Source organism: Sciurus vulgaris, assembly GCF_902686455.1.
Source record: "Sciurus vulgaris genome assembly, chromosome: 12".
NCBI lineage: Eukaryota > Metazoa > Chordata > Mammalia > Rodentia > Sciuridae > Sciurus > Sciurus vulgaris.
This window is the reverse complement of record NC_136473.1, coordinates 1,081,213-1,151,265: the sequence shown is the minus strand read 5'-3', so window position 1 is coordinate 1,151,265 and position 70,053 is coordinate 1,081,213. Positions and strand designations below refer to the sequence as shown.

Sequence of the window (70,053 nt, the reverse complement as noted above, 5' to 3'; positions counted from 1 at the left end):
TTGTCACCTCTTTGGTCCATAACATTCCTTTCATGATAATCGCCTCCTGCTTGGGAGCATCATTTATTTTTCCAGGGTCTTTCTAATTCATCAGTCTGTCCTCAAACTCACGATCCTCCTGCCTCAATCTCCTGAATAGCTGGGTTACAGGAGGCACCACTGCACCTGGCTGCTCACCTCAGTTTTGCTGTGAGTCTCACTGGATCCTGCACGGCACCTCTGGTGGTACCTTTACATGCAGCAAATTCTTAATAGTTATTGACTTAATGTGAAATGGACACTGGTCCTGTTTCATCCCAACCTATCCATGGATGTCTATGAACCCATTAAGAACTTCATGAAGTGGTTGGAGTTTCCCAAATAAAGGAATGTCACATCTTATTTTGACGGTTCCTGGAAGGCCATTTGTGACGTCTATGGAAAGAACCGATACCTGCTTTTCCCAGAGTGAACACACTTGCTTGAGGGTAGAAGTTTGTTGGCACCTTCATAATGGCCAGAGTAAAGTCCTTAGCGCATGCAATCTTAGCACCTCCATGATCATTACATGCTGCCTTGGGGCTGGTGAGCCCTGTGTTCTGTAAGCCATGCCAAAAATGAGTATGATGTGTTTTTCAGAGTTTACCTATTTGCTTAGAAGACAAGTATACTATGGAATTGAAAAGTGTTATTGTACGTGTGTAGATTTCAAGCACACTGCCACTCACGTGGACAGAGAAACGCTGATTCTTCTCTAACTGGGCGGTCCTCACCAGCCCGTACATCTGTCTGGGAAGTCTGAAACCAATGCTGCATTTTTATGGAACGGGCTCCTCTTCACTGGACACAGTAACCTAAAGAGAGCTTTTTCATAAATCTCCATCTATATAAAAATAACAGTCTCTCTCAGGTTTCCTCTCTACCCTTCCCTCACGTCTCTCCAGCCAGGGGAAGGTGTGGCTTGCTGTGGCCCTGTGGCCACCGGGAAAGGGTCCCTTGGAGACCAGGGTGCCTTGGAATTGGGTCTGTGCCTCTGACCTGGCTGTGACTGGTGTCCTCCTGGTGGCACGCTGGCCTCCTGGTTCAGGGCCTGGGGCGGATGTTTCCCAGGGCTCTGTCCACGCGGAATCCCATCCATAGGCTCCAGACGGCTTTCTAACCCATCTGTTTACAAGCAGAGGAGCCAGTCAGTCAGCTCAAGAGTCCCTCAGGCATAGGGGCCTCTGGGAAGGCCCCTCATTGGACAGTTGGGTTCAGCTTTTTGAAGCCAAGCTCTTTTTAGCCTCTCACACCGATCACGTCTCTCTTCCCTCCAGTAAGGTGGCTTTCAGTAGCACAGCCAGGGCCGCCCAGCCCAGGCACTAAAGAGCCACAAGTGCTATTCACAGACACTGGCCTTTCTCTGAAATCTAGCCTCTGTTTCTTGAGTTGTTGGCAGTACATGTTGTTTCTCTTCTGCTGACCACGTTCCCCCGAATGGATCCATGCTGAGGGATGCACCTGCTTGGGCTACAAGGGCCTCTGTTCCTGCCAGGCACTCTGGCCTCCTCTGCTGCTGTGCTTTGCCCGTTGTGGTTACTGCGAGTCAAGCACGTGCTTTTTGGATTTCTCCTGCTCATGTCTCGCTCTTACCCCACCCCCGACTAAGGTGGTCTCTAACGTCCCCAACTGGTGTTAATGCCGCTTCTGCTGTTGAACTAATTGGGCTCATTTCCTAATGCAGGCGGCTGCTTCTTCCTCCGAGCTCCTCTTCAGGCTAGCTGACCTTTTCTTTTTCATAAACTGTATTGTGGACACTTGAGGTTTATATTGCGACATCACAGGAAGCACGCAGATTGTAAACGATGAGGGTGGTGGAGCAGATGAACACGTCTATCATCTCACCTGCTTACCTTTTCTTGACAAAAGCAGCCAAAATCTACTCATGCAACCAAATCCCCCACACACCCTCTTACTGTAGTGCTCAGGTGTGGCTGGGGCGCGGGGCTCTGTCTCCCTGGGAGCTGCTACTCTGCGCCAGGCTTGGTCACCCTGCCTGCCATGGCTCTGCACTGGACTGTGCCAACCTGCCTGCCGCGGCTCTGCGCCAGGTCGGTCACCCTGTCTGTTGCCAAATGTGCCGGGCTCGGTCATCCTGCCTGCCGCAGCTCTGCTCTGGGCTCGGTCACCCGCCTGTTGCCCCTCTGTGCCAGACTCGGTCACCCTGCCTGCCACCACTCTACGCCAGGTTGGTCACCCTGCCTGCCGGGGCTCTGCGTGGGGCTCAGTCACTGCCTGCTGCCGCTCTGCACCGTGCTCGGTCGCCCTTCTTGAACGTCCTGCAGTCTGTTCATACACATGAGGTCCCTTCACCACCAGCCGTGGCTCCGTAGGGCCACTTGGGGCACCATAGCCAGAGACGCCGCAGGTCCTTGGAGGCGCTGATTGTCCCTCCACACATTTCCTCCAGGGCACACAACAAGCTCAGCAGAGCTCTCTGGTCGGTCCTCCATGAGTGTGAAGATTCCTTGGTTTTCAATGGAGTCCTCATCTTTTTACTCGTTGGAGACTTTTACTTACACAAACTCTCTTTTCCTCTTCTTCCTCCTTTCTCTTTCTCTTTTTATTTCTTAGGCAGAAAAAAAAACCAAAAAACAAAACAGAGGGAGATCTAGATGGAAGAAAGACGGTCCCCAGCAATGCAGGCAAAAGAGAACCACAGTCATCTGTGAAGGACTGAGTGGACACTGAGGGAGAGGTGGCAGCTGCTGGGGCTGGGCCGGCAGAGCAGAGTGGGTGGGTGGAGAGTGTGGCGCGGGGACTAGCTTCCTCCTGCGTGATGAGTGGGGACCAACCATGTCCATGATTAATGAATTATTTTTGTGGTGCTGGGGATGGAACTCAGGGTCTCAGGCATGCTGGGCAAGCACTCTGCGACGGAACTACACCCGCAGACCATAAGCTCATTATTATGAAGTGCAGGAGTGGTATGTAATTTCTGTAATGAGAACGATAGTTCTGAGAAGTAGTATTGAAGGTGGGAAGTAGATTTCAGAGGCAGGGAGATAGCTACCAGAGTCTAGGGACAGAGGGGGAGGGTCAGTTGTGTCTCAGACTAAGAAGCCTCTATGGTCTACACCCAAGTGGTGATCACTTAAATGTGTCAGTGACCAGTCTTTCCACCAAGATGGTGCTGAAAGCTAAGAAGGAAGCTTCTGTCCCTCCAAAGCCAAAGCCAAAGCTTTGAAGGTCAAGAAGGCAGTGTTGAAAGGTGTTCACAGCCACAAAAAGAAAAAGATCCACACATCGCTCACCTTCCAGCCGCCTGAGACAGTGTGGCTCCTGAGGCAGCCCACATATCCTCGGAAGAGCACCCCAGATAGATCAGTGTTACTGCCCTGCCGTCACAAGGTCTGAGCTGGCACTGAAGGAGACTGAAGGAGACTGAAGACAGCACACTTGTGTTCACTTGCTCACTGTGCACGCCAAGGCCAGCAAACATCAGATCACACAGGCTGTTCAGAAGCTCTCTGAGGTCCACGTGGCCACAGGCCACACCTTGCTCAGGTGATGGACAGAAGGCACACGTTCCACTGGCTGTTGACTGATGCTCTGGACATCACCAATAAAACTGGGATCATCTAAACAGAGTCCATCTGGCTGATTCTAAATGTACTTTTGTTCCAACATAAAAATAAAACAAAAGGGTGTCAGCGACCAGAGGGCTGGTGCTGGAAAGAGTGGGCATGGAGTGAGTTCTGGGCTGCCTGACCACGGCCGACTGTTCTTCCAGGCTCTGTTCTCAGCAGGTCAGATCTTTGAGACTCTCCTCACTGACCCAGGACCCCTCGGATCCCTGGTCACAGCTTCTGCTGCCACCTGAACTTGCTTTTTAAATCATAGTGACATTCGCGCGTCCCTTGTGGATCAACCGGAGCTGACAGCAAACACCAGGTATGGAGTGACAGACGGACCTCAGGACGAGGCTGGCTTGAGAGCCCTTGCATTACAAGGACAGTCAGGTTTATCTGAGAACTGACAGGAGGTGGGGGTGGTGGAGCAGGTAAGCAGGAGGAAGCCAGGGATGGTGGCGGCACTGAGTCAGATAGCTGTATGGCCAGCACATGGTGGCTACTTTGAGCCTTGGGTTAGAAGTGCCCACAAGACAGCGAGGCACGGGTCTCTGCCAGCCTGCAGCCTCGTTCCCTCTGACCTGCAGACCGCCTTGCTCCATTGCTAAGTTACCTCCATCTGCCCTTAATGCGAGTCATTGTGGTACCTGCTGTGCTGACCTGAAGGAGTAGTTGAAGGAATTAACTGATCTCAATGATGACATGGCTGCAAGTCTGTTTCAGACAGTAGACAAACGTCTTGTATGGGCAGGTGGCGCTCTTTCCAGATGGACTCCCGCCCCCGCCCAAGCCCTGGTGCTGGAGATGGAATCTAGGACCTCGCTCACGCCAGGCAAACGCTCACCACTGAGCTCACCTGCTCTTGTTTGTCTTAAGTCGTAAATGCTGTCAGCATGATATTGAACTGTTCGTGTGCAGTGCTACCCAAATGAAGTGGTTCTGACTGTTCATTTTGTTTTTACGTGTGCACTGACCTAATTTACACGTGGCTCTGTGACAACATGAAGATTTGTGTCAAGGCCAACCTGGACCCTTTAAAGTTCATGTTCAAAGCCAACAAAGAACGTGAGTAAGAAGATGGAATTATCGGCCCAGACGGAAAGAGAACTTAAATGAACAGAGGAAGGATCATTCTGGAGAGCAGCACACCAGGCCATCTGCTGGAGTCCCTCCTCCAGGCGCCCTCCCTGCCCGTGGTCAGGTGGGCAGCCAGTGGGCCTCCTCTGCAAGCCCAAGGCCCCGTGCTCACTGTGTTTGGAAGCCCAGTCCCACTCCTGGTGACTGTGTTGCCCACAGGACACCTTGTCCTTGCCTGCTCCATGGCTCCATCTCTCTTGCTTTCCCAAGCGTGATGTACTTTCCAGAGTGCTGACTGAACAAGCAACCCGTGGTGAGGTGTGGCAAGCTCAAGGCGGATCCTAGTAGCAACGTGGGACGTACGTCCCCGATGCACGGTCACCACCGCGGCTGACGCAGCACAAGGATGTGCATACACCATGTAACTGTGCTCACTCTGCACACTGCACACACAGAATGCTTACGCACACACGTGCACACGTGCACCAGATGGCAGTGTGGCACAGCCCCTTGCAGACAGTGCCAGCACCTGTGTTCGCCTTGGTGCAGGAGCAGCGACTGGAGATAGCCCCTCACGTGGTGTGCTGGGAGGCCAGCAAAAGGCCAGGGCCACCCGGCCAGGGCCACAGCTCCTCTGCAGTGCAAGGGCTGCCTCAGCAGGGATGGCCTTCCTCTCCTCCCCTGCCTGCCCTGACCCCCCACCTAGGGACGCCACAGCCACAATCCCCTTCTGAGGATTCATTCCCTTTTTGCAGACAACATGGCTTTTTCCCCTTTCAAGAAATCCCTGGCTTGATCCCCGCTGCCCTCCCCAGATGCTGGCCTGGTCTGTCTCCCCTAGAGTAAAATCCTACATCCATTCTCTCCTGTCCACAGTTTTACTTAGTTAGTTAGCTTGCTTTTTCAAGACATGTCGATGTTGCCCGGGCTGCTCTTGAATTCCTGGGTTCAAATGATCCTCAAGTCTCGGCTGCTGAGTAGCTGGGGAGACCTCTGTGGGCCACCACACCCATTACATTTTATTTTTAATTGACAGCTGTGTAAATGTGTGGACTGACATAACATTTTGATACATGTACACATTGTGGAATCATCAGAGTAATTAGTATATTCATCACCTCAAATATCCATTATTCCTTTGTGGTGTGAACACTGAAAACCCTCTTTCTGCTGTTTTGAAATAGACGATTCATCATCACGCACCATAGTCGCTGAGCTGTGCGACAGCTCACCAGGACTCACTCCTCCCGCGTGACTGACCTGTTCCTGGTGGCCTCCAGTCCTTCCTCTCCCTGGTCACACCCCTCCAGCCTGCGGGAACGGCACTCCACTCTGCTTCTCAGGGTCTGCCGTCCTTCTGTGCTGGCGCATTTCACCCACCGGATGCTCTCTGGATTGATGGGGTTGTTAGGCAGACTTGCTGGTGTGCTAAGAGCACCCGGGTGTACATATGCTGCTGTTGAAGACCCACTCCTAGGTGACAAACGCCCGGGCTGGGTCCGGGGCTTGGCTATCGTGACTGGGGCAGCAATGAATCTGCCGCGTGGGTGCCTCTTCGGCCGCTGATTTCTTTCCTCTGTGTGTACACCTGCAGTGGGATCGCGGGGGCGACGGCCATGCTGTCTTCCACCAGGGCTGCACTGATGTGCAACATTCCCCAGGGTAAATAAGCCTCCCCTCCCTGCTTGCCCCGCCGGCACGGCCGTCTTCCGTCTCCTGGGACAGACTGAGGAGGCACTCCATGATCTAGTTCGCCTTCTCTTTGGTGAGAGACACTGGGCACTGGGCACCTTTCCTCTCCTGGTGGCCATTTATGTGTCTTCTTTTGAGACTTGTGCCTTCGCGTCTTCTGCCTATTTTTACCAGGTTTATTTTATTTATTTATTTTTTTTTCAAAGCTGGTTTCATTCTGGACCTCATAAGTCCTGAGGTCTGAGATAGAAGTGTTTGTAAGATCCTGTCACAGTGCCAGGAATTTGCTAAGAGTTCCATACATGGGTGCTCTTGCAGCTATTGGCTCCAACTTGGGCTTTTAATGGCCTCTTTTGGAAGATTTGAGCTCAGACATAAGGTTGGGTCTTGAAAATCCAGAGAGCAGCTTTGGAGGTAGAGGTGGTTACTAGGATCTTCAAAATTCAGTTCCCCTATTTGTCCAAGGAAGAGTGGGAAGTACAGTGGGCATCTTCTCAGGACGGGATGTGAAATGCAATCTTCTCTCAGGCTGTGTGTGTTCATCCGCCCATTGATTCATGCATTCAGCAAGTGTTTAGTGAGCACCTACCATGTACCCAGTCAGAGGGCTGGGAAGACCCAGAAGCAGGTGATTGTTGAGGTCTTCTAAGGGAATAAAGGCAGGGGGAAAATGTGCCTAAGCAGGGAGGGGTCGAGTGGGAAGAGAGCCAGGGGCAGGTGGATTTCACAGGCAGGCCAGGGAAGCTGTATCAGTCAGCGATGCTCTCCTGGTGCCAGCGGGGGCTGGCTAAGAAGCTTCAGGCTTGGGTGAACTTTGCTGCCCATCCGGGCACCACATTCCAGAGCCAAAGCTTCCAGGCACCCCATTCCCTTCTCCCACCCCCACTGCAGGCCAAGGGCAGAGGTTTTGGATAAGTTCCTCTGGAGTCAGATTCTGTATCAGCCATTTGCTGTGTGAATTCAGACTTGTGACTTAACCCCACTGAGCCTCCGCTTCTATGGTTATTCATACACCTACCATAGGGATAACTGCCTGTCCCCTGCCCCCATCCCTGAAGGCCTTGGAAGCAAGGCTGGATCTTGGACATGGACCACGCTGGGGACCCCAGGTGGCTTCTGAGGACTTCCACACCATGATGATGGTCCAGATCTCAGGGGTCTTCTTTCCTCATGGACAGGTGTGTTTCGCTTCCTGAGCTATAATATGGGCGAGGGGCACTGGGGCAGGATTGTTCCTTAGGCTCCGAAGTGAGGGTTTGGGGGAGACTGAGAAGCCCCTTTTCCCTGGAAGACTTTCCTTTACCTGTGCCAGCCTGATGTTGCCCCAGAAGGGAAAGGTTTTGGTGGTCCCCAGCCCCGAGGAGGTGGGACAGCTTCTGAGGAGCAGGGACTGCTGGGGAGGCGTGTAACCTAGGGTCCTGGTCTTCCCCAGCTGGTCTGGAACCCCTGCCCTTGGCCTGCAGTGTGGGTGGGAGGATGGAATGGGGCGCCTGGAGGCCTTGGCTCTGGAATGCCGTGCCCAGATGGTTCCCCAGCAGGTACCAGCACTTCCTGTTCACCCATGCTGACCTCAGCCCCTGACGTCCCCCCGACAGGTGAGGAAATGGAGACACAGAGGTGCCCAGAGGTTGGCAGACCGTGTGCTGGGACCTGGCCACAAACCCAAGTCCAGCATCGCAGTGGCCTTGCTCTGGCTTCCATCCTCCTGGCCGGGGAGCCTCTTGGAACCTTGGTGTTCTCATCTGCCAGATGGGAAGGACCTGTTGTGGCTGTCTGGGTGGGGTGGGAGGATGACGAAACTGTCTGTGTGTGACAGCTGGGCACGGGGCATGGCAGAGCAGCCACCATGGTCTCAGGAGGTCACCCAGAAATGGCAGCCCCAGAGCACTCCATAAAATCCAAGTGGGGAGAGGAAGGGGACAAGGACAACGGGCGGCGGGGCGGCAGGAGACGCGGAGGAGGAAGAAGAGGCCGACCTACAAGACGGCCCCTGCTGCAGGAGAGGCCTCAGCAGCAGCAGGTGGGGGGCTGCAGGCGGCGCTGGCAGCGGTGGCAGAGGCCCAGTGGCCTGAGACAGAGTCAGCGTAGATGGGGGCAGTGGCGGCGGCGACGGCCGCGGGGACGCGGAGCGGAGAGGAGCTGCTGCTCGGACCAGCGTGGTTATATTTCACACTAAGTGCTGACTGTACCACAGTGCTACATCTCCAACCCCTCTGTAAATATTTTGAGACAGGGTCTGGCTTAGTTGCTTAGGGCTTCTCCAAATTGTTGAGGCGGGACTTGAACTTGCCATCCTCCTTTGGATTTCATTCTTCAAACTCTTCACCTCCTGAAGTAGGTGGGGCCCCGAGAGCCAAGCCCTCTGGGGAGTGAGACTCGTGAGCAGGGAGAAGGCTCTCCAGTGATGCAACTGAGCTGCCCAGCGGAGCACGGCTTATCTGGTCTACTGGCTGCCACGTGAACTTCAGGGTGCCAACCTCCGGGTGTCAGGGTTGCCTTCACCTGACAATCGCACCTGGTCGGGAGCTCAGTACCTCTTAGGCATATCCGCCATTTCTCAGCCAAAGAATCTCCCACTGTCGCTGTCCCAAACACTTTTCGCGCCCACCAACACACTCACAAGTCCTTGGTCATGACCATCTTCCGGGATCTCCCCAGGTGTCTTTTCTTGAGGAACTGGTGCATGGCTCCTGGTCCCACGTGTGATTGCAGGTGTTCTGTCCCCTCCAGGCACTGCCCCTCACTGCAGTTTCCTTGGTTGTGCAAACGCCCTTTAGTCTGCTGCCGCCCCACACTGTGCTCCGCTGCCAAGCTCTAGGGTCGTGTCCAGGAAGTCACCACCCAGGTGGCTCAGGGCTCCTCTCCCATCTTTCCTTCCAGTCACTATATGGTTTCGGGTCTTAGGGTTCAATACATTTCGTGTTTACTCTAGGATGAGGGGTATGATCAGTGACAATTTTCATCTTTCTGCATTTGGATATCCAGTTTTCCTAAGGCCATTTACTGAAGAGACTGTTCTTTCCCTGTTTTGTGTTCTAGGCAAATTTATTAGAAATCAACTGATGCAAATGCATCCGGGTTTATTTCTGAGCCCTTCGTCCTGTTCCGTGAGTCGCTGTGTCTGTTTTAGGACAGCTTCATGCTGTTCTAAGCACTACACTTCATTTCTCACTTTGAAACCTGCTGGTGTGATGCCTCCAGCTTTGCACTTCTTGCTCAAGACTGCTTTGACTTCTTTGGGCTCTTTTGTGATTTCATGAGAGTTTTAGGATTGCTATTTCTGTTTCTGTGAAGAATGACATTGGGAATTTGATAGGGATTACACTAACGCTGTAGGTCACTTTGGATCACATGGCCACTGTAACAATGTTTATTCTTCCAGTCCATGAACGTGGGATGCTTTCCCACTTACTTGGGTCATCTTCAGTTTCGTTCATCATTGTTTTAGAGTTTTCTGTGTACAGATCTTTCACATCCTTGGTTAAATTTACACCTGTTTTATTTTTTATGCTGTTTACCAATGGCATTGTTTTATTACTTTCTTTTTCAGATAGTTTGTTTTTAGAGTACTGAAAAGCTACTGATTTTTGTGAGCTGATTTTGTGTCTTGCAACTTTACAGGATTTGTTTATCAGTTCCAATAGTATTTTTGGCAGACTTTTTTGTATGCTCTATATGTAAGATCATATCAACAAAGACAATTTTGCTCCATCCTTTCCTACTTGGATACCTCTTATTTCTCCCCTTTCCCAATTGTTATGGCTAGGACTTCCTGTACTCTGGTCAGCAGAAGTAGTGAGAGTGAGTGCCCTTGTCTTTTTCCTGATCTGAGAGGAAAAATTGTAACTTTGTTGAGTGTGATGTCAACCACGGGCAGATCACATGTGGCCTTCCTTGTGTTGGGGAACAGTCTATCTACCTGCTTTTGAAGATTTCCATCATAAAAGGATAATGAATTTTTTCAAGTGTTTTTCTGCATTAATTGAGATGACCACACGGCTTTTGTCCTTCATTCATTCACTAGAGGGATTTGTATTAATTGTTTTGCGTATGTTGAACCAAATGTATCCCAGGGATAAACTTCACTTGATTACAGCGAATGTTCTGTTGAATATGGTTTTCTGTTCTTTTTGGTTTTTGAGGATTTTTGTGTCTATATTCATCAGTGACATTGGCCTACATTTTTCATTTCTTATGGTGCCTTTGTTTTGACTTTGATATCAAGGTAATTCTGATCCTAGAAAATGAATTTGGAAGTATTCCATATGCTTCAATTTTTTTGAAGAGTTTAAGAAAAATTGGTATTAGTTTGTCTTTAAATGTTTACTATACTTGAAGCCATCTGGTCCTGTGCTTTCCACCCTATCTTTGGTAGTGCTGGGGATTGAACCCAGGGGAGCTTTACCACTGAGCCACATCCCCAGCCCTTTTGACTTTTTATTTTGAGACAGGTCTTGTTAAATTGCCTAGGCTGACCTTGAACTTGCTATCATCTTGCCTCAGCCTCCTGAGCCACCAGGATTACACTACAAGATGATGTGCACCACTACATCTTCAGTTCCTGGGCTTTTTTTGATGGAGATTTTTAATTACTGATTTGATCTCCTTAGTCATTTATTAGTCTTCAGATTTCTGATCTCTTCAACATTTGGTCTTAGTAGGTTGCGTGTTTCTAGGAATTCTTCCATTTCTTCCAGGTTGTCTAATTTGTTGGTATACAGATGTTCATAGTAGTTGGTTATCATCTTTTGTCTTTCTGTTTTCAGTTGTAATGCCTTCTCTTTCACTTCTGAATTTGTCCTTTTTCCCCATTAGTCCAGGGATTGCCAATTTTGTTTAGGTTTTAAAAAACCAGCTTTTAGTTTTGTTGATCGTTTCTGTTGTTTATTTTATAATCTCTACTTTACTCATTTATGATCTTTATTCCCTCCCTTCTAACTTTGGGTTACTTTGTCCTTTTTAATTCCTTAATTAAAATTCCTTAACTTAATTCCTTGAGGTGTAACGTTAGATCATTTACTTGAAACTGTTCTTTTTTCCAGGCACTTATTGCTATGACTTTCCCTCTTAGGGCGGCTTTTGCTGTATCCCATAAGTTTTGGTACACTCTTTCCATTTTTCTTTGTGTCAACATATTGTTCAGTTTCCCTTTTAGATTTGTCTTTGATCCAATCATTGTCCAGCAGCATACTGTTCAGCACATATTTGTTAATTTTCCAAAATTTCTCTTTTATTGATTTCTAGTTCCAACCCCCAAAATGTGTACATTTTATGTTTTTATATATCAGTTAAAGTGAACTTAATTTGGAGTTTAGAAAGTTTTAAGATTGATTTTCCAAGATGAATGCGACCTAAGTGGCCAAGGAGACTTCTTTTAGAATTTTCACTTAAACCCTTCTTCAGGAAGTGTTTCTTCCCCTGCAATGACATCCACCATCTCCACCACTAACTGTGCTCTGTGCTGCTCATTTGCCTCTTCCTTCTTTCTGTGGCTTCATTTTGAATTCTGGTGGGAATTCATTCAGTACAGAAAACAATTTACTTTTCGTTGGGGCTCTGTAATATAAATGCAAGAATATTAAAGAAATAATCCAGAGCTCAGGCCCTTCAAAAGAAGGACCTGCTGGACACCTGAGGAAGTATGCATTCCATGTTACTGACCATTTTCACAATCTTTCCAGTTCATGGCCAGAGATTTTCCTGGAATACAGTACTAATGACACGAACTCTAATCGCTATTGTGAAAACCCCCCTTTACATGAGATCATTGACTCGAGTTGGGAAATATGTTTGGAGGCCATCACCTGCAAAAGGTGCCTTCTATGGCTTCTTGGAATGCCGTGCATCTTAGTCCATTTCTACTGCTGTAATGGAATTCTTTTTTTTTTTAATTTATTTTTATTGTAAACAAATGGGATACATGTTATTTCTGTTTGTACATGAAGTAGAGGCATACCATTTGTGTAATCATACATCTACATAAGGAAATGGTGTTCAATTCATTCTGTTATTTTTTCCTCCCCCTCCACCCTTCTTTTCCCACTATACAGTCCCCCTTTCCTCCATTCTTGCCCCCACTCCCACCCCCCATTATATGTCATCATCTGCTTATCAGTGAGATCATTCTTCCTTCAGTTTTTTGAGATTAGCTTATCTCATTTAGCATAATATTCTCCAATTTCATCATTTGCCTGCAAATGCCATAATTTTATTATTCTTTATAGCTGAGTAATATTCCATTGTGTATATATATAACACGGTTTCTTTATCCATTCATCAATTGAAGGACATCTAGGTAGGTTCCACAATCTGGCTACTGTGAATTGAGCAGCTTTAAACATTGATGTGGCTGTATCTCTGTAGTGTGCTGATTTTAAATCCTTTGGGTATAGGCCAAGGAGTGGGACAGCTGGGTCATATGGTGGGTCCATTCCAAGCTTTCTGAGGAATCTCCACACTGCTTTCCAGAGTGGCTGCACTAATTTGCAGCCCCACCAGAAATGTATGAGTGTATCTTTTTCCCCCACATCCTCGCCAACACATCTTGTTGCTCGTATTCTTGATAATCGCCATTCTAATTGGGGTGAGATGGAATCTTAGTGTAGTTTTGATTTGCATTTCTCTTATTACTAAAGATGGTGAACATTTTTTCATACTTTTGTTGATTCCTTGTAGATCTTCTTCTGTGAAGTGTTTGTTCATATCCTTAGCCCATTTGTTAACTGGGTTATTTGTATTCTTGGTGTAGAGTTTTTTGAGTTCTTTATATTCTGGAAATTAGTACTTTATCTGAAGTATGAGTGGCAAAGATTTTCTCCCACTCTGTAGGCTCTCTCTTCACATTGCTGATAGTTTCCTTTGCTGAGAGAATCTATCCCGTTATTGATTCTTGCTTTTATTTCTTCTGCTATGGGAGTCCTGTTAAGGAAGTCTGATCCTAAACTGACATGTTGAAGATTTGGACCTACTTTTTCTTCTATAACATGCAGGGTCTCTGGTCTGATTCAGAGGTCCTTGATCCATTGTGAATTGAGTTTTGTGCAGGGTGAGAGATAGGGGTTTAGTTTCATTCTGTTGCATATGGATTTCCAGTTTTCCCAGCACCATTTGTTGAAGAGGCTATCTTTTCTCCATTGCATATTTTTGGCACCTTCATCTAATATGAGAAAATTGTATTTATTTGGGTTTGTGTCCGTGTCCTCTATTCTGCTCCATTGATCTATCTGTCTCTTTTGGTGCCAATACCATGGTGTTTTTGTTACTATTGCTTTGTAGTATAGTTGAAGTTCTGGGATTGCGATACCCCTGTTTCATTCTTCCTGCTAAGGATCGCTTTAGCTATTCTGGGTTTCTTATTCTTCCAGATGAATTTCATGATTGCTTGCTCTATTTCTGTCAGGCACATCATTGGGATTTTAATTGGAATTGCATTGAATCTGTATAGCACTTTTGGTAGTATGGCCATTTTGACAATATTAATTCTGCCTATCCAAGAACATGGGAGATCTTTCCATCTTCTAAGGTCTTCCTCAATTTCTTTCTTCAATGTTTTGTAGTTTTCATTGTAGAGATCTTTTACCTCTTTGGTTAGATTGATTCCCAAGTATTTTTTTTTTTTTTGAGGCTATTGCAAATGGAGTTGTTTTCCTCATTTCCCTTTCAGCAGTTTCGTCACTTGCGTATAAAAATGCTTTAGATTTATGCGTGATGATTTTATAGCCTGCTGTTTTGCTGATCATTGATGAGGTTTAGAAGTTTTCTGGAGGAGGTTTTTGGATCCTCTAAATATAGAATCATGTCATCAGCAAATAGTGACAGTTTAAGTTCCTATTTTCCTATTTGTATCCCTTTAATGTCTTTGGTCTGCCTAATTGCTCTGGCTAGAGTTTCGAGGACAATGTTGAATAGAAGTGGTGAAAGAGAACATCCCTGTCTTGTTCCTGTTTTTAAAGGGAATGGGTTCAGTTTTTCTCCATTAAGAATGATGTTGGCCATGGGCTTAGCATAAATAACCTTTACAATGTTCAGGTATGTTCCTACTATCCCTATTTTTTCTAGTGTTTGAGCATGAAGGGGTGTTGTATTTTGTCGAACACCATTTCTGCATCAATTGAAATAACCATATGATTCTTATCCTTAAGTCTATTGACATGATGGATTACGTTTATTGATGTTATAGATGTTAAACCATCCTTGCATTCCAGGGACGAACCCCACTTGATCATGGTGCACAATTTTCTTAATATGTTTTTGGATACAGTTTGCCAATATTTTGTTAAGGATCTTTGCATCTATATTCATCAAGGATATTGGTCTAAAATTTTCTTTCCTTGATGTGTCTTTGCCTGGTTTGGGAATGAGGGTGATAGTAGCTTCATAGAATGAGTTTGGTAGGGTACCCTCCTTTTCTACTTCCTAGAACACTTTGAGAAGTATTGGAATGAGTTCTTCTTTGAAGGTCTTGTAGAACTCGGCTGAGAATCCGTCTGGTCCTGGGCTTTTCTTGGATGGTAGGTTTTTAATGGCTTCTTCTATTTCATTGCTTGATATTGATCTGTTTAAATTGTGTATGTCCTCCTGGTTCAGTTTGGGAGGAGCATATGTCTCTAGAAATTTGTCAATGTCTTTGGTACTTTCTATTTTGTTGGAATACAGATTTTCATAGTACCTTCTCATTATGTTCTGTATCTCAGTGGTGTCTGTCATGATATTTCCTTTCTCATCACGAATTTTAGTAATTTGAGTTTTCCCTCTCCTCTTTGTTAGTGTGGCTAAGGGTTTGTCTATTTTGTTTACTTTCTCAAAGAACCAACTTTTTGTTTTGTCAATTTTTTGAATAGTTTCTTTTGTTTCAATTTCATTGATTTCAGCTCTGATTTTAATTAAATCCTGTCTTCTACTAGTTTTGCTGTTATTCTGTTCTTCTTTTTCTAGGGCTTTGAGCTGTAATGTTAGGTCATTTAGCTGTTGACTTTTCATTCTTTTCTTGAATGCACTCCATGCAATGAATTTTCCTCTTAGTACCGCTTTCATAGTGTCCCAGAGATTTTGATATTTGTATCATTGTTCTCATTGACCTCTAAGAATTTTTTATCTCCTCCCTGATGTTTTTTGTTATCCATGTTTCATTCAATAGCATATTATTTAGTCTCCAGGTGCTGCAGTAATTTCTGTTTTTTATTTTGTCATTGATTTCTACTTTCAGTCCATTATAATCCAATAGAACACAAGGCAGTATCTCTATTTTTTTTTTTTATTTCCTAAGGACTGCTTTGTGGCATTCAGGGTTATTATTGAGATATGATTTGTATTCCCAGTCATTTAGCTTATTTTTCATGTTGTTCATGTATCTTCCCCTCTAGCAGTGCAGATCTGGGGTATTGCAGATTTCCCCCTATAGGCTTATAGTGGCCCTATAGGTTTTCAAAACCCTTTCTTTAAGGGGAGATCAATATTAGCAGTGCCCAATTCAGACACTATGCAATCCTAGAATCAATACCCCCTATGAGGACATTAACAATATTGTCATAATAAACAGAATGAGTTCAAATATTATCTTCAGTAAAACAAACAGATTTGCAATAAGGTCTGCAGTTTCTAATGGAGGACAAAGAGGATGCAGAGGCATGTAGGATGTAGCTATTAATGGGATAAGAAAGGAATATACAGACATTCTAGATAATAGAAAGGGTGAGAGTATAATCAAAAGAAATTGGATGTTAGCATGTAAAAAGGGAGAAAGAGACTCTGAGGGAACAGGTAAACAAAAGGAAAAGAGAGCAAGAAAAGTAAAGAAATAAAAACTTAAAATTGTTCAGTAAGGAGAAAAAAAGAAGAAAATCTACAGTATAACAGTCATATAGTAATGAAACCTCCCAGTGTTCAGTAGCCTGATGCATGAGAGGTACCTGACAATGAGCTCCAGCAGGCATCTCAGGATGGGATTTGCCCCACCTAAAGATGGGAGCTACGGCTTCCAGGGTTATCCAAGATGGCCACTCTGGCTACCAAATGTGTTGCAAATGGGGTTCTGCAGCTCGGGGTATGGACGTGGTCAGCTGGAGGTCCTGGAGGCGGGGTGTGGTTGGTCAGGCAGGGGTCCTGGAGGTCGGGTGTGTTTGGTGTGGTTGCGGGATCCTGGAGGCCAGGTGCAATCAGTCAGTCTGGGGTCCTGGTGATAGGGCACAGTCAATTGGTCTGGGGGTCCTGGCGGCAGGAAGCAGTCAGTCGATGTGAGGGCCCCGGAGGCAGCGAGTGATTGGTCGGGCTGAGGGATCCTGGAGACGGGGCTCAGTCAGTCAGGCCAGGGGTCCTATGGGGCCTAGCTGTTGTCTCAAAATGGCGGCAGCCACGTGTAATCAAACCTGTCAGGTACTATCACAGTGAACTTCCAGGCAACAGCAGGCAGCTGGCTCTCCACTGGCAGTCGGCCATCAGTTTGCTGACTGTTGTCAGATTATCGGGAGGTGAACCTCGTGCCGTGGGTGATGGATAGGTGTAAGGCAGGCGAAGGACAGGCGAGAGGCAGGCAAATGGCGGATGATAGGCGCTGGACAGTGAGCAATCTGCACTCAAAAAACACGTTGATATGCTGGCAGACTGCAGGTGATCACAGCAGACAAATGGGGTAAACACCAGGGGATCGATAAGCAGCAAAAACTGCCTCACCAAGAAACAGATATCCTCTGCTTGAAACTGGAGTTATGGAGCAACAAGGAACGCAGCCTCCCTCTAGTCCGCCATCTTGGATCTCCTGTAATGGAATTCTGAGGTTGGGTAATTTATAATGAACAGAAATCTTTTTGGCTCACAGTTCTGGAGTCTGGAGGGTCCAGGACAAGACACTGGCATCTGGTGCTGGCCTTCTTTTTTTAATTCATTTTTATTGTAAACAAATGGGATACATGTTGCTTCTATTTGTACATGGAGTAACAGCATACCATTTACATACTCATAAATTTACATAGAGTAATGATGTTTGATTCATCCCATTATTTTTTTCCTTCCCCCCCACTCCTCCCACCTCTCTTTTCCCTCTATACAGTCCCTCCTTCCTCCATTCTTGTCCCACTCCCACCCCCCATTAAGTGTCATCATCCGCTTATCAGTGAAATCATTCTTCTTTTGGATTTTTGAGATTGGCTTATCTCACTTAACATGATATTCTCCAATTTCATCCATTTGCCTGCAAATGCCATAATTTTATTATTCTTTATAGCTGAGTAATATTCCATTGTATATATATATATATACCACAGTTTCTTTATCCATTCATCAATTGAAGGACATCTAGGTTGGTTCCACAGTCTGGCTATTGTGAATTGAGCAGCTATGAACATTGATGTGGCTGCATCTCTATAGTGTGCTGATTTTAAGTCCTTTGGGCATAGGCCGAGGAGTGGGATAGCTGGGCCAAATGGTAGGTCCATTCCAAGTTTTCTAAGGAATCTCCACACTGCTTTCCAGAGTGGCTGCACTAATTTGCAGCCCCGCCAGCAATTTATGAGTGTACATTTTTCCCCACTTCCTCTCCAACACCTATTGTTGCTTGTGTTCTTGATAATCACCATTCTAATTGGGGTGAGATGGAATCTTAGGGTAGGTTTGATTTGCATGTCTCTTATTACTAAAGATGTTGAACATTTTTTCATATATCTGTTGATTGCTTGTACATCTTCTTCTGTGAAGTGTCTGTTCATTTCCTTAGCCCATTTGTTAATTGGGTTATTTGTATTCTTGGTGTAGAGTTTTTTGAGTTCTTTATATATTCTGGAAATTAGTGCTCTATCTGAAGTATGAGTGGCAAAGATATTCTCCCACTCTGTAGGCTCTCTCTTCACATTGCTGATAGTTTCCTTTGCTGAGAGAAAGCTATTTAGTTTGAATCTATCCCAGTTATTTATTCTTGCTTTTATTTCTTGTGCTATGGGAGTCCTGTTAAGGAAGTCTGATCCTAAGCCAACAAGGTGAAGATTTGGACCTACTTTTTCTTTTATAAGATGTAGGGTCTCTGGTCTGATTTCGAGGTCCTTGATCCATTGTGAGTTGAGTTTTGAGCAGGGTGAGAGATAGGGGTTTAGTTTCATTCTGTTGCATATGGATTTCCAGTTTTCCCAGGTGCTGGCCTTCTTGCTGCATCTCCCATGGTTGAAGGAGAAGGGCCAGAGCAGACGCGAGAGGAACCTCCCACTGTGACCTCGGGCTCTCTCAGAAGGGCTCTGATCCACCATGAGAGCTCTGCCCTCAGCTTAATCATCTCTTCTTACTGCTGTGATGGCAATTAGCCTTCAACATCAATTTTTCAGGGGACAAATGTCCAAATGTTCTGGCACCATGTGTCAAAACAATTTGACCAAGAGAAAAGAAATCGTGGTGCTTGCCACACAAGAATCCAAAGATCCAAAGGGTCCATGTGAGTCATTAGAAAGAGAGGAGGGCTACTCAGGGGCCCAGTGAGAAAGCAAGATGCAGATCGACACCCTGAACACACAGAGCGCACCCTCCTACTGTGCTCAGATCAGTGGGCCACAGTACTGCAGCAGCTGCACCGGAGAGCCCCAGCGTGTCAGCCGTGACTTCACCTGTGCTCTTGGGTCGTATAGCCCGGCGAATAGGATACAGGCATTTATAAACTGAGTAAAAGAGAGAGAAAGACTTTCTACTTGTTTACAAAGAAAGGGCAAAATAGGTTAAGAAACTCAGTCAACAAAATTTTGAAAAGGGTTCTAAGGAATTTGTTTGTAAAGCTAGTGAAGAGGAAATGTGCTTTATAGAGTCCTTTAAATTAGATGTATAAATTACCTCATTATGTAATTTACTTCTGTTAGCTCTTACCACATACTGAGGTCAGTAATATTATTCCCCTTTACAGGTGGGTAAACTGAGGGCCAGGAGGACATTTCACTTTTAAAGACCACATAAATATTAAGGGATTTGAATCTGAACTCAGTTCTTATTCCAAAATTCATGCTCTTTACATTGAAACATATTGCCTAAGGAAATACTGTCAATTTTTTTTCTACGACTGTTTTAGTAAGTTTTTTATCACTGTTCTCAAAAACCTGATAAGGACTGGGATTGTAGCGCAGTGGTAGAGCTGGCACGCGTGAGGTACTGGGTTCGATTCTCAGCACCACATGTAAATAAATAAAATAAAGATCCAGCAAGAAATAAAAACAAAAATGCCTGAAAGAACAGCTCAGAGGAGGAAAGCTGATTTGTGACTCATGGTTTCAGAGGTGGCAGTCCATGGTGGTCCGAGTGCGTGGCTTTGGCCCGAGGGAGGCAGGACATCACAGTGGAAGGGCACAGCAGAGAGAAGGGGTCAGCTCACAGCAGCCAGAAAACAGAGCCCGAGAGAGCAGCCAAGGAGTTGGGGACAAGGTAAAGTGCCACAGGGCATGCCCCAGTGCCCACCCCTCCAGCCTCTCCCCACCTGTGCACTGAGAGCACAGTAGTCCCTTCGCACTACGAACCCGTCGAGCAGACCGATCCACAGGACAGGGCGCGGTGCTCCTCACTGCCTAGAAGCCCCCCAGAGCTTGCTGCATCAGGCTGCGCTCAAAACAAGCTCTGAGGCGGACACTGTTAGAGCCAAACAGCAAGCGGCCACCCACAAAAGCACCTTTTGTTTTCAAGTCCTCGTTTGGTCATTCTTTAACACTATATCCGATCACAAACAAGTCGATAACTTATTATTTGATTGTTTTAGATCAAAACGAATGATATTTAACAAATTGTACACACATTTATTGTGGAATTGTGAAATAAGAAAAGACTAGAAGAAAGCAAAAATGTTCACCATCAGACCATCTAGTAGTACTCCCCAAGGACACTGCTGTCCTCACTTCAGTCTCTTCCAGAGCACAGTGGAATATGGTCCCCAAACTACAGAGGCCATTCTGTAGCGTTTAAAGTGTTAATTGGATGTCTGAATTGTACTCTTATGTCACAACATATTGTGAGCAATTCCCGCCATTAATTATTTTTCTTGGTGATACTACATTGCAAAAATCTAAAACAACTTCCATCCTTTTGCCTCTTTAATGAAAACTGTGAGCCAAACTTTTTTGGGGGCGTGGGTGGGTATCTGGGATTGAACTCAGGGTCATTCAACCACTGAGCCACATCTCCAGCCCTATTTTGTATTTTATTTAGAGACAGGGTCTCATTGAGTTGCTTGGTGCCTCGCTTTTGCTGTGGCTGGCTTTGAACTAGAGATTCTCCTGCCTCAGCCTCCTGAGCTGATGTGATTACAGGCATGCACCACTGCGCCCAGCTGATATTTTTGTATTTAATGAGAAACTCTGAGAAAGGCAAATTACTATTTTACTGGTGGTCTCTGAGTTTTCTGCTGAACCATACCACCATCTCATGACATTTATTATTGATCTGCTTTGAGGTCATTTCTATGGGCCAGTATATGGCAGGGTGGCATCCCATGGCCTATGGGCCTGGCCCTGAAGTCCAGGATGTGTATCATCTGGGCCTACACAGAAGAGTTGGCTGACCCTGGTCTCCTTCACAGTGCCAGTCACTGCTCTGAAGCATCACCAGCCCACACGCTCACACACGAACACACTATGATTATGATACAGGTGCTTTCAGGCCTAGAGTGTGAAGTCAGAGGTCAAATCACTGTCTCTCAATTCTGCTTCCCCCAAATCCATAAAATCAACCTGAAGTGCAAACAACACCTGCCTTTAGCACTAGCAGGAGACAGGGAACAACTTGAACTTCCGATTACCTGTGAGTAGATAAATGAGCTCCAAATTCCTCTAGACTGCGTGCCTCTGTAAGACAGTGGTGCTGAGAGGGGGGCTGTTGTGTAAGTAGCTCCACTTGAACAAGAGGAGAGCGAAGGATGGGCACGGAAGTCACCGTGCAAGCTGTCCTCGCTGGGTTCTGAAACACCAGTCTGGGAGGCTTGGAAGTGGCCCGCACTGGGGGCAGCAGCTCGGAAGAGCATTTCTTCTGAGAGAAGCAGATGAATAGCCAGGCCATGGTGCCCCTGGGAGACACTGCAGCAAAGGGGGAGAAGAAGTTCAATAAAGGACCCTGAGGAATAAGACCCAGCAATGGTTCTCCCAATACATCCACAAGATCACCCATCCTGGCTCTATCAGAAGGCCATGGGTCCTCCGGACAGCAGTATAAACTGCGATTTTCCACTAAAAGTAACCAGGGCTCTGGAGCTATGCCTAGTTCACATCAGGGGCAAGGAGTGTGCAAGAGCAGTCTGGGCCGTCTCGTGCCAGAGAGCAAGGACTCCTCACAGATTACTATGACCAGGTCTAGGACATGCAGGAACCAACCTGAGCAATTTCTCACTGGCCCATGTAAGACATTTGGAGCATCAAAGAAAATAATAAAACCACTTCAAACATGAAAACCCATGAATACACTAAGCTTCTCCAAAACTCTTCAGAAGCATTTTCAGCATTTCTGAAAACTGAAAAATGAAAAGAAACAGGGACTGACCCTCTCTGTCATGAATAATTGGTGTTTCAGGGTAACCAAAGAGTGGGCGGAGAAAGGCCCTCTAGGGTAGAATTTCTGCAGCTAATAAATTCAGAAAGAATGATCAAATTAGAAAGCCCTTATTTTACAGCCTTTCATGAAAGTGGGATTGAGTCACAGGTGTCATCTGAAGCTAGAAGGACTCAGCAGAGGGAGGAGGCAGGCTGCCACCATGTGACCAAGAACACAGAACTCCCAGCCGGCCCGTGTTTCCAGGTGTGGCCTGGTGGGAAGGGCACAGCCACCCAGAACGCAGGGCCTGTGAGATGCCATCTCACTACCTACAGGGACAAAGGGGTCACCACAGAAGCAGCCGGCCCATTCAGAACAAGGAACACCCTATAGCATACATGGTCACGCTCCTCCAGCAAACCCATGGGGGCGTAGCGGGAGGCAGAATCCGCTCAAGAAACACAAGAAACAGAATCCTGAGGCAACCAGAAAAAAATCTAATACTTGCGGGATGATAGGTAACAGTGAGATCTTTCTTAATTTTGTGTGGCAGTGACAGAGTGAATGTGGTTTCTTTCTTAAAGTCCTTCTCAGGCATGCGTGCTGAAGTTGGTATATGTGTAGTAGTACGTCAGTCCCCCTCCACTCACCGAGAACAGAAAGGGGCGGAATGGGGGTGAGGCAGAGAAGAAGGCGAAGGCTGATCCCTGTTTGGGTGGATATATATGGAGCTTACCACATTATTTTCTATTTTTGTGTATGTTTACATTTTGCCACCAAAACATTATTTTACCAACTTGGTTTGGTATAAGTCATTAATTGGCACCATGATAAAAGTTAGTTTGATGTTAAGATAATGTTTGCTAGGGGAAAAAAATCACATTAACATAATGTATAGAATCCCAAGTTTATGAGCCATTTTAAAAATTCACTATAATGAGAGATGGCCATAAATTTTAAACTTCTTATTTTACAATCTTTAATAAAATTTTAACTGGATTGTGGGTCATTTTAAGATCCTAGCTGATACAGTTTGGCTATTTCGATTTTCCCGGACACACAGAAGGTCTCATCTAAGGATTTCGTTTTCCAGGCGGATGGCCTTGCCAGGCAGCACCAAGGCCAGGGCTGCCCCCACACCTGGGGACATGTGTGCCTCCGGCAGGACGCTGGTGCAGACAGCAGGCGCTGCTTCCACGTCTAAGACACACCTTCTTTACGTGTCCCAAAACGATGTTAGAAAATGGTTCAGACTCTCAGTTGCTTCTCCCAGAACCAAGGACCACCTTGCTGTTTATCTCGGTGGCCTGCCTGCGACACCTGTGACTTTTCTGTTCTCTGAATGCATTAAAACAAGATTGTCACAGATGGGGAGACAAGAGGCCATTAGTTACAGTCAGATATTTGATTCCCTGTGTGGGAAAGATAGTTGACATGAATTTTTAATGTTTTAAAGGAGAGACAGGCCAGGTTGTTGAAGGTACAGTCTGTCCACAGCTGTCCACAGCTGTCCACAGCTGTCCCCGAGAGTCGGCTGTCACTTCTGCATCCATTTCCTTATTCCCTCTTGTGCTTACTCTCAGCGTTGTGTTCATCTCTGGTCAGTTCTCAGTGGCCATCACTTTGTGGTTTAAGGAAACACTCCTGCAAGAACCCAGAGGAGCCAAAGAGGGGCCAGTTTGCTTTGGTTGCAGTAGATATGACAGACAGGACAGCACCTCTGGTTTCACTCATCCTTCCGTTTCCATGACAATGCTCTTGGTCAGGTGGGGACAGGTAGAGTCCCTCGAAACCAGGGGCTTTTCTGGTTTTGGGAGACACGAGGCTTTGCTTACCCCAGAAGTTCAGGTGAGCCAGGTACCAAGTGCTACTAGTGATATGATCTTCAGAACTGGGGCCACTCACGGCCACGCTCTATCAGTTTCAGCTTCTGTAACACAAACTCGGTCAGCACCCACCTCATAGTTCTGGGAAGGGTTAAGTCAGTACTTGGAGCATGCATCGAACAGAGTGTGGCACATAACATACCACGTGAGTGACCACAGATTCCTGCACAGCAGAGTGAATCTGCATCGTACCCCCGGGGGCACTGGCAACCACTCAGCTGCTGAAGGAGGTTCAGGATCTTGGTGAACTGACCAATGGCTACTGTACTGCCAGCACATGGCGTGGGGAAGTTTGCTTCTCTGGAATTCGCTCACAAATCATTAAGCCAGAGTGAGTGGAAATCCTGAAACCACGGCTCTTTGGAAATACTTAAAATCAGTATTTTATATTTTTGTGTTCTAGTCACAAAATCTTTAGAAGAATCTTATGTGACTGACTAAGTACATTCAAGATATTCATGTTCAGCATGTGATTTTTTATACTTATTTGCAACAAAAAAGGTAATAAAGATTTTTTTTTTTCTTTTTTGAGAAAGAGGAATGGGGTCTCCCCAAGTTGTGCAGGCTGGCCTGGGACTCTAGATCTTACAGTGCCAGACTCCCAAGTAGCTAGGGTTACAGGAGTGTGCCACTGTGACAGGCCACAAATAAAGGTCTCTGTATGGATATCTATTAAGCAGATTTCAACGAAAACAGAAGAGCATATAGGTGTGTAAATAATTGGCATGCCACAGGCCTACATAATTTTAAAATAATTTTGGGACTATTTTAAATGCATACAAATGACTAAATTTAGAAAATCAAGTATCGCTGTCATGAATGTGCCTATTAAGAGCAGCTCAGGAATAGTCAAGAACCATTTATACTTATGCTAAAAAAGGCAGGGAATAGGGGGTGGGATTGTGGCTTAGTAGTAGAAGGCTTGCCTAGGACCTCGGGGGCACTGGGTTTGGTCCCCAGCACCATGCAAAAAAAGCTAAATAAACAAAACAAAGATACTGTGTCCATTTACAACTAAAAATACTTTTTACAAAAGGTGACCTATAAAGAATTAGGTTATACTTTAGTGAAACAATTTGTGCATACCTAAAATGTTTTAAAGTTTGCTTTTTGTGGGCTCTTAAAATAACACCTTGAGATCCAAGATGGCGGACTAGAAGGAGGCTGCATTCCTTGTCGCTCCATAACTCCGGTTTCAAGCAGAGGATATGTGTTTCTTCGTGAGGCAGTTTTTGCTGTTTATTGATCCCCTGGTGTTTACCCCATTTGTCTGCTGTGATCACCTGCAATCTGCCAGCATATCGACGTGTTTTTTTGAGTGCAGATTGCTCACTGCCCGGCGCCTATCATCCGCCATTTGCCTGCCTCTTGCCTGTCCATCGCCTGCCTTACACCTATCCATCACCCACAGCATGAGGATCACCTCCCGATTGTCCAACAGCTGTCAGCAAACTGATCGCCGACTACCAGTGGAAAGCCAGCTGCCTGCTGCTGCCTGGAAGTTCACTGTGATAGTACCTGCAGGTTTGATTACACGTGGCTGCTGCATTTTGAGACAACAGCTAGGCCCCATAGGACCCCTGGCCTGACTGACTGAGCCCCGTCTCCAGGATCCCTCAGCCCGACCAATCACTCGCTGCCTCCGGGGCCCTCACATCGACTGACTGCTTCCTGCCGCCAGGACCCCCAGACCAATTGACTGCGCCCTATCACCGGGACCCCAGACTAACTGATTGCACCCGGCCTCCAGGATCCCGCAACCACACCAAACACACCGGACCTCCAGGACCCCTGCCTGACCAACCACACCCTGCTTCCAGGACCTCCAGCTGACCACATCCACACCCTGAGCTGCAGCTCCCCATTTGCCAACACATTTGGAAGCCAGAGCGGCCATCTTGGATAATCCTGGAAGCCATAGATCCCAACTTTAGGTGGGGCAAATCCCATCCTGAGACGCCTGCTGGAAACTTGAAGCTCACTGTCAGGAACCTTTCCTGCATCAGGCTACTGAACACTGGGAGGTTTCATTACTATATGACTGTTATACTGCAGATTTTCTTTCTTCTCCTTATTGAAGAACTTTAAGTTTTTATTTCTTTACTTTTCTTGCTCTCTTTTCCTTTTGTTTACCTGTTCCCTCAGAGTCTCTTTCTCCCTTTTTGCATGCTAACATCCAATTTCTTTTGATTATACTCTCACCCTTTCTATTATCTAGAACGTCTTATATTCCTTTCTTATCCCATTAGTAGCTACATCCTACATGCCTCTGCATCCTCTTTGTCCTCCATTAGAAACTGCAGACCTTATTGCAAATCTGTTTGTTTTACTGAAGATAATATTTGAACTCATTCTGTTTATTATGACAATATTGTTAATGTCCTCATAGGGGGTATTTGGTCTAGGATTGCACAGTGTCTGAATTGGGCACTGCTAATATTGATCTCCCCTTAAAGAAAGGGTTTTGGAAACCTATAGGGCCATTATAAGCCTATAGGGGGAAATCTGCAATACCCCAGATCTGCACTGCTAGAGGGAAGATACATGAATGACATGAAAAAGCAAGGGAAGAAAATAATCCAAACAAATCTAGATTCTATATTAATAGAATCCAATGACAGTATGTTAGAAGAAATGTCAGAAAAGGACTTCATATTATACATGATTAAGATGATTTGTGAAGCAAAGGATGAGATAAGAGAGCAAATGCAGGCAATGAATGATAATACCAATAAGCAGTTGAAAGAGCAAGTGCAGGAAGCAAAAGATCATTTCAACAAAGAGATACAGATTCTCAAAAAAAGAAAAAAAATACGGAAATCCTTGAAATGAAGGAAACAATAAACCAAATAAAAAACTCAATGGAAAGCATCACCAACAGAGTAGACCACTTGGAAGACAGAACCTCAGACAATGAAGACAAAATATTTAATCTTGAAAATAAAGTTGCCCAAACAGAGAAGATGATAAGAAATCAGGAACAGAATCTCCAAGAACTATGGGACACCATGAAAAGACCAAATTTAAGAATTATTGGGATTGAGGAAGGCACAGAGACACAAACCAAAGGAATGAACAACCTATTCAATGAAATGATATCAGAAAATTTCCCAAACCTGAAGAATGAAATGGAAAATCAAATACAACAGGCTTACAGAACACCAAATGCACAAAATCACAACAGATCCACACCAAGGCACATTATAATGAAAATGCCTAACATTCAAAATAAAGATAGGATTTTGAAGGCCATGAGAGAAAAGCATCAGATTACATATAGGGGGAGACCAATACGGATAGCAGCCGACTTCTCAACCCAGACTCTAAAAGCTAGAAGGGCCTGGAACAACATCTTTCAAGCTCTGAAAGAACATGGTTGCCAACCAAGAATCCTATACCCAGCAAAACTAACCTTCAGATTTGAAGATGAAATAAAATCCTTCCATGATAAACAAAAGTTAAAAGAATTTACAAATAGAAAGCCTGCACTACAGAATGTTCTCAACAAAATATTCCATGAGGAGGAAATGAAAAGCAACAATGGAGGTCAGCAAAGGGAGGAACTACCTTAGAGAAAAACCACTCAAAGGAGAAACCAAGCCAAGTTAAAAACCAAAAATAAGCTAAATGACTGGGAATACAAATCATATCTCAATAATAACCCTGAATGCCACAAAGCAGCCCTTAGGAAATAAAAAAAAAAAAATAGAGATACTGCCTTGTGTTCTATTGGATTATAATGGACTGAAAGTAGAAATCAATGACAAAATAAAAAACAGAAATTACTGCAGCACCTGGAGACTAAATAATATGCTATTGAATGAAACATGGATAACAAAAAACATCAGGGAGGAGATAAAAAATTCTTAGAGGTCAATGAGAACAATGATACAAATATCAAAATCTCTGGGACACTATGAAAGCGGTACTAAGAGGAAAATTCATTGCATGGAGTGCATTCAAGAAAAGAATGAAAAGTCAACAGCTAAATGACCTAACACTACAGCTCAAAGCCCTAGAAAAAGAACAGAATAACAGCAAAAGTAGTAGAAGACAGGATTTAATTAAAATCAGAGCTGAAATCAATGAAATTGAAACAAAAGAAACTATTCAAAAAATTGACAAAACAAAAAGTTGGTTCTTTGAGAAAGTAAACAAAATAGACAAACCCTTAGCCACACTAACAAAGAGGAGAGAGAAAACTCAAATTACTAAAATTCGTGATGAGAAAGGAAATATCATGACAGACACCACTGAGATACAGAACATAATGAGAAGGTACTATGAAAATCTGTATTCCAACAAAATAGAAAGTACCAAAGACATTGACAAATTTCTAGAGACATATGCTCCTCCCAAACTGAACCAGAAGGACATACACAATTTAAACAGATCAATATCAAGCAATGAAATAGAAGAAACCATTAAAAACCTACCATCCAAGAAAAGCCCAGGACCAGACGGATTCTCAGCCGAGTTTTACAAGACCTTCAAAGAAGAACTCATTCCAATACTTCTCAAAGTATTCCAGGAAGTAGAAAAGGAGGGTACCCTACCAAACTCATTCTATGAAGCTACTATCACCCTCATTCCCAAACCAGGCAAAGACACATCAAGGAAAGAAAATTTTAGACCAATATCCTTGATGAATATAGATGCAAAGATCCTTAACAAAATATTGGCAAACTGTATCCAAAAACATATTAAGAAAATTGTGCACCATGATCAAGTGGGGTTCGTCCCTGGAATGCAAGGATGGTTTAACATCTATAACATCAATAAACGTAATCCATCATGTCAATAGACTTAAGGATAAGAATCATATGGTTATTTCAATTGATGCAGAAATGGTGTTCGACAAAATACAACACCCCTTCATGCTCAAACACTAGAAAAAATAGGGATAGTAGGAACATACCTGAACATTGTAAAGGTTATTTATGCTAAGCCCATGGCCAACATCATTCTTAATGGAGAAAAACTGAAACCATTCCCTTTTTAAAAACGGGAACAAGACAGGGATGTTCTCTTTCACCACTTCTATTCAACATTGTCCTCGAAACTCTAGCTGAGCAATTAGGCAGACCAAAGAAATTAAAGGGATACGAATAGGAAAAGAGGAACTTAAGCTGTCACTATTTGTGGATGACATGATTGTATATTTAGAGGATCCAAAAACCTCCTCCAGAAAACTTCTAGACTGCATCAATGATCAGCAAAATAGCAGGCTATAAAATCAACACGCATAAATCTAAAGCATTTTTATACGCAAGCGATGAAACAAGCTGAACGGGAAATGAGGAAAACAACTCCATTTGCAATAGCCTCAAAAAAAATAAAATTCTTGGGAATCAATCTAACCAAAGAGGTAAAAGATCTCTACAATGAAAACTACAAAACATTGAAGAAAGAAATTGAGGAAGACCTTAGAAGATGGAAAGATCTCCCATGTTCTTGGATAGGCAGAATTAATATTGTCAAAATGGCCATACTACCAAAAGTGCTATACAGATTCAATGCAATTCCAATTAAAATCCCAATGATGTACCTTATAGAAATAGAGCAAGCAATCATGAAATTCATCTGGAAGAATAAGAAACCCAAAATTGCTAAGGCAATCTTTAGCAGGAAGAATGAAACAGGGGGTATTGCAATACCAGAACTTCAACTATACTACAAAGCAATAGTAACAAAAACACCATGGTATTGGCACCGAAATAGACAGGTAGATCAATGGTACAGAATAGAGGACACGGATACAAACCCAAATAAATACAATTTTCTAATACTAGACAAAGGTGCCAAAAATATGCAATGGAGAAAAGATAGCCTCTTCAACAAATGGTGCTGGGAAAACTGGAAATCCATATGCAACAGAATGAAACTAAACCCCTATCTCTCACCCTGCACAAAACTCAACTCATAATGGATCAAGGACCTCTGAATCGGACCAGAGACCCTGCATCTTTTAGAAGAAAAAGTAGGTCCAAATCTTCAACATGTCGGTTTAGGATTAGACTCCCTCAACAGGACTCCCATAGCACAAGAAATAAAAGCAAGAATAAATAACTGAGATAGATTCAAACTAAATAGCTTTCTCTCAACAAAGGAAACTATCAGCAATGAGAAGAGAGAGCCTACAGAGTGGGAGAATATCTTTGCCACTCATACTTCAGATAGAGCACTAATTTCCAGAATATATAAAGAACTCAAAAAACTCTACACCAAGAATACAAATAACCCAATTAACAAATGGGCTAAGGAAATAAACAGACGCTTCACAGAAGATCTACAAGCAATCGACAAACATATGAAAAAATGTTCACCATCTTTAGTAGTAAGAGACATGCAAATCAAACCTACCCTAAGATTCCATCTCACTCCAATTAGAATGGCGATTATTAAGAATACAAGCAACAACAGGTGTTGGAGAGGATGTGGGGAAAAAGGTACACTCATACATTGCTGGTGGGGCTGCAAATTAGTGCAGCCACTCTGGAAAGCAGTGTGGAGATTCCTTAGAAAACTTGGAATAGACCCACCATTTGGCCCAGCTATTCCACTCCTCAGCCTATACCCAAAGGACTTAAAATCAGCATACTACAGGGATACAGCCACATCAATGTTTAAAGCTGCTCAATTCACAATAGCCAGACTGTGGGACCAGCCCAGATGCCCTTCAATTGATGAATGGATAAAGAAATTGTGGTGTGTGTATATATATATATATATATATATATATATATATACACACATATATATATATAATGGAATATTTCTCAGGTATAAAGAATAATAAAATTATGGCATTTGCAGGCAAATGGATGAAATTGGAGAATATCATGTTAAGTGAGATAAGCCAATCTCAAATATCCAAAGACGAATGATCTCACTGATAAGCAGATGATGACACATAATGGGGGGTGGGAGGGGGGCAAGAATGGAGGAAGGAGGGACTGTATAGAGGGAAAAGAGGGGTGGGAGCCTTGGAGGGGAAGGAAAAAATAACAGAATGAATCAAACATCATTAACCTATGTAAATGTATGATTAGGCAAATGGTATGCTGTTACTCCATGTACAAATAGAAACAACATGTATCCCACTTGTTTACAATAAAACAAAAACAAAAACAACAACAACAACAACAAATGCCTTTACAGTTTTAGATATTTCTGAGTTAGTTTTTTGGAATCTGTCAACTGTAAAGGGCAGAGTTAACAATTTTCTATGTCTCTAAGCTACCCTAATGGTCCCTCTCAGGGGGCAGTTTAAACTCTGGGTTATCACTACTTATTTATTTTTTTGGGGGGGATGCCATTTTTTGAATGTCAGTCCCCTGCACTGGACCCTGTGACGTGTGACAAGATGGATTCCCGAATGTGGCACTCAATACACTTACTGAGAGGGGGATTGGTAATGCATTAAATGACACTTGACTGAATCTCCTAACGCTCTGGGGAAGGTGGATACACATCTGAGCTAGACCTAGGTCTCAAGAGTCTTCAGAGCAGGCTGGATTTTTAGTTTGGTCTGGAACTTGAAGCTGTGCATTTAATTCTTTCCTCAGTTTCCCAAAGGACCAGGAAATTGGAGTTATCGACCTTTTTCCAGACTGGATCTTGAGGATGCCACTCATGCACATAGCAGACTTTAATAAGCCTTACGTTATGTGCAGTTGAAGAAGAGTTCCTACACTTCAGGACCGAAGCTGGATTTTCTTTCCCCTTTTAGAAATTTGTTCTGCAAAGTGGTTGATAAGGATTCCTCGTCCTCTTCTGCCTTGGGGTGGGGGTGCACACTGCAGCTCTCGTAAGTCAGTATTGTAAGGGCTGCGGTTGTGACTTGCAGCCCATTTGGACCACCTGCAAGCCTAGCCTGGGGTTTCCCGCACTGGTCGCGCTGGTGGGCGCTCAGTCAGCCTCTAAAAATCCGATTGACAGCCGTTTTATTTTTAAGGCAGATGCAGGTGGAAAGCAGAAGCCCGGGTTCGTTTCTGGGAAGGTTTCTACCTTGTGCAAAACAAAGAACTGTATTCCATGAAATGCGAACAGTGGCAATGCCACAGGCCCCACAGCCCCCAGCCCGCCTCGCCGAGTCCGCGCCGGACCCGAGCGCCCGAACGTGGGCTCAGAAGCCTGGGGCCACGGAGCCTCCTGGGCTCCGACCCCGCAGATGTCACAGGGGTTAAGGAAGGCAAGAGGCGAGCAGCCGCGCCCCCACCGCCCCGCGGCCCCCGCGCCGGCCCGCGCTCTTTGTTCCTGGCGCCCGGCAGCGCTGGGCGAGGCCGCGCGGGGTCCCGCGGGCGCAGGGGGCGGGCGGGCCCGGCTCCGGAGGCGGCGACCGGGCGAGCGCCGCGCCGCCGCGGCTTCCGCTTCCTCCGTGCCCCGCCCGGAGCGCGCCCCGCGGCCCCGCCGAGCCGCGCGCCCGCCCGGCAGGTGTCGCCGCCCGCCCGCGCGCAGGCCCGGCGCGTCCGGGCGGGGCGGCGGGGGCGGGGGCGCGCGAGCCCGCCCGCCGAGCGCGCCGCGTGTGCGCCCGCCCCGCCCGCAGGGCCGCGGGCCGTGGTGTACGTGCAGCGCGCGCGGAGCGAGTGGCGCCGCGGCCCGCGCCCTGCCCGCCCGCTCCCCGCGGCCGCCCCGGCCGCGCCCCGAGGCCGCGCCCGCCGCCCCGGCCGCCATGCGGCGCTGAGGCGGGCTGCGCGCGGCTCCGCGGTGGGCGGCGGTGCTCGGCGCCCTGACGGCCCCGCCGCCGCCCCGCGCCCGGCCCCGGGCCGACCCCGCCGCCATGGCCAGTGACAGCGGCGGGCCCGGCGGGCCGAGCGCGAGCGAGCGAGACCGGCAGTACTGCGAGCTATGCGGGAAGATGGAGAACCTGCTGCGCTGCGGCCGCTGCCGCAGCTCCTTCTACTGCTGCAAGGAACACCAGCGCCAGGACTGGAAGAAGCACAAGCTCGTGTGCCAGGGCGGCGACCCCGCCGGCCCCGCCGCCGGCCCGCGCGCGCAGCCGGGCCCCGCGCCGCCCGCCGCCGCGCCTCCGCCCCGGGCCGGGGCCGCCTCCGGGACCCCCGGGGCGCGGGCCGGGAAGGCGGCGGGGCAGCGCCGGGGCAGCGCCGAGGTCGCGCGCGCGCCGGCCCCCGGGGACGCGGCCCAGGCCCGGGGCCCCCGAGGCGCAGCCGAGCGCGGCCAGGAGGAGCCGCCCTCGCGGCGGTCGCCGTGTCCCGAGCGGGCCAGCCTGTGCCCGGCGGGTAGCTCGCCCGGAGAGGCGCTGAGCCCCGGAGGCGGCCTGCGGCCCAACGGGCAGACCAAGCCGCTGCCCGCGCTGAAGCTGGCGCTGGAGTACATCGTGCCGTGCATGAACAAGCACGGCATCTGCGTGGTGGACGACTTTCTGGGCAGGGAGACCGGGCAGCAGATCGGCGACGAGGTGCGCGCACTGCACGACACCGGCAAGTTCACGGACGGGCAGCTCGTCAGCCAGAAGAGCGACTCGTCTAAGGACATCCGGGGCGACAAGATCACCTGGATCGAGGGCAAGGAGCCGGGCTGCGAGACCATCGGGTTGCTCATGAGCAGCATGGACGACCTGATCCGCCACTGCAATGGCAAGTTGGGCAACTATAAGATCAACGGCCGGACGAAAGTAAGTGACTGGGCGGGCGCCGGGGAGGGACGGCCTGTCCGGCCCGCGAGCGCCGCGGCGCGGGCGCAGGGCCTGGACCCGGCCCGCGCCGACCGAGTGGGCAGGGCGCCCTGCCCCACGGTGCGCCGCTGTCACGCCGCAGCCTTTCCCGCAGGCCCGGCCCTGCACGGCTCGCCACCCACCGCACCAGTGCGAGCTGGGCGGCGGACCTGAGAAAGGCACGGCTCAGGCCTGTGGTCGCAGGACTCCAGTGTTCAGGAAGAGCTGCGCCGCCGCCCTCCCCCTGCGGCCCGGCTACGTCCCTGCTGTGTTCAAACCCTCTGCGAGCGGGGAAAGAGGTATTTCCGTTTTCGGGCAGTCGGCACAGGCAGGTCCCATCCCAGCATAGGTTTCCTCTGTTTGCTTTGTTGATATGATCCCTCTGTTGAAAACGAGCAGTTTTGTAGCTTCCTGGAACATCAACAACCGCAACACCGCGTTGGAGCAGGAGGCCCCTGAACTGTCCGGTTCCCTTCGTGGGGTCCTTTTGTTTTCTCTTGGCTGTGCAGTGTCGCCAGCAGGTTCTTGGGCGTCTTCCTGGTGGACCCCTCTCCCCTCCTGAGATGGGCAGCAGACCCCTGCAGCTCCTTTCCCTGTAGTCCATACCCAATCTTCTTTGCGTCCAGCTCTGCTAGGCCACCCTGCTCTACCCTGCTGTCAGCTTGTCAGTTGTGTTTTGGGATTGTGCTGGGAAATTGTCACAGGTGTGTTTGTACACATGAGCTCTTCTGTGTGTATGTCACTGTCTGTTTTGACAGTCATCACGTGTCACTCTGAAGCTGCCCAAAGGCTGGGCACAGCATCGGGAAGTTTCCAGATGTGAGCTCTGTGGGGAACACAGGGCAGTGCTCATTCACATCTGTGGGTTCATGTGGGGAAGGCACGTGTCCTGTTAGACTCAGAAAAGAACAGCAGTGGCTTAAGATGAAGCTGGGAGGGAAAGGGGCCGGTTGAACCTTGGCCTTGCTCTTCACAAGATTTTCATTTATACTGAGAACCGATACATTGTTGGGGTCAAATCTGAACATGGAGCAGGAGAGGATCTGGCCTGGGACTGGGCGGTGGAGTCAGGGGAAGGGGATGTCCTAAGTCTTCCTCGATCTGCTTTCCGAGGCCATCTGCTTTCCTAGCTAAGCTGAGACCTCTTCTCCAGGACTGCCCTTCTCAGGGAAGGGGCAGCAGATAGCCTGGCTTTTGGAGCAGTTGTTTCTGATGGACAGCTCTTAGGAAACAGTCACCTCCTTCCCCGGGGGTCATGGGGACTGAAGGAAACTGGTTCAAGTCTCTTGACTGACCCTGTGAAGGTGTGATGAGGGACTGACTGGTGGACGAGGGAACTGGGCCGTCCCTGGATCTGATCTTGTGCTTTCATTAGTTTCAGAATCTGTGAATGATCTTAGGAATTCCTTTCATTATCCTGCCTGACTGAAAGAGTTCCGTACTCATGTTTGAACATGTAATTTGAGTATTCCTAAAACAACAACAGCAGCAGCAACAAAATAAGAACCCCACAAGGGTGCCTGCTTCGGGGAGTACAAAGGCAGTCAAAATACCTCCAGCAGACACTGAGTGACCCAAGTGTGCTGGGCACCAGACAAGACTCCACCCAGAACGGCCACCGCAGTCCTGATCCTGCCGCGTGGGTGGCCTTCAGGATCTACACTTGAGGAAGTTTCGGCTGGGACATGGCCAAGGCCTTGCACTTAGGAAAACCTGACTGACATGCAGCCCTGCTTTTCCTGCCCCTCTGGAGGCAGGTGGGACCTCAGGACCATGGTGTCCATGCTTGGCATATCCCTGGAGGGCGAGTGTGGTGGACGTTTCCTTGACGGTGGCAGACGGCTCCGATGCTGTGCGCGTGGTGTCCATGCTTGGCATATCCCTGGAGGTCGAGTGTGGTGAACGTTTCCTTGACGGTGGCAGACGGCTCCGATGCTGTGCGCGTGGTGTCCATGCTTGGCATATCCCTGGAGGGCGAGTGTGGTGGACGTTTCCTTGACGGTGGCAGACGGCACCAATGCTGTGCGCGTGGTGTCCATGCTTGGCATATCCCTGGAGGGTGAGTGTGGTGGACGTTTCCTTGACGGTGGCAGACGGCTCCGATGCTGTGCGCGTGGTGTCCATGCTTGGCATATCCCTGGAGGGCGAGTGTGGTGGACGTTTCCTTGACGGTGGCAGACGGCTCCGATGCTGTGCGCGTGGTGTCCATGCTTGGCATATCCCTGGAGGTCAAGTGTGGTGGACGTTTCCTTGACGGTGGCAGACGGCTCTGATGCTGTGTGCGTGGTGTCCATGCTTGGCATATCCCTGGAGGTCAAGTGTGGTGGACATTTCCTTGACGGTGGCAGACGGCATCAATGCTGTGCGCGTGGTGTCCATGCTTGGCATATCCCTGGAGGTCGAGTGTGGTGGACGTTTCCTTGACGGTGGCAGACGGCTCCGATGCTGTGCGCGTGGTGTCCATGCTTGGCATATCCCTGGAGGTCAAGTGTGGTGGACATTTCCTTGACGGTGGCAGACGGCATCAATGCTGTGCGCGTGGTGTCCATGCTTGGCATATTCCTGGAGGTCGAGTGTGGTGGACGTTTCCTTGACAGTGGCAGACAGCTCCGATGCTGTGCGCGTGAATAAATTCCATGGTTGGGCTCTGTAAACGTCCCCAGGTGACAGTGTTGCTTCCGCGCAGTGGCTTCGACGCCAGCGTGTGTTGACTGCCTGGATCGTGCTTGTTCAAGCACCGCTCTTCCGAGGCAGAGGAACACGGTCACGGGTGTGGTTGTGGGTGGGGGGGTCTTCAATACAGAATCTTACCACCCTTCTTAAGTTGTGAGGTTGTGGCAGGTCCTCCTCCTACTTCCGGTTCCCAGCCGCAGGGGCTGTTCTGCATTTCCTGCTCCAGGTGAGGAAGCTGTTTGGAATCCTGCAGAATTCCAGATCTTGGTTCAGGCCTCCTGTGGAGCGTCTCGGGCTCTGTTTTGCTGACACCATCTGTGCCCCGTACTTGTGCATGGGGCAGGCCTGGCAGTCAGGCGGCTTCCCAGCCTCCCAAGGGCTTCTCTGGCCACTGTTTATCCAGCTACTGGAACTGCGGGACCACAGGGAAGGAGGAAGTAGTACAGGAGAGAAAGAAGCCACTGATGTCACACCTCCGCTTTCCCCCTTCTCGGTCTTTTCTTTGGGGTTCCCTTTCCCCTGAGCTGCCTGTACCCCTTCTCACATTCTTCCATCCAGCAGGACGTCTTGCAGTGACTTCCACCAGGAAGGACCCTCAGCCTGCCACTGGGTGCAGAGCAGTGTGCTGTGAGCTGTCAGAAGCCACAGGGTCCTTGAGAGGCCGTGGGAGGAGAGGAGCCCTGGGTCTTCCTGTGGTGTTTCTCTGAAGGGAGACGTTTGCCCATTAAAATAAAACTTCTGGATCGTATTCAGAACACGTTTGCAGTTCCAGTGAAAGCTTCAGTGAGGACAGGGAGTAGTGAGGTATGCTGAGAGAGTGGAGTGTCAGACTGTGCTACTAAGGTTTTCATTGGTTCTGCACAGCGCTGGAGATCATGGCTTTCAGAGCAGAGAATAGGGTAAGGGAAGTCCTGATGCTTTATTTTCACTACACAGAGATGTGGTGACAGTCCTCTCCTGTCAAAAACCGAACCGGTCCTGAGCGCCCCCGGGAGATGCTCGCAGGCTGGGGAGAAAGCCCTCCCAGAATCCCGCCCTGCTGGCACCTGGGCTCAGGCCTCCATCCAGCCTCCAGAACTGTGGGGTCTGACCTGATGCTTGAGCCTGGGCGAACAGGAAGTGCCAGGTGGAGCCCAGCAAGACTTGCTTCCCTCTCTGCGTCTGCCCCTCCTCTGTCCTCGTGGAATCCTGGATGTACATAGTGAAGCAGCTTGTTGACGGTTACTGGCTGCATCTGAGTTCAAGATCACAGTCGTTTCTCCAGGGTGCAGACAGGCTGGAAATTCTGCACAGGTGTCGAGTCCAGCTGCTGGGGAGATGGACTCAGAGGTTTGCTAGGTGGCAGGGGAGCCAGATGCACCTGGGGGGATGCACTTGTCTCATGAGTTGGTTTACATGTAAACAAATACCTTTGATTCTAAATGAAGTTTATTTTAAATTAAAAGACTTTTTGCACATTTATACTTTTACCCACTAGCTAATAAGCTGAGTGCTTTTGGAGACACTGAGGCGGGCGGAGGACCGTCTGGATGTGGAGGGAGGATGCCCTTGTCAGACGTGGCCTGGGTGCTCTTCTGCTGCTGTGACTGCCCTTGGCCCATTGCGTAATCTCCCCGAGCCTGAGTGTTTCCATTTGTGAAGTGGTGGTTGATGACACCTGTCCTCTCAGCATTGCTATGAGGAGGACACGTAGTCCAGTTTGGAAAGCACCTGCTAAGCTGTGCCAGCTGCTGGTAACTGCTACTCTCATCCCTTGGATTTTTTCTGTGCCTCCGATCTTTTTAAGAGTTCTCTGCTTTCCCTGTCTCTCCCACTCTCAGAAACTGGAGGGAAAAAATAGGCTTAGAACCATTTTTTACCAGACCACTTCCCACACATGCACAGTTTTTTAAAACAGGAAATAGGCCCCAGAGAGGTTGGGTGAGTTGTTTAAGGACGTGGAGCTGGTCAGGAACACCGGCAGGCCTTGGATCCGCTCCCTCTTCTGTCCCTCTGCCCCCCGTGGAACTGTGTACCCACCTGACGGGCTGGGTCTGTGTTCTCCAGGACGAGGTGGACCTCGCCTCCCTTTCCTGCCTGCTCCACCTGGCCCTTCTGCGCTGGGCATTCCTCCTGGATGGTCCCTGCCGCCTCTTTCCTCTGCTGTTGTCTCTGAGGCCGGCCTCCCTTTCCTTCCTTGGAGGAGCTGCTTCCAGCAGTTTCTGATTGGCGCGTGCACTCCCGGCTCCTTCCTCCCCTTGCAGCGAAGGGCTCGCAGTCTGCCTTGGTTCTGCTGTGTTTCCTGGTGCCTTACTGTACGCCTCTGGACGGATGTTACCACTTCGTTGTTTTTATTCACTTTCTGCCCCACGGCTTTGCGCGACACCAGCTCTCTGGCCCGCTTTTGTTCCGACAAGTTCTGGCCGTCCCGTAGCTGTTTTTCTGTTTCTCTGCCCAGCGAGCATCCCACCTCCTTCCCGCGAGTGCCTGCTCCGCGCGCTCCGGGTGCTGTCGTGGCTGCACAGTGGCTGTCGTGTACGGAGCCATCGCCACAGCTTGTTTCTGACTCCAGTTCCAGCACGACGCTTCTGTCCTGCGAGGCAGACTTTGCCTGAGGCTCAGCCAGCACTCTCCCTGGCTGCAGGGCGGCCCCTGGCACGTTTCCTGGTCACCCTGGGCTCCTCTGCCACCCTCGCAGCAACCTCCTATGTCACCATCACCTTTTCCCATGACCAGCTCCCAGCAGGTTTCATTCTGAGGTGCTGGGACAGCATCTGCAGGCTCCTTGTGCTCGCCGAAGTCACCGTAAAGATTTCCTGCATCTGGGATTCTCGTGGTCCTTATTTGCTGTCTTAGATCCCCTTTCCTTTCTTGTCTTTCGGTGCTGGGGATTGAATCCAAGAGTGCTTTATGACTGAGCCACTTCCCCAGCCCTTTTTATTTTTATTTTGAGACAGGGTCTCACTAAGTTGCTTAGGGCCTTACTAAATTGCTGAGACTGCCCTCAATCTCACAGTCCTCTTGCCTCGGCCTCCCGAGTCTCTAGGATTATAGGCATGCGCCCCTGCGCCTGGCCCAGATCCCATGTCTTTACGGAGTGTGTGCTCTAGGCTCCTTGTTCTGTTTTGACAGTCTTTTCATTCAACAAGTGGTAAGCGGGTGCTGTCTGTGCAGAGACACTGCCCGAGGAGTCAGGGGTCCGAAGAGCCTCAACAGTGTTTGGTCTCACAGAGCCGACACTCCCCTGGCGAGGGCAGGGCTGGACGGCAGTGGACAGGGTGTGAGGAACACAGGATGTACTGGGTTGAACACCTTCAGACAGACGAGCAAGGTGAGGACAGAGCTGGGGACAAGGTCTCAGTGCAGACTCGTGGACGGGGAAGGGCTACTACTGGTTAGCAGAGGCACCCCAGGTGGACTGCGCCTGGCGTGTGGGAATGGCGAGGAGCGCTGTGGTTCTGGCGAGCCGGGAGCCGCGGTCAGCGGAGCCCTGGGAAGGAAGCCAGGGCTGCTGGTGTAGGGTTGGGACCCAGGTTTATCGTGGGTGACCAGGACCCCTCAGAGTCTGTGAGTTGGGCATGTGCCATGTGCTGCTGCCCCAGCTACTTGGGGGACTGAGGCAGGAGGATGGCTTGAGCCAGGAGTTCAAGGCCAGCCTGGGTGGCACAGCGAGACCCCTCTCTTTAGAAGGAAAGTTCTCGGGCTGCTGTGAGGGCAGACGTGGGCAGGAGATGAGCAGGGGCAGGAGAGAGACGCTCCTGTTGTGGCCCTGGCCTGGGCGAGGGGTGTCCAGCAGGCGCTGTGGGGTGGCAGGAAGGCTGAGCCCGGTGCTTCTGCAAGGAGATCTCGAGACTTGCCGGGCCAATTGGAAGTCAGGTGAGAGAGGAAGGAAGAGCCAGGGAGGCTCCAGTTTTGGCTTCAGTGCTGGAGAGAGATGGCTGCTTTTTTATCTTGCTCTAACTCTTCGCCTGTCTTCTCTTGCCCCGTTTTCAAGTTTCCATTTAGAGCCGCTTGCCGGCACCTATTTCCAGCCAAAGCCACAGGAAGAAAGTTCTGTGGTCTCGTCTGGCCCTCCCTCGGGCAGCTGCACTGGCTGCTGCTCTTGACCCCCAGTCTGCCCTCTCCTCCCCAGGGCCACACATGCCCTTGCCAGCTCCACCCTGGCTGTCTTCTTCAGCCGCCTGGTGTGGTCCGTGTGCACATCTGTGCTCTCTCAGGAACAGCTGGCTCAAGACGGCTTGGAAATTCACGTAAAAAGAAATGCCCAGATTCTAGAACTGTAGAAACCCTGGAGGAGATTGGTTCAGCGTGCAGCAAGCATAGATTTAGATTCAAAGCCAAAATAAAGTCAGAAATATAACGCTTCATTTAAATGTGCTATTAAAAATCAAACCCCTACAGAAACTCCAGAAGGGGTAGAATGACCACAACATATGGAGAACTGTCCCAGTGAATTCTGGCCACAAGTGACCCTGTGGTAGGAACGGGAGGGTCACCCAGGGCCCATACTGAGGACCTGGAGGACAGGGGCAGTGTGGAGGCATCGATCCCCTGGATGTAGCCAGAACCTGGTGCAGGAGCCACAAAGTGCCGGCTTCCAGAGGCTGATAAAGTGAGAACGGAGAACCCGGGAGTCTTAAGCATGTGGAAGCTTACTCTTGATGCCCAGGGAGGCTGGGTCGCGGAAGTACAGCGCACATTGGGTCATTGCAAGTGAGACCTTTCAGACATGAGCTCCGGAACCCAGAAGCCTGTAATCCCACCTTAGTTCAACCATCTTCCATTTCCGGCTAGTTTTTGTATCATTAAACCCAAAGAGGCCGTGCAGCATCTTATCAGCAAGTCACAGGGACACCGTGCAGGAGCCCAGCGCCGGCCGCCCGTCTGCCTTTCTCTCCGGGGACACGCGAGCCCCAGGCCCTGAGCACCTGTCGTTACACCAGCCTGTCTCCTTTCTCTGGCCGCTTCACCTCCTTCGGGTTGCCTCTGGGCTTTCTTGGCAGTACTCCTCTGAAAAGGGCTCTTGTGTTGCTTTTTGGGTGGAAAATGCAGCCGGCTCCCCTCTGTCCCGGCCTCGTTGCCTGCGAGCCTGTTTGCACCCACCCTTGCTGGGGCTCCTCTGCCGCCCTGGTCCCGGCCCTCAGTCACCTTTCCTCCTGCAGCTAGTCGGTACTTGCTGTTCCCTCCACGTCCAGCGGTGGCTTTCTCCTAAGGCTCGGTTCTTGGCTCTGCCCTCTGCCAGGAGCCAGAGGAGGGAGAACGTGAACCCTCTATTTCCAGACTTCTTGGTAGCCCGTATCAACTGCAGATTGCTGCGGATGGATCCCCTGAGGTTTAGTGGCTCAAAGTGGCACCCACGTGCTGTGTCTCGGGCGCTGGGGTGGCCCTGGGTGCGGGCTGCTCTGCTCATAGCCCCACAGCCTGCACTCAAGCCCTGTGCCTGGGCGGAGGTCTCTGAGGCCGGGTGGAGGGGGCTGCTTCCCGGCCGGGGCCGTTCCTCGCAGTGTTCAGGCCCCAGGCTGCCTTCCATTCCTCGCCACGTGGCCGCTAGCGAGGCGGTTTCCTTCCACAGTATGGAGAGGCCCAGTCAGTGGGGGACTGCTGTGCCTGCCCCAGCCGTGAGGTGCCCTCCTTGCCCTGTCCCTGGGCTTTGGCCCCGTCCCCTGTCCCCCGCTCTTCCTGGTTCAGGGAGGGAGCCGGAGGGCGAGTGCGGTTCTCTCTGGCGTCTGTGCCCCTTGGGTGACGCTGTCCTTCTGGCCTCAGCCTGCTTTCTCTCCCAGCTAATCTCGGGCACAGGTTCCTGAGTTAGTTGCCCATTTGCAGGGCAGATTCTCCAGAACCTGTCAGCGCAGGTGTTCAGAGTAGTGCCCAAGCCTGAGGTGTGGGAGGGCGGAGAGGCCCTGGGAGGGAGGGGCCTGCACTCAGGCCTGGCTCCTCCCACTGGAGCGCTGGTGTGTCTTACCCTGTGCAGCGTTGAGCTACACCCCCTGCATCTTTCTGGGAGTCTTGCAGAGCCAGCATGATGTGGACCGTGGGCGTCCTGTGTCTGGAGGGATGAGAGCTAGACTCCATCCCATCTGTGGACACCACATATTACTCAGCAGTTGTTCACAGAGTGCTCGGTGTGCTGTGCACTGAGGTGGCATGGCCCTCTGCCCTCTGGGGTCTCATGTCCAGGGAAGGCAGCGCTGGTCTGTGGTCTAGGTCTGCTGGGTGCTGACGGGAGGGGCAGGGTCCTGGGGCAGCCCTCTGGGTGCCTGATGGTCCGGGGGCCAGGAAGGCTGTCCTGAAAGAGGCGGTTATTGAGACTGGACTGGAAGCCCCGGTGACGTCCTTGGAGTCGCTGCGTCTGGAAGAAGCCTGATGCTCCAGGCGTGTCCTCCCCCTGTCAGCAGGACAGCTTGCATCGTCTCCCGGTCTGCCTGTGTCCCTCGCTGCCACTCACACTTCCTGCTGAAACCGTCCTCTTCTCTGCCTGGATGTTACAGAAACCTCACTAGTTTTGTGTCTTCCCTTCCTGGTCCATCCTGTCCTTTGCTGCCTTTTCAAAAGAACATTGTGCGTCCTGCCACGAGCTGGCCGCAGGACCTGCGCATGGTCCCCCGGCTCTGTCTGCGTGGAAAGTGGGGCGGGGCTCTTGGCTGTGCTCCATGCCCATCCCTCTGAGCAGAACGGGGTGCTGTCCTGCTGTGGGTGTGACCCTCAGGGCCAGGCAAGGCTTGTTGCCCAGGGGCGGCCTCCACGGGGAGCCAGGAGAGCTCCTTCCTCCAGTGGCCTTAACCCTTGCAGGGGGCCTCTCCGCCTCCCTGATGGAGGCTCGTCACTTTGTGTCAGTGTTGTTGCCCAATACAGTTGTTTCCTTGACCTGTCCTCTGTCCTCCGCACGCCCTGGCCACATCCCTCTGCGTGAGCTCCTGCACTGCACAGACCCGGCTCAGGAGCCTGGGAGGCGTGTGGAGGAAGCTGCTGGCCAGTGCTCGCTGGGCAGTGGAGGGTGCCTCCTCAACGCCCCGCTGGCACTCCCGCAGCACCCCCTCCTCCTGCCCGCAGTCCACTCCCAGGCTGCCGCCACTCAGACCTCACACACCTCTGGGTCTCTCCCACCCCCAGCCCGCCTGTGACCTCTTTCCTCTGGGTCTGGGTGTGCTCTGTGCCAGGAGGTCCTGCTGTGCTCCATCACCTCCGGTGACCTGCAGTGACCTGCCTCCGCTGTCCCCTGCGCCCCCTCCCAGTTCTGCATCTGCAGGAGATGGTTCTGAAGGCCGAGGTTTTGTCCTGTTTGGGCAAGTCCTTTCTGTGCTTACTCTACTGTTTCTAGCCCCTAACTTTCCAGATAAAAATAGTTGGGGCCAGAGTGGCCTTGAACTATTTTTGACTCCGCACACTGGGAGAAAGCCTCTGAAGGTGGAGTGAAGGTTTGTGCTGTTCCTCTCAGAACCAGGGTTGGGTGACGATGGCGAGGAGCCCTCCAGCATCCCTGCGTCCCCAGGGACAAGCCCGGTGGGTCTCACTGCCCCGCCCAGTGCCTGAGAGCCCCCGGGAAACACATCACTTCGGCACAGCGCAGCACGGTGGACGTGAGGCCGAAGGTCGTGCACGTCCACCCTCCTCTGTGACCTAGGGGAGGAGCAGTGCCTGGCACACGGACACAGGTGGCACCGCCCACACAGACAATGGGCAAGGCAGCAGCTTAGGCTTCTGACTGGGCCTAGATCTGTCATAGCCAGAATCTCAGCGGGGCTTAAGGGTGACGTTCAACACGAGGGCTTGGCTTAAGCAAGAAGAGAAATATTTCTTTCATAATCAGAAAACCTCCCGGTGTTAAGCACGTTTCTAGACCGAACCTCTCATGAGCTTGGGGAGGGCAGTGGCCAGGTGAGTGCAGGTGACGGGAACCAGCGTGCCGCTGTTGCCTCCCCTGGTCTTGGGACCTGGGTGCCAGGTGTTGAACCCAGGGGTGCTTCCACAGAGCCACATCCCAGCCACGCCTGCCCCACTTCAAATTTTATCTAGAAACAGGATCTCACTGAGTTGCTTAGGGCCCTGTTGCTAAGTTGCTGAGGCTGGCCTTGAACTTGATCCTCCTGCCTCAGCCTCCCTACTGGGGATTACAGGCTGTGCCACTGTGTCGGGCGTTCACCTGTTTTCATCCATTGACAAGCCCCACCTGCCAGTTTTGCTTGGTTTTGACACTTAGAGGCGCGTATTCATTCCCCTGGTGTGGAGTTTCGAAGGCAGTAGCCTGGATTCATTCGTACCGTGCATAATTGATGCGTAAGAAATGGTTCTTTGGGTGGTTACAACCCAGGGTATTCTGGAGTACAGTTTCTTGAATAAAGACATTTTTGGCTAGAAATCCCACGTGATAATGGAACGGTGCCCCGGCCCAGCCGTCTGCCAAGCGTTCCAAGGCCCCTGAGCTAGTGTTTCATAGCCTGGCTTGGCTCGTGGGCCCCTAGGGATCTCCCAGAAGCCACCACCTTCTCCACGCGAAGTTTGAAGTCAGACCATGACAATGGCGTTCAGAGAGCCCAGGCTAAACAGAAGGACCGGGAGCGCGTCGTGTCAGGGCCGCGAGGAGGTTTCTGCCTCAGAACTGCACCTGGAGTTTCCCCACCAGAGTGTCAGCCAAGTGACAGACCCAGAGTGAGGAGTAGCAGTTACCCTGTGACCAGGGCTGTGTGCAAGCAGAGCTCCGAAGGCGTCCTGCCTGGTCCTGTCGGGAAGGACGCGAAGGTGGCTGGTGTGTGCAGCAGGAAGCCAGGACCTAGCCCTTTCCCTGGGCCAGCCCAGGGCTGTGCCCTTTCTCTTCTCCCTGGTCCCTCTGGCTCTGTCCACTCCGCCCCCCGCCCCCTGCAGGTGGGCTTCGCGCGTGCTTTTGCTTTTTAAGCGTGAAAGCCTCAGTCGAGGCCGTGGCGGGGCAGAGGTGAGGCGGGAATGCACACGGGTCGCTTCGCCCTGTTCACGTGCTCCTGAACTGCCCGCTCGCGCAGTCCCTGTGTCCCAGGTGTGTGCGAGGCTCGCTCAGAGGAGCCGCAGCCGTCCCTGCTGTGGTGTGGGGGAGGAGGGTGAGTGTGCCAGAGCCAGGGAGCCCGGCGAGGAGGGGCTGCTCCCTGCGGGCGGCGGCCTCACCTGTCCATCGTGAGCAGGAGCGGTGTGGACCCGGGCAGCGGAAGAGCTGTCGCGGGGCTAGGCTGGGCTCAGCGGCAGGCGCTTGCCTGGCAGGCGTGGCTCTGGGTTCCACACTCAGCACCGCATGCAGATAAATAAAATAAAAGGTCCACTGACAACGGAAAAAAGAAAGAAAGAAGGATCCTGACTTGCTTTCCCTGCGCCGTCAGACTTCCTGATCAGTGACTTCCGCATTGATCGCTCGCAGGCCATTGGCCCCCAGCCGCAAGAGGGAGCCCTGGCTGTCTGGGAAGGGTGTCTTGGGCCTGCTGGGGTGGAGAGGACCCCGAGGAGCACCTTCACCCAGGCTCAGTCCCTTGGGGCTCCCCTTGGCAGAATGAGTCGGAGGCAATAGATATCTTATTTATATTCATGAATTTAATTATTTAATCTGCATTTGCAAATGCAGTCCCTTAGATGTTAATTAGTTTTAAAAGCTGGTCGTGTATGCAGATAAGCTAGAAGGAGTGAATGGAATCTCACACAAACAGGTTTGTTGTTATTTCTTAGTTCTCACCAGAGATTTGATTGTTCTATAACTTGTCAGTATTACTTAGCTTTTTTTTTTAGCCATGTAGTCTATAATTTAATAGGACACTTTAGAAACAAAATTCTAAAAGCCACTTCTTTTTCCCTAAGCTAGTGCAGGGTCTTGGGGCTCTGCCTGATTCTCAGTCAGCCTTTATGGCTCCTTTTCCCGTAGCTGTGGCTTCTGCTGGCTGTTGTCACCTCTGTGGAACTGCTCACGTCTGTGGCCAGATTTGCCCTGCTGGACCTGTGCTGAGAGCAGACGTGCCTTTTGGGAAGCCTGCTGCTCTCCCCAAGAAGTTGCCTGTAGGTTGCACACGTTTTCTGAAGTTGACCGTCCTTAGCACTGTTAACGGTGGAAACGTGAGACCTTAGGGTGAGATCTACTTCTGCTTATTAGCCGTGGCTTTTTTAACTTGATGCTGAATAAAATGGTTTTATCTACTTACAAAACAGTAGAGCTTATTATTGGAAAACGAGGAGACAGTGGGAAGTGAAGCCAGACGACATGTGCTCACGGACATATTTTTCTCGAATATGTACCACGTAGGGTCTGCGTACAAGAGTGAATGACGTGAATTACATAACACTGAATAACATAATAGAGCTTACGCGGTTTTTGATCGAAGCATTTGCTCTCTTTTGAGTTTGCGAACTGCATGTTTATTTTGACTGAAAATCTCGTATGTCATGGAAAAAAGGTTGCTGCTGTGCTTGTGACTTTATATGTTTTCTGACTGTAAAAATACTAGAATGCTCCAAAATGACACACTGACAGAATCAGGAGAAGCGGTTGACAAATTGATGATTGTAGCCACTGGAGATTCCGACAGCTTTCTTGGTAATGGCTGGAACCAGGAGATGGGGGATCCTGGGAACATAGACGCGTCCAGTGCTGCCTCAGCTGGACCTCCCTGTTGTCTGCAGGACGCCCCTCCACGGCAGCACTCAAGTGTCCCTGGCCAGCTGGTCAGGGCGCGCACTGACCTGCAGCACACACTGGACCACGGGACGCGTCTCAAGAAACCCGGACCGAAATCACGCGGAGTGTGGGTGTTCTTCAGCCAGGGGAGTTAAGTCAGCAAGCAGGAGTGGAGAGCAGGCCAGGTGGCCCCGGGCGGAAGACGTGCCCAGCATGGGGAGGAAAGAGAAGGAAAAGAAACCGTGAGAATTCCCACGTGGGAACCAACCCGCGGGTCAGAGGAGAAATGGCTCCAGCTCGCGGGAGCAGGATCCCGAGTTCGGAAGTCGACCCCACTCAGGAGATCTACTCCTGCGGACCCGGGCCAGGACCTCGCTCCCGGACAGCAAGCACTCTTCCACGGGGCCAAACCCCAGCCTTGGTTTCCTTTTTTAATAAAGAGGACAAGGCGGTTCAACGCAGGATGTGGTGGACTGCTTATGGAAATAATAGACCTTGAGCTTTTCATCATTCCATATAAAACCAATTCAGAGTGGACCGCGGGCCTAGATGTATAAAACCCTTAAAACTTCAAAAGAAAAGAGCAGGCCCTCCTAAAAAGGACGGGGGACGTAGCTCAGAGAGAAAGTACCCATGGGCGCAGTCCCCAGTAAAAAAAAAAAAGAGGGTCCTCGTGAGGGAGAGATAGATGAAGATCTCCTAGGACACGGAAAAGATGAGCCGCCATGAGGGCACCACGAAATGCCACCCCACGTCACACGGGAAGGCCGAGACCAGAGAGGGAGGACGGGGGCGACCCAGGCTGTGGGCAGTGCCTGTGCTGCTGCTGGTGCACAGCTGGGCAGCCGGATGAGGGCCCGTTCACATGTGGGTCCCACGGGGCTGGCGAGGGACGTGGAAGCCCCCGCGCCGTGTCTCCTGCCCTCCAGGCCCACCACCTGTGAGTTGGAAGGGGAGGGCCACGTTTTCCTGATGGACACCTGTTGCCTCTCCCGAGGGGCTTAGGGGCTTGTGCCCTCTGCCCGTAGGCCTCAATCGCTCAGCCTCCAGGAGGCTGCCCAGCAGGCAGATCGGAAACCGATGGGAAGCTTCTGGAGACCTTGTGCCGACGGGAGGGTCTGCTTCCCCTCGCCCCTGCCCTCCTTGCTCCGTCTGTCTTTCAGCCCTTGACCAAGAGCGTGTGGGGTCCAGGCTGGGAATGGACAACTCGGCCAGGCTGGAGGGGTCCAAACCCCAGCCCGGCATTTGGGGGCTTGCGGTGCCGCCGGGCGTGGGCCTCACCTCTGGCTGGCCTGATGGGCAGCAGTGCCATGCCTTGGCTGCCGAGACTGCACGGTTAGCTGCCGAGGTCCCCGGAGCCCAGTGCCCATGCTAAGTCCAGTCCCAGGTTTCTGGTCTGTCACAGGAGCCGTTCCTTCATTGCGGGGTCTTGGCGGCAGAGGTGGCTCTGTCTGACGCGCTGGGTCGGGTGGGTGGGAGCCGTGCCCCTGCTCCCGTTCTCGCTCTCCAGCACACCCCTCTGCACCTTCAGGCACTAGCGCTGCTCGGTGGGTTCTCCACCCCGCCGTGCAGCCGGCTCACCTTCCTGCTCTGTTAAGGAGTCCCCAGTCTGCCATCGAATGTCATCTGTCTTCTTCCTGGCACTTGGAGTGTTCACGTCTTTATCAAGCGGGTCCTCCGCCATCGCCCTCTGCAGCCTGCTCCTTCCTGTGTCCCTCATTGGCTCCCGTCCTCTCTGCGGCATACTGGGAAGTCTCTAGCAGCCAGGCAGTAGAGCTGGGGGTTAGAGGGGGCTGGCATCAGATTTTAGTTTCAGCAAGTTGGCTTGAGTGGAGCGTGGAGGGAGTGGTCTGTAGGGGCACGGTGGCCCTGGAGGAAGGGGCCAGTGAGCAGTTGGTCAGGAAGCACACACCTGGGTCAGGACCTCTGCTGAGACGGAGGTGGTGGCCGGGGAGGTCCACGGGAGGCCTGTTGAGGACCTTTGAGTGGCTCTGCTGTTGGATGAGGGGAGGGGAAGGCTGTTAGGGACCACTGCTCGGGGGAACTGGTTGAGCAAGGGTGCTGTCCTTGAAGGAGGGCTGTCTGAAGAGGAGCAGAGCGGTGGGGGGGCCTCTGGCTTGCTCTTGGGCTGCTCTGCCTGTGCACCTGCAGGCAGTGCGTTTGTAGGTCTGAGGCTCTGGAAGATGGCCTGGCCACGCAAGTCAGCAAGGCAGCCTGTGCTGTGCCCTGGGCAGAGGCTGGTGGAGAGGGTGCCCGGAGGAGGAGGAGAGCCAGAGGACAGCAGTGCTGGAGAAGCAGGAAGGTGGAGCTTCTCCAGGAGGGTCCCTGTGCCGCAGAGGACTTACTAGGGCGGTGTCTGGAGAGGCGCTGACATGGTTTGGGATTCAGCAGGGATACTGCCCCCCGAGTTGCAGAAGCAGTGAGCTGTCGTGGTGGAAGGTGTGGGCTGGTGACAGGGACCGTGCACTGAGCATCTGCCTGGAGCCTGCGTTCCTGTGTCCGAGGGTCACTTGGAGGTCTAGGGGAGGTTCTGAGCCTGGGTCTGGCTAGATCCTGGCGCTGTGCCACTCTGAGGACAGCCCCAACCCCGCTTCTGAGTCCTGCATGCACACGGCAGCCCACCCACGCAGGTGCCCAGGAGCGTCTCAGGTTTCAGAGGAAGCGCACTAGCACTGCCAGATCGGCACACCCTTCCTGGTGATCCGGCTCTGTGAAGCGGGGTCTTTGGCACCTGTTCTGATGCGAGGCAATTCCTGCTGTGCAGCAGGGGCTGGGCTGCCAGCCTGCGGTCTGGCCTCCAGGTTTGGAAACCTGTGTACCAGGTTGCTTGGTCTCAAACGCTTCCGAGTGCCAAGGCCCTTACTGCTCAGTGAAGGTGAGCATTAGAGATTCCTTTTGGCCTAGTGTGCCATGAAAACATTAGTGAGATGCTAAAGAAAGTTTGGGAACCAGTGACAGACTGTCCCCCACAGAAGCTGCCGAGGGGCCGAGCAGCTCTGGAAGGTTGGACAGCAGTAAGAGTGGAGCGAAGAAGGACTTAGGTCAGGCACGCAGGCAGGCGCGCTGTGCTGGAGAAGGGAGCGGCTGATGGAGGCGCAGGGGCACTGCGGCCTGGGGCAGGCAGGCGGGTGAGCGAGACCCTGCCTCTGACGCTGCCCTCAGGCCAGCAGCACGGCGTGTTGGAAGATGTGCAGAGCCTGCGCCCATTGCAGACCGACCTGGAACTGCTGCTTCTGGCGCGCTCCCGCGCTGTGTGCACACCACCACGCGGGGGCAGGCTTTGCCTCGGGAGGGGACGCCATGCTGCTGCCCGTCTGTTCCAGCGCCTTTTGGACCTTCCGTGGCAGCCATTCTGACTGGGTGTGAGGTGAGGAGGGTTATAGATTTGGGCACCGTTAGACTTAGGCACATTTTTGCCTTGTGGCCCAGAATGAAGCACCACCTGGTGAATCAGGCGGCGAACCGCAATAGCAGCAGGGACAGGGGAGTTGGAGCAGCTGAAACGGCCATCTGGGAGGGATGCCGAGAAGCCCTGAGGTCCCCCAAGCTTGGAGCCTGCTTGGTTGCCACTGCACGGTTGTGACTTTTCCAGGGGTGCCAAGTGGCCAGGTGCAGGAGCCATGAAGATGGAACTCACGTCAGGCTGTTTGCAGCCTGAGGCGGAGGACGGAGCAGGGAGCCCCCGGCAGGACCCCGTCTCTGGAGCCCATGGGGAGGCCTCCACCCTGAGGCTGCACCAGCAGTGGGAGGGAAGCTTTCCTGTCAGGCTTCTGCTGTCCCGCGGGACTGTGTGATGGCTCGACGGTTTCACCCAAGGACAACCACAGGGAATGGTGTGAGTCGACAGGGAACCACATTCAGGGAGGCGCTGTGGAGGACGGGTAAGGTGAGACCCTGAGTGCCCGATCGCAGTGGGGACAGTAGGTGAAACACGGGCATGGACCCCGGAGGTCAGGCGTGAAGACTGGCTGGGGATCAGCAGTGTGGTCTCAGCCGGGCGAGGGCAGGGTCCTTTCCTCGGCAGGCAGAAGAGCGAGCCGTGAGCACACACTGTCCCACCCCTCATTGGTCGTCAGCTCTTTGAGGTGGGCATCACCCCGGGCCACAGAGGAGGAAGTGGGTTTGGGCAAACACCGCAGTCACGTAGCCAGTTGTTGCTGGAATCGCGATCAGGAACCAATCTCTCTGACTTGGGTCGGCTTGTTCCTCGGAGCTGGGGACCTCCCGCCAGCCGGGCCAGAGTGTGCCACCGCACCAGCCCAGCCCTGGGCTGGTTTGCTGTGTGTCTCCAGAGTGCGGAGCGTTCAATCTTCGACCTTCTAACCGTGTTTCAGAATCTCACCAAGCATGTCTGTGAAGGCTTTTTTAAGGAGCTGATTCTCAAGGACTTTATGTCCTGAGTCCTGTGCTCCCAGAGGGTCCTGCCTGCCAGAATCGCATAGCCACGGAGAAGCTGGAGTCCTCACTGTCCCTGACGCCGTGTTCTGTGGGACTCCGCCAGTTCCGCAGACGTGGGGTCCACTCGCGCAGTCTGGGGTGCCAGCTGTGATCCTCTTACCTCTGCGTCGACTGCCTGCTTGTGTGGTGTGAAGGAAGCCATGTGGGACTGGATGCCAGGACCCCCCTCTGGGTGGGGTCGGACCTTCTGGCCTCCGCCTGGGAACATGGTCCTGGGCTGGACAGGAAGCTCAGGCAATCCAGGTGCCTGGCTCCAGGGACAAAGACCGGCCTGGAGGACCCGGTCTGAGGTCTCGCCCACAGGGTGGGGACTTCCTGCCTCTGACCAGCTGCGCCTGCCTCGAGGGGGTTGTGCCAGGGCGCAGGCAGCCAGTGTCCCTTCGTTTGGCTAAAGCAGCGTTTGTCAAGCACTTCACTGGGCGTGCGCTAGCCGCAGAGACGTGCGGACACCGAGAACAGAGGCCACAGCCGTCAGAGAACCCGCAGCCTGTTCACGGCCCGGCGACAGCCAGCCGAGTGGCTGCAGGTCGTCCCGCTCGAGCCCTCCCCCTTCCCTCTGGAAGGAGGGACATGGGACAGCCTTCTTTGCCAGCCAGCCTGGGGACAGACTGGGATGATGAGGAGCACACTGAACGTAGTGCCTGGCACACGGTGGGCGCCCCAATCTGAGGATGAAGAAAGGCGTCGAGATTCACGGGGCACCTGGCTGTGCCCTGTGCTCTTCTCCCAAGTGATGCGTCCCCAAGGTGCAGGGCTCCTCAGGTCTGTGGCCATCAGCACAGCTGGGCGCACCAGCTCTGCCCGGCACTTCCTGCTGGTTCGCTCGCGCCGTGACCCTCACCTCACAGGCGAGGGGATCTGAGCACAGAGAGGCTAGAGAACTTGCCCAGAGTGACTCAGCCAGTGACTGGCAGTAGGCCGAGCCGCGGAGCCGTGTTCTTCCTGTTATCCCGCGCTGCCTTCCGTGGAGGTGAGAGCAGTTTTTCAGCCAGAAGTGCACCTGAGTTGTGTCCTGCTGATCTGACTGGCCCCTCTGAGCACAGCCTGTCAGGGTGCATCTCGCCGAGCCTCCGCCTCCTGGGCCTTCTGCCTTCCTGCTGGCTGGGTCTTTCAGCCACTTCTTTTGTTCTTAAATACTTAGTATCCTTCCTCTAATGCAGCCCAGAAATGGATACAGGCTTCAAGATCTGGTCTGAGCACTGCAGACTCTGGCGAAGTGTTTAATATCCCTTCAAAGTAAATTTTTTAAAGTCCTTAAACTTATTTTTCATAAGCTAACATGTTTCTGCCAACTGTTAGCAGAAGGTGGTAAAACTCGGCTCGCTCTCTCTCTTTTTTTTTTTTTTCGGTACTGGGGATCAAACCCAGGCCTTGTGCTTGCAAGGCAAGCACTCTACCACCTGAGCTGTCTCCCCAGCCCTCAGCTCTTTTTAAATTGCATTAAAGATGTTCGTGCCAGGTGTGGTATCACACATTGATACCAGCCACTCAGGAGGCAGAGGCAGGAGGACCAAAAGTTTAAGGCCCACCTCAGCAACTTAATGAGACTGTCTCAAAATTAAGTCATAACATCAAAAAGGACTGGGGGTGCAGTTCAGTGACAAAGCGCCGCTGGCTCAATCCCCAGCACCAAAATCACACAAGTCCATGTTACTCCATCATGGTTCCATCCCCGGTCTCTGGTAGATCGCTGATTGATTCAGTCAACAGATGCCTGAGTGCTGGTGTTTGGTACTAGGAATACAAAGATGAATAGGATCCAGTTCATGATCTATGACTCTGCCATCTGGTCTGGAAGTCCTGAAAATAAGTATCATCAGGGTGTCTGGACACGGACTTCACGACAATCAGGCAGGTTTTCTAAGAATGACATGAAAAAGAAAAGAACGTTCAGTTCATTCACAGTGATAAAAGTGGAATGGAGGTTCGTGTCATTTGAAACAGGATCCCCATTTTTAAAATGTCCTTCTTTTTAGACGTACGTGGCAGGAGTGTGGTTGGCGTGCCCTGCGTGCGAGGAGTGTGGCTTGCTCTGGCCAGGATCCCAGCCTGGTGGTTGTCCGCGACGTGGCGCTTCACGGCCGTGTTCCTGTGTGCGCACAGGAAGGTTCTGGCCCGTCCGCCACGGTCCTCCGCTCCCTCCGCTCCCTCTGCTCCCTCCGCTCCCTTCCCGTGTCTGATCCACTGAACTTCTGGTCGTCCCTCCCACCATCTTCTAAGACCAGAGCTGGTCCTTCCGCTAATCATGCCCCTGGGCAGCTGCAGGGCTTGGGCTCTAAGCAGGGCCTGCAGAGACCACTTGTCCAGCGGGGGCTCTGCTGCCTGCCTCCGGGTGCCCTGCCTGTGGTCAGTGAGAACTCCACAGCAGACCTGTGCTCGGCGGTCACGGCTGGCCCGGCCGTCCTGCCTCCAGGCTCTGCAGAGGAACTGGCTCTGCTGCGGCCTGTGGGGGCCTTGCTCCCTGCTGTTGGGATTCCCCTGCTTATGGGTCTGGCTTCCAGGTTTCTTGCCGAGGACTCTTTGTGGCTCCCTGTTACCCACGCGGGAAACCTCGGTTGGTCCTGGCGTGGCAGGTGGGCCCGAAGGGCCTCCTCTGTCACCTGGCCTGTGTGGCTCGTGGTGCCCACGGGCGCTCCCCGAGCTGCTGCGGGGCCTTGGCCTGGCCTTCCTTCTGGAGCGTCCTGCCCGGCCCTCCTCTTGCTGGCTGGCTGGAGCTCAGCCTCCAGGACCGCCTTCGGGCAGCCTTCCTGAGCCTGCTTCTGGTGATGCGTGTCCACCCCGTGCTCCTGGAAGCAGCGGCTGTCGCGGTGGCTGGGTTGACCTTCCATGCTGAACTCCTGCCCCGTGTGGCGGTCCCTCTGCCTCCTCATCGTTTGTGGTCATTGCCTTTTCCAGTAGCCGAAGCCAGACGCTGGGCCACCCCGTGTCTTGTGCCCATGCCCTGCGAGCACACCACTCCTCAGCCTTACGTTCCCTCGGCCCCCACGCAAGCCCCAGCATCCGACAGCGACTCTCCCTCCTCATCTGGACCGGCTCCCTGCCCGGGCCCTGCTGCAGTGAGTTCCTTGCGGGCAGTGGCCTGTTTTTCCGTTCGTGATCACATTCCACCACCTAGGGTGGTGCTGGATGTTGGTGCTCAGTCACACCCGCCGAACGCTCCAGCACCTACGAGAGGCGCCGCGGAGGGCGGGGGTGGGCATGCTGGGCGTGGCCGGGAGCTCCACCACCAGCTGACCCCAGCCCTTTTCATTGCTTATTTTGAGATGGGGGTCTCGCCGGCTTGTCCAGGCTGGCCTCAAACGTGAGCTGCTTCTGCCTCGGCCTCCTAGCCTCTGGGGTGACGTCTGTGGGCCACTGCTCCTGCTGCCCTGGACATTACAAGGCTTCGTTTTCATGCACACATGCCAGGCACGCCCCCACACCTGAGCTGCACCCCGGCCTTTTGACTTTGTTTTGAGACAGGGTCTCCCTGAGCTGTCCGGGTGGCCTCGTTGCTGGGAGCCACACCTGGCCAGTCCTGCGTTCTTCCTGGTGCTGTCCCACCCTCTCCATGCCCGTGCCGCGTACTCCAGCTTCCTCTAGCTGGTGTCCTTACCTCTGTTCCACGTCATCTCCATGAGTAGCTTGAGTGGCCTTTGTGAAATCGAGATATGATTTCATCTTATACAGTCCCAAACTCTGCCAACCAGAGCGGAGAGTTAGGACAGGTCTCAGGCCTCGTCCTGTACCTTGACCTAGGATTCCAGGTGGAGGGCGTGGGGTCGCAGTGCCGAAGTGCCGACCACAGGCAGCAGCCCTGGAGGTGGACTCCTGGGCAAGTCCTGACACCTCGAGCTGCGGCCGGCCGAGGTGCTTCACCTGTTTCCTTTGCAGTTTCCTGGGGCCCTGTGTGGCCCCCGTAGTGTAGCACCTCCCTCTCTGCTTGGAGTCCGCCCCTGTCTGGCAGACTTACTTATACCCTCCAGGACTCCTGAAGTCCTTCCTGGTGCCTTCGCACCTGGGTGTGACCTTTGTCCCGCTGGCCTGGTGCCGGCCCACGTGTCCCCGTGACTGGCCCTTCTGAGCTGCTGCTGCCGTCTTCACCTGAAGCGGGCCCTGCTCCTCCCCACGTCACTCTGAGGGCGCACCGGCTGAGTCTGAGTGCCGTGGGTGGGTGAGGCCCCTCTGCTCACCCTGGCGAGCCTGAGGGCCTGGCTAGCACCTTCTGTGGGGGGTTATTCAAGGCAGAGATGCTGCTCGGCCTTTGATCCGGCTCACTTCAGGTAGCATCCAGCAGAACCAGCGGGGGACCTGACAGTGGCCCGCCAGGATCCCCGTAGGAGGGCCGGGGACCATGTCTGGGCAAAGCACTCTTGCTGATGCTGCAGTGGCTTCTAACCCCCACCTGCACATCACGGACTCCCTGGCTTGAGGACAGCGGGACACTGGTCTCGCTGGCACATTTGCACGTGCACTTCTGCATGAACCGTGGAGCTCGCATGGCTGTATTCTGCCTTCCTGCTCGAGAAGTACCTCGTACTAAAACACTGCACAGGAGCCAGGGAGGAGGCTGTGCGTCAGGCAGCCAGGAGCAAGAGCTCTTAAACCTGGGTGGAGGAGGGCGGGCGGAGAGGGTGAGGCAGCAGGACCCTGGAGCAAGGTGGCTGAGAACCAGGAAAAGGGCTTTCTTTTGCAAATGTAAGATGTAATCAAAACGTTGAAAAGACAAACTTCTACGTATCAAATCAAGCAGTTTCTTAAAGAATAAAGCTTTATGCCTGGGCTGACAGCAGTAGGCAGCTGTGGCCTGGCAGAGAGCCAGCGGGCGGGTGGGCAGGAGTAGTCCCCCAAGAGCATGTGGGCAAGAAGTTCTGACTGCACCACTGGTCGTTCAGTGTCAGGAGAACACCAAGGTGCTCGTAAGGAGAAACGTTAGTACAGCATTAGCGCAGGACTGAAGGGTTCATGTGTCTGTCACTTACAGTGATTAAAAAGCAGCATCAGTGGCAGCCGCCACTCAGCTCCCGCCGTTCCTGTGGCCGGGAGGCCCCGGCTCAGGGAGCGCTTCCCCTCAGCCATGTCTCCTTGGAGTCCGCCCTGTGCCCCGTCACGCCCACCACCATTGCTGGCAGCCCCAGAAGACGGCCCCAGGTCCGCATGTCTAGCTGGGGCCCTTGGAGCTGCAGATTTGCGTCCCTAGCCGCCCTCGGAGGAATCCGGCCTGCAAGGTCCGCTTGGCAGGTCCCCAGATGGGCTCCTTGCCCGACCTGCATTCCCTGCAGACCTGCGTTCACACAGCCCCTCTGCGCCTCTTGGCTGCTGCAGGCTCCTTCTTACGCTCTGCTGGCTCGGGCCCCTCTCGCCTTTCCCAGGGTGGTCTCTGGTGTCTCCCCCATCCCCACGGCTCTGTTCCGACTGGTCTTTCCTGTGTCATTCTCCCCCACGTCCATCTCGGGCTGTGCTGTGTTTTTGCAGCAAGTTCTGACCACATCGCCCCCGCCCCCAGAATGAGGGCTTCCCTGTGCATGTTGAACGAACGATGTGCTCCTTAAGAAGGCATTTAGGGCCGGTGCTGTAACCCCAGCAGCTAGGGAGGCTGAGGCAGGAGGATGGCAAGTTCGAGGCCAGCCTCGGCAACCTAGTGAGACCCTGTCTTAAAAATAAAAAGGGAAGATTTTCTTGGTTCTCCCTTCTATTACTAGTGTCTTAATTCACTTTCCTAAATTCATTATTTGCATATCGAAATTCCCTAAATGTTTTGTAAACATATTACCTCACTCTTGGTAATACAATACTGATAGTCTTTAAAAGATTTTTTTATTGTTATCAATAATAAATGTGAACTGTTTAAGAAAAAAATAAAAAATAAAAAAATGAAAAGGGCCTTCTCTCGCCAGGCGTCCTCGTGAGAGTGACATCGACTTTAAACCCTGTGTGGATGTCCCTGACGCACCGCCGTGATGCCCAGGGAAGGCAGGGCGGCCTGGAAGTCCAGCTACTTCCTCAAGATCATCCAGCTCTTGGATGACTGTTCCAACCTTTTCGTGTGGGAGCAGACAATGTGGGCTCAAAGCAGATGCAGCAAATCCGCAGGTCCTCCGAGGGAAGGCCGCGGTGCTGATGGGCAAGGACACCATTCAGGGGCATCTGGAAAACAGCCCGGCTCTGGAGGAACTGTTGCCTCATATCAGGGGAAATGTGGGCTTTGTGGTCACCAAGAAGGACCATGCTGAGATCAGGGACATGCTGCTGGCCAGCAAGGTCCTAGCTGCTGCCCGTGCTGGTGCCGTTGCCCCATGCGAAGTCACTGTACCAGCCCAGAATACTGGTCTGGGGCCCGAGAAAGAGTTCCTTCTTCCAGGCTTTAGGCATTACCACTGAAATCTCCAGGGCACCATGGAAATCCTGAGTGATGTGCAACTGATAAAGACCGGAGACAGGGTGGGAGCCAGCGAGGTCGCCCTGCGGAACATGCCCAACACCTCCCCTCTCCTCTGGGCTGATCACTCAGCAGGTGTGTGACGATGGCGGCTTCTCCAGCCCTGAAGTGCTGGACCTCACAGGGCAGACCGCACGCTTGCTTCCTGGGGGCGTCCGCAGCGTTGCTGGTGTTTGTCTGCAGATTGGTCATCCAGCTGCTGCTCCAGTGCCCATTCTATCATCCGTGGGTACCAGAGGGTCCTGGCTTTGTCCGTGGAGACCGAGCACACCTTCCCACCTGCTGAGGAGGTCAAGGCCTTCTTGGCTGATCCATCTGCACTTGTGGCTGCTGCCCCAGTGGCTGCTGCGGCCCCAGCCAAGGTGAAGCCAAGGAAGAGTCGGAAGAATTGGATGAGGATATGGGACTTGGTCTCTTTGACTGATCACCAAAAAGCTATAACTCGTTAGCTTTATATGCAAAACAAAAAAATAAAGGCTTACTTCTTAAAAATAAATAAATAAATAAAAATAAAAAGGGCTGGGGATGTAGCCCAGTGGTACAGAGCCCCTGGGTTCAGTCCACACAAAGGCACTTTGGAGTCTGTCCACAACCCCCCCGCACTCCAGCCTGTCCCTCCAGGGCTGTGCCAGCATCTGGGCACGTCACCGCACCTTCCCTGTCTTGGTGCCCCTAAGCCTTTGCTTTTGAACCCTCTTGGCAGTGGCCTCTGCCTATCCTGTGTGGGCCATCTCAGCTGGGACCTGCGCTGCCTCCTTCCTGGGCTGGGCTGGGCTGTGACCAGAGCTCACTCACTCCATGTCCTCCTCTCTCCACGGCACAGATTTGAAGGACCCTGAGTTTATTTGTGGTGCACTCTGTTATTTATAGCATTGTAGCTTATGTAGCAAATAAGGAATTTAAAACTTTTTAAAATCCGTGCAGCCTGTCCTTCCTCCTGAGCCCATTTCATATGCTGCCTGATACCAAGAACAAGCACTTAACTTCCAATGGTGTTTTTAATTGCATATTTTACCAAATGAGATTCACCTACACTGAGCGAGTACAGAACCCCGTTTTAAAGTTGGAGGGCTCTTACAGAGGGCGCCCCTCGCCTCCGTCAGCTCTCCTGATGACCTTCCCACCTGGACCCGTTTCTGCAGCCCTCCTGCTCATGCTGGTGGGTGTGCTTCCCGGGTGGGGAGCCGTTCACAGCCCGGCCGTGGAGGGGGATGCAGCTTGGCACATCTTTAGCAGGGCTGGGCCCCTTCTGTGGCCAGGCCGGCACTGCCGTCCACCCCAGCCGTGTGGTCCGCCCCAGCCATGCAGGCCTCTGAGGAGCTTGTGGGGGACATCTTGCCCAGGTCCCTGTCCCACCTCTGCCCTTTCGACCTAGCAAATCTCTCTCTGGGCATCTCTGAACTGGGCTCCCAGGGTGGCCATGAGGACCAGGGAGGAGGGCCGGCACTGGTGCCCTGGTGGTGTGTATGAACAGGATCATCTGGACCTTTCCCCTCGTTCAGGGTGAAAATGGCTTGATGACCAGAGGCCAGTCCACTTAGCTCTGTTTCTGTTTTTAAATGATTCACTTCGGAGAAGGGAAGAAAGCCCCAAGCGAGAGCAGCAGCAGAACCAGGGCCGTGTCCCCGTGCAGCCTGCTGTTGGTGCTGTCGGCTGCACACCTCCCGCCTGCGTGCTGGGCGGGGCGGGTTCCTGGGTCCCGCTCTGAGCACCCCCCCACACCTCCCGCCTGCGTGCTGGGCCGGGCAGGTTCCTGGGTCCTGCTCTGAACACCCACCCTGTGTTTCCGGGTGAAGAGGGAGGCAGTGTTCTTTTCGCGTATTTAAGTGGGTTTTCCCCACGGGAGGCTGGACAAGGCCAGGCTGGTGTCTCTGGGGACACCGGGGGAGGAACGTGACCTCAGAACCGCACGGAGATCGTGTTTCTTCTTTTCAGGTTTCCAAGCGTGTGGTGTTCCACTGTGTCCCTTTTGTCCTTGACAGAGCCATGGACGGCTGCCTTTCCTAGCTGGCATTGGAAGTCCATTGAGTTGGCAGGTTACGTGCAGCCCAGTGGTGCCCCATCCCCTCTGCTGTCTCGTTCTCAGTGTCCCCAGAGCAGAGGACAGGGACCTTGGTGGTGGTGGCCACTCTGAGAAGCACGCATAGGGACAGGTGACCGGCTATGTCAGGGACTGGAGAACTTGATGTGCCTTAGAAGTCTGAGACTTTCCTTGCTTCTTTTCAGAGTCTCACCTGGAATTCAGGGTCGAAGGTCGGCAGGACCTCCCCTGGCCTCTCCTGTTTCCTGGGGTGGCCCCAGTCCCCACCTGGCGCTCCGTGCTCGGCACAATCCTCACGTCAGGTGTCGGGCTCCTCCTGGCCGCTGCTGAGCCGCTCCTGCTCACCTGGGCCGCCCACCCTCTCCTACCCAGAGTCCTCCCGGCTGCTCTCTGCCTGGATCCTGTCGGGTCCCACGCTTTTGCCTTCAGAAGGTCCCTCTTGGCCTCTCACTCAGGGCTCGGCTTCCTTGGTGCCTCACCCCAAGGAACCCACGCCCTTGGTCTTGGTGCTCCCGGCCCTGCGTCTGCGGTGTTTGGCGTGTGGCTCCAGCGCTGGCCTCGCTGTGCTGGCTGCCTGAGTTTTGCACAGTGAGGACAGAGGCAGCCTTGGCCTCGTCTGTCGCCTTAGTTGGGAGCGGGCTTGTGAGGGGTAAGCACCCAGCTGGCGCTGTGCCGGGGATGCTGGGTGTTGCAGTGGCCTTCCTGGTCACTTGGAGTTGAACGAGTCCTCCAGAGCATGCCCACAGCGCCCACCTTGACTTGCCGCAGGCCCGCAGCCTGTGTGGCCTGGCGCCCTCTCTGGCCTCCTGTGGCCTCCTGGGCCTGCGACTCCCTGCCCCACTGACGTTGCTGCCAGCCACCCTGCCCTGCTGCCCCAACCTGCCCAAACTGGGCTCCCATCAACTCTTATGGAGGGACACTTCCCACTGCCTGGCTTCCAACACACGTGTCCAGCAGAGGCCAGGGCCGGGTGAGTGAGGACTCTGTCTTGTCCTCCATGTGTCCCCAGAGGGTGTCCTGTGCACAGGTGCCAAGTGGAGGGAGGGCTTTCCTTTTTTCCTTGGCGAGAGGCGCAGGGTGGAGGTCTGAATCGACTCTGAGAGGAGGTCACTGTACAGAAGGCCTGGGCTTCCTGTTCCTGAGTCACCAGGGCACCTGGACTGACCCCGCTGTCACACCAGTGCCCTCCGGTCATTGTCGTTGGAGATCCGCGCAAGCTTTGCCCTGGCGGCTGGTGGTGCCGCGTGACGTGGCTCATTGCTCCCGCGCGTTCTTGAGTCTGCTCAGTCCCCTGCCATCTCCAGTGCTGCCAGCCTCCAGCGCCCAGGAGGGGCTTGTCATATCTGCGTCAGGGAGAGCAGAGGCGTGATGCGGGGTGACCAGCAAGTGCCAACAGGAGCAGTGGGTCGGGGTCCCCGGAAGCGGGTTTTAAAGGCTCCTTGGAGATGCTACCACCAAGTCACTGTGTGGCCGGGCAGTTGAATGTCTTAAATGTCATGGTCGAGTCATTTAACGTTCGGAAGCTTTGTACTGATCTGACTTTAACACACCAAGGAAGGGTTTCGAGGGTGACCAGTGACCTTGAACGTTGTTTTGTTTTCCTGATGATTCCTGGGAGCCAAGAAACGGGCTTCCCGTCTAAAGAGGGCCCGATGCACACCAGTGGTTCACTCTCTTTTCAGTAACCGACATTAGATGGGCAGATGGGCCGACACCTGGAGTGACTGTCCGGATCGTGCCCACCCCAGCCGGTGCCCCCAGAGCGTTGGGGTATTGGCATGGTCCACTCGTCTGATGAATGGGTGTCCTGAGGCAATTCAGGGAGGACTCCCCCAGGGGCAGGCCAGCTTGCCTGGCCTTGATCCTCAGTACACGGGAGGAGCCCTCTCACCGTGCCGTTCTGTCGTGACCGCGATGGGGCACGAGGGTGCTGTCCACCAGAGCGCGGCTGTCCTGCGTTCTGTGTCAGTGGTAGACAGGCTTTCCTCTGCGCGTCGACAAAGTGTGACTTGAGCAGAAGCGTCTGCGCCTGAGGAGCGGTTTCACATCCCTTCTGTTCATCCACGGACTTTAAATCATTTCCTTATTGCAGGCCATGGTTGCTTGTTACCCTGGCAACGGGACTGGTTACGTTCGGCACGTTGATAACCCAAACGGAGATGGAAGATGTGTGACGTGCATATACTATCTGAATAAGGACTGGGACGCCAAGGTATGCAGCCCAACTGAGCATCTGCTCTCTCCAGTATTGACATTGACACTTCCCCTGGGCGAAACTGTCCAACACGTGGGACGATTGGGTCTCCCTTCGATTTGTCCCGGGAGAGTGTGCTCTCGGGGCTGCAGTTGCTCCCATGACGTTCTGACGTTCCTGGGACAAGATCAGGGTGGAGGGAAGTTTCCTGCTAAGCAGATCCTGCGGCGTATGTCAGCAGGCGTGGTCTCTGCCCAGGCCTTCAGAGTCTGACGGAGAAGTGCATGTGGTAACTCATCTCGAGCCCAGGGCACCAAACAAGTGGGCATGGCCTTAGGCAAAACCCCAAGATTGACGCTCTGGTTAGATTTTGTGAATAACCGGAAAGCTAGAGACATGTTGATCAGCACCTACTTTGGATCTTGGTCGGTGCTCTCCAGGCTAATCTTTTAATCTCACATGACCTAGTTAAGGCCGTTCTTGTTTTAAATGATGCACAGGCGGGAGGCAGCCTGTGGTATTTTTGTAAGTGGAGCAGACCACACCTTGTGAGCAGGCGCTGAGGTGGAGGGTGCAGCCATGGTCCTGGAGCTGGATCGAGCACCTTCGGAGGGCACACAGTTCAGCAGAGGGACTGGCACAGCGGATGAAGGGGTCGGGGAGGTCCTGAGGAAGAGCAGAAGCGTCAGCCACCACTCTGAGGCGTTCTTGGTGGGCACCTGCCACGTGCCCAGCAGCTTTGCCCGGAGGGAAGCGTCCCGGAAAGAGGAGGCATTCCCAGTCCCCGTCTGGAGCTTCTTCAGAGGCTCGCGAGATGCCTGGGGACTCAGCCTCAGAGGACCCGAGGGAAGCAGGCCAGGGTCACAAGAGCTGGCACCTCGTCACCTGGGGACCAGCCCGAGACGCATCCTCTCTGGGAGCACGTTCTCCCGGGCGCTGCTGTGCTCAGCGTGCTGCGTCTGCATGGGAGGTGGAGCTCCCTCCTGCCGGGGAAGCCCCCCTGCCGGGGCTCAGGCCTTGGGGGATTGCTCCCTGGGGGTGCGTCTTGCTGGATGAAGCGCAGGGGCAGGCCTGTCTGCCTCGCCCCCTGCTCTCTTCCCCGGGCCACACGGCTCCCAGAGCAGCTGGCGCTCAGTGAACATGGGGTCAATAGAGGAGTCCACTCGATTGCTGACGAGTGTGGTGTGTTCAGGTGGATAGGAGTAGTCCTTGGGTGGCCTTGAGGACGGTCATCACGTTCCATCTGGCCTGGACGGGGAGCCAGTAGCCTGATGGTGGCAGTGAGCAGAGCCACCTCTGCCTGTGTGTGCGTTTCCCTAGGGGCTCTAGGCGTGTGACTGTTCCAGCAAGTGTCCTTGGACTTTGTAATGGTGTCTGTGTGAGAGAGGGAGTCCTGGGTGGTAGTGACCAGCCATCGGTGTCTTGGAAGGGCTTCACGTAGCGGGTACGTCGAGCGGGTCGTGAGCACACACTGCAAGACCAGCTCGCTGCCTCTGCTCTCAGGAGCCCTTTCGGGGCTTTTGAGTTCAGAGGCGTTTGTGGGTTTCGGCAGTCCGCACAGACTCCCAGGCGGCGGCTTTTCTCACCGCGTCCCTGAGCACCTGGAAGCCGCGCTCACCTTTGCACCCTGCTGGTGGGGGTGTGTTCACGAGTGGTCCGTTCGCGCTCGGCGTGTGAAGTCGCCGTTTCCCTCCAGGCACAGTCTGGAGCCCCTCTGCTGCTTTTACTCACACGTGTGGGCTCTTTTCCTAGGTAGTGGAGGCATCCTTCGGATTTTTCCAGAAGGCAAAGCCCAGTTTGCTGACATTGAACCCAAATTTGATCGACTGCTGTTTTCTCTTGGTCTGACCGCCGCAACCCTCATGAAGTACAACCAGCATATGCTACAAGGTAGTATTCCATCCGAAAGCGCGGTCAGCGTGTGGTGGGGCGGGAGGGGGACAGCAGGGTGGACGTGGGACTCCCTGCAGAGGCCCTCTGACTCCCGGGGCCTCTTCACATCAGACATCTCGTGCGAGGTTCCTCCCAGTTAGTACTGCGCAGTCTGTCTGTGCCGGCTGCTCTCTGGGCAGGGTAGGAAGCGCAGGCCTCCCCGGCTGCCGCGGCGTGTGCCTGCTAACTACTCTCCGCGCCTCCATCTGAGAAAGTGTCCCTTGGGCATAGAAAGGTAGGGACGTAAAAGGCAGGTTTTGAAGGGTGGTAAAGAGACAAAAAAGAGGAACGATGTGGAGAAATGGACAGAATAGAAAAATCAGGTGACTGTGGAGTGGGGAGGAAAGGGGACGCAGGGCGGCGCGGGTGTGGCGGGTGTGGCGGTGCGAGCACCCCTGGGCGGCCTGCAGAGCCGTGTTTGCACTGATCGCGTTTAATGCATTCTATGGACGTCTGTTCTTACCTTGTTTGTTCACTCGGGATGTTCAGATGATGAACAGAGGGTTCTGCAGACATTCTCGTCAAAGTCCGTATTTGTAGAGGACAGTCCTGTTTGCTGGACACCTCTCCCGCAAGGGAGGGGGCTTGGCGCACTCTGGTTAAACTGCCGTCCCCAGCTGTGGCCCCGCGGGAGGTGGGTTGTGGGGAACTGCCCCTCACAGTGCGGTAGCGAGCTGGGTGGCGTGTGGCCAGGAGGCATCCTGCCTGAAGACCAGTGGGCGTCGGCTGTATGCCTGGCCTTGGCTGAACCCAGCCTCCACCCCATCCTGACCCAGGATCTGCCAGTAGGCCTTCCTTTCTATGGAGTCTGAGTTTGGCTGGCTCGTGTCCCACCTGGATGAAGAAATGACAGGCCTTCTGGGTGGTGAACAAATGCCCGCTGGCGTGGAGGACCCTGCCCAGGAGTAGCCAGGAGGGAGGGCCACAGGAGATGGGTGGAGGAAGGCAGGCGGCCCGCTGCAGACCTGGGCCTGGGTGGGCAGCCCAGGGGAAGGCTCGAACTCCCAAAGCCACTGCAGGGGAGATAGGCCAGAAGGCACCAGGACAGGTGGCAGCACGCAGAGTTTGCTGGTAGACACGGGCTCCCTGGGAGGCAACCAGGTACCAGGACTCCAGCCATGAGGTCGTTGGGAGTGCGGGTCACGAGCGGAAGACAGCACCGCACACCTGAAGCCCTGCTGGTTATCAGGGCTGCCTGCGAGGCCGGAGTGCCCGCAGGAAGGAGGCAGGTGGAGCCCTGGCAGGGCACAGGGCTCAGCTTTCTCGCTGCTGTGGCCAGCACACTGTAGAGGAGGAAAGTTCACTGGAGGGCTCGGGGTTCAGAGGTCGTAGTCCACAGAAGGCCGCTCCATTCCTCAGGCTTGAGGTGAGGCAGGACATCATGGCCTGAGTGAGGCAGAGGGAAGTAGCTTGCATCATGGCGATCAGGAAGCGGAGAGCCAGAGAGACCACCCTCCAGATACGGATATGTGGCCACCTCCCCAGCCACAGCCTTCCACTGCAGTTACCACCCGGTTAATCAGGGATTGATTCACCGACCGGGTTGAGACTCTCACAACCGACTACTCCTCCTCTGAACCTTCTGCACTGTCTCACGCGAGCTTCTGGGGCACCACATCCAAACCATAGCACTGGGTCTCACCTGTGCCCTGGCCACTGACAGACCTGTGCTCTGCAGCATCCTGGAGGTGCTGGTGGCTCTGCTGTGCATGCATGCCTCTGCCTGCATGGCCGACACACTTGGCTGCTCTTCTTTTGGCCTGTGTGCTCCCGTGAACACTGGCCAGGAACTGCAGGTCATTTCAGCCCAGGGCTGTGTCCTCCCGGGGAAGGGGACGCGCAGCATGTTTTAGCTTCCTGGACACGTCCCCGTTGTGTTCCCAGCAGGTGTGACTGTGCTTTGGGTGACTTGATAGCCAGGTGTGTGTCAGTCCTGTGTGAAATAAGTCCAGATAACTTTTTCAGAAAAATGAAGTTCAGCCCAACTCCAGGCATCAGCTGCAATGTGAGGAAACCCCAAAGCTTGTCCAGCACTGTGAGGACCCCAGCTGCTGCCCTGGGTTGCCCGTTAGCGGGGCCATGCAGGCCCGCATCACCCCTCTGTCCTGTGGTGCCTGCTTCTGGCCACTGGGGGCCGAGAGAGGCAGGAACCCCCACTCTGCCGTTCCGAGCTCTGGGCTGCTGGTGAGGCACCACGTGGCGCGAGCGCCTTGTGCCATCCAGGCCAGGCGGGGCAGTGGCGTGGCCAGCCTTGACCTGCCGCCGGCCCCATGCTGTCCTCCACCGTGACGTTCTCATCCTGTTCTAAATTTTCTTTTAGGTACGCAATAACTGTTTGGTATTTTGATGCAGATGAGCGAGCAAGAGCTAAAGTAAAGATCTAACAGGTAACGTCATCTGGGGCCAGGGAGCGCGGGTGCCGTGTTCGGAAGGCCCAGGCATGGCTTTGCTCCCTCGAGGAGCTTCTGGGGGCACCACATCCAAACCATAGCATTGGGTCTCACCTGTGCCCTTGGCCACCGACAGACCCATGCGCCGCAGCGTCCCGGAGGTCTGGTGGCTCTGCTGTGCATGCCGTCAGTGAAAGCCGTGCTCCGTGTGTGTGCTAGCATGTGTGCGTGGGCCTGCGTGCTCACGAGCGTGCGGTGCTGGGGATTCGACTTAGGCCTTGCATGTGCTCGGGAGCGCTGACCCCGAGCTGCCCTAAGAAAGGATCCGAGTCGCCCTATCGCTCTTCTTTGCGGTCCTGGGATCGAGCCCAGGAGTGCTGTGCCCTGGGCCCCCCCCCCCCCCCTTCATCTTATATCGTTTTGAATCCAGGTCTCAGCTGCCCAGGCTGGCTTCAGACTGCAATCCTCCTGCCTCAGCCTCCCAGTTGTGGGGATCATGGGCCTGTGCCAGCATGCCTGGCTTCACTGTTATCTTACCCAACACAACTGTCCAGACTTAGGAGACCGTGAGGCAGAGAGGCCTGAGGAAGTCATTCAGACAAGCCAAGTTCTCTGCGGCTGTCCTCTTCAGTCACAGGCCGCTGACCTCAGTGCCAGGCCCTGGGCTTCCTCTCATTCTCCACTTGGCAGGGAGTGAACATCCTCTCCTTTTGACACACACGCTCTAAAGAGCCCCAGAAAGTGAGCACGGAGGAGGTGGAGTGAGATGCCCATCTGAGGTCAGGCGCATGGGGCCGCTGCTCGCGGCTGGGTCAGCTCGCTGACTCCGCACTGCGCCCCTGGGGTGTTGCCACCGCCACAGGACCCCTGCTGAGTAGCAGGTCCTAATGCCAGGCGGCCGTCTGGTCTCTGGCCCTCTCTACTGGCGGGCTCAGTGTTGACATCATGATCAGTGTCTTCATGGGCCATTGGTAATCCAACTTCAGCCTTTATCAGAACGTAAAAATTCAACATTCACACACTTTCTGTGTATTTTTAAAGCCATTCTTTGCTTCCTATTTTAAAGTAGTCTAAGTGGCTTTCCAAGCTGGAGGAGAGTCATCCCTCTGTGTAGAGGGTGCTTCCACCCTCAGAGGTCTGCCACCAAGTGCGTGCTTGTCCCCCTGGAGCCCCCGGGCAGAGCCAGGGCAGCTGAGGCGCTGGCCTAGGTCAGGCCTGGGGTGGGAAGCAGCAGCAGGCGCTGTGTGCTCAGCGTGCCTCTTTTCCTTCCAGGTGAAAAAGGCGTGCGGGTTGAGCTCAACAAGCCCTCTGACTCCGTCGGCAAGGACGTCTAGGCGACCTTGACCAGCAGCACCCTCGTCGCCCGTGACTCTGGCTGCTGTTAACTTGCGAAGACAAACGGAAGGGAAGGAACGTGGACACACGGTGGGCGTCACACAGGAACCAGCAGCTCTCTGTGCTTCATGGAGCAGAAGGCTCTGCTGTGACTCTGACCTGCAAGAGCGGCGGAGCCAGCCGCTGCCGGCGCCCGGAGGAGGCGCTCTCAAGGAAGACGGCTTTCCATCCGGACGAGAATAAGTGCCCTACGTGGAATTTTTCATTCTTATATTTTGCCAGATCTATCATCTAGCTGAGTTCATTTCATCTCTCTCTTTTTTATATCAAGTTTGAATTTGGGATAATTTTTGTATAACTAGGTACAATTTATCAAAACTGAAATGAGAAAAAATTACAGTATTATTCCTCAAAATAACATCAATCTATTTTTGTAAACCTCTCCGTACTATTAAATATTGCCCTAAAAGATCTCTCACGATGATTGTCCAGTGACTGAGAGTCGATTTCTTTTGGCTGGAAACAAGGGATGGAGCACTTTAGTCGCAGCCGGAAGCCCAGACTGCCTTCTTGTCCCGTCTTACACTAATCTGAACTCTTACGGATCGCTGCTGTTGTGCTTTGACGTTGTCGCTGTGCAACCTAACAGTAAGGCAGTTGCCACTGACTACCAAGTAACCTGCAGTCCATGTCTCACGAGAAAAGATGCACAGTAGGAAGGTTTATCTTTTCACTTGATTTTTTTCAGAAACAAAAGTGACTGGCACTAAAGGATGCAAGGTGTTCCGAGTCCGGGTTCCTAAGACAAAGGGCTCTCTCCTGCTCTCAGGCGTGTCCTCTAGTCCTGACGGTGCAAGCCCACTCCTCCCGGGCTCTCCTCGAATTGACTGTCCTTCTAAGTTTACTGTTGCGTTTCTCCCTGGCACCAGGGTTCATCTGACCTGCAGGGGAGAACCTGGTTCTGCTAAAGAGCATCAAGCGGGTGAAGGATGCGTCCAGGTGGACAGGTGTGGCTGCAGACTACCCACTGGCCGCTCTGCCGACTGAGGTGGTCCCCAAACATGGCGCGGCCTTCTTCCCAGTACTGAAAGATGTTACGCTTTAGCTTAGAAAAACAAAGACACAAAATCAGATATTTTTATGTTTCAAGGATTTTCTTTTTTACTTTTTAGAGAAAGAGGGAATATTGCAAGATCACAAGGCCTCCCCAACCTCTTAAAGACTGAGTTGGGATGCGTGCCACTGGCGTCCCTGCCCTGGTCTTCAGCAAAGCCCACAGGATGGTGTCCCTGTGTTGCATGATTAGGTGTGAGACCGTGCCCCTTGGGTTTTCTATCTCTGTCCTTGATCTTCTTTGCCAAAATGTGAGTATACAGAAATATTTCTGTATATTTCAACTCTGACAATTTTAGCATCTGTATAGTTTGTATTCAATTAGAGACCTTTTCTATGGAAAGCTGAGTAATTTTTATTAAAAGATTGCTATTGTTCATGTAAAACATGAAAAAAAATGGAGAGAAACTGACAGTGTGAACTCAGAGGACTAGATGCCCAGAGCTGTGACCTCCGGCAGGGGGCTCGAGGGGAAAGGTGCTTTCCTCCCCAGGGCTCCGTTCTGTCCCGCCCTCCTCCACTCCAGACCATCAGCGGCGCCTCTCTAGCGAGGGCCCGCGCTGGCCTGGCGTGAGTCTCAGCACCGGCCCCAGCTCACGGCACTGTCGAGCAGCGTTGGCAGGACTGTTCTGTGTTGGTGGAAGGCTTGTTGGATCCTCAAGATGTACAGCAACAGCCTTTTAATTTGGAAGCCCATCTGTCATTCAGATGTGTACCTCTGCAGGTGTACAGAGTATCAGATTCTGCTGTCTGTGGGTTGTGCTTGCCAGACAGGTCTTAAATTGTATATTTTTTCGGAGAAGCTTATATACTTTCTTGGAGATACATTGTGAAAAGATCAAGAAATCAGGATAGCCATTTCTTTAATATACATTTAAAATCTATTCATTTCATGTTAGTGGGACTGTTAACTTGTCACCAAGCAGGACTCTATTTAAAACAAAATTTAAAACTCTTTGTGGCCTATATGTGTTCATTCTGGTTAAAGATAAAGCTTCATAATGCTGTTTTTATTCAACACATTAACCAGCTGTAAAACACAGACGTTTAGCAATAGCAGGCAAAGACTTCAGGATAGACTGAAATCATGTAATCTGGAAAGCAGTGTTGGTTATGAAAGAATGCTCCAGCTGCTTGTAAAGCTAATCTAATTAAAAAGACGTGTAAATGTTCTTGAAAAAGATCTCAGTTGTCACTCGCCCGTCTTTGTTTCTGAACCCGTTACGCACATTGCCCTCGTTTGCAGTGGGCCTTGGTCTGGCAGCATCTTCTGGGCACAGCCCTCCAGCATCTGTGTCTCACCTGGCTGCGGAGGAAGGGGTGTCAGGCGCCGCCTACCGCCACAGGGGAGCTGCTGAGTGTGTAGCAGAGTGTGACCCGTGTGACCACGTGCTGAAACGAGCTGTTGTCATGCAAGATCACCGTGTCTGCTCGTGTGTCTCTTCATCGTCTTGTTGGTGTGTCTGGCCCAGCTTGGGGCATTTGGAGAACGGTGCCAAGATACGTA

General features: G+C 52.2%; 1 protein-coding gene, 2 long non-coding RNA genes and 1 pseudogene across 4 annotated transcripts; all 4 read left to right on the top strand.

Moving 5' to 3' along the window:
- Positions 1–32,284: 32,284 nt before the first annotated feature.
- EGLN1 (egl-9 family hypoxia inducible factor 1) lies at positions 32,285–62,165 on the top strand. Its single transcript, XM_079107207.1, has 2 exons — positions 32,285–33,353; positions 61,675–62,165. The coding sequence occupies exons 1-2, from the start codon at positions 32,499–32,501 to the stop codon at positions 62,047–62,049; spliced, it is 1,230 nt and encodes a 409-aa protein (XP_078963333.1). The 5' UTR covers positions 32,285–32,498; the 3' UTR covers positions 62,050–62,165.
- LOC306641750 (large ribosomal subunit protein uL10-like) lies at positions 56,978–59,144 on the top strand (annotated as a pseudogene). Its single transcript has one exon. The product of its transcript is annotated as a large ribosomal subunit protein uL10-like (transcript).
- Positions 62,166–63,460: 1,295 nt separating the features above from the next.
- LOC306641874 lies at positions 63,461–66,085 on the top strand. The gene is made up of 2 exons (XR_013758328.1): positions 63,461–63,666; positions 66,029–66,085. It is a non-coding gene; the product is annotated as an uncharacterized lncRNA (long non-coding RNA).
- Positions 66,086–66,702: 617 nt separating this feature from the next.
- Positions 66,703–69,729, top strand: LOC306641876. Its single transcript, XR_013758330.1, has 2 exons — positions 66,703–66,839; positions 67,371–69,729. It is a non-coding gene; the product is annotated as an uncharacterized lncRNA (long non-coding RNA).
- Positions 69,730–70,053: the final 324 nt, after the last annotated feature.

Bases quoted from the DNA above. Each gene is read 5' to 3' on its own strand.
- EGLN1 (XM_079107207.1), top strand. From the start codon at position 32,499: ATGGCCAGTGACAGCGGCGGGCCCGGCGGGCCGAGCGCGAGCGAGCGA. The intron at 33,354-61,674 runs GTAAGTGACTGG...TCCTTATTGCAG, and splicing joins AGATCAACGGCCGGACGAAA to GCCATGGTTGCTTGTTACCC.